Genomic DNA, 72,089 nt, shown 5'->3' with positions numbered 1-72,089 from the left:
AGATGTCAGACAATAGTTTCACACTGATCAAATGAGACAGTGTGTCAGTTCCATCACAGGCCACAGGGAACAGTAGGAGCAAGTGAAATTGTTTGTGTGTGTGAAAGAGAGTGAGAGCCTGCGCGTGCATGCGTAGTAATGTGTCCATGGCAGTGTGTGTGTGTATGTGTGTGCATCGGCATATAAAATCGCAAAGGTCCAGATGTGTGTGCATGTGTGTCTGTCTGTGATGTTGTGACGTCAAGATATTGCCTCAGAGAGCATGCAGGAGAAAGAGAGGATGGAAGGGAAGGGTGTGCTGGGAGAAGGATGAGAGGCACATCAAGCAGAATGGAAACTGTCTACGCCACAGAATACAGCATATATGATTGATAATATGATTCACACACTGTCTCTCTTTCTGTCGATGTGATACTGCATCTCTCTTCCAAAATAAAAGAAAAACATAGCTACGAATTTTATTCACACTTGTAGGCAATCCCACAGTAAATTCTGACCATTTCCTTACAGGTCATATTTTTTCTTAGGCAACATCCACTTATTCTAAAACACATTACTACTGCTACATTTACACAGGGCATCCAAAATAAAACACTTTTTGAAACCTCTAAAATGAAGACCCTTGAAAACACAGCTGACCTCTTTTAATGTGAAAACTCCAAGGTTTATTTCTTATTCCAGAAAACAATGACACAGACACCCACGTTCGCTTCATCAGTCACAACCTGTCAAGTCAACACATTATCACTAGGTCTACATGCCTTAAGTGATTTCATCCTTCTTGGATGGGTACTTCTTTTCCATTGCCATGGCTTCCTCTAGCCACTGATAATGCTCTGAGTCCCACTCTAATATGTTGCTGTATTTGTTTTGTAAGGACTCCCATTGCTGTCTGTCCAAGCAAAGAAATCTCTGGTCTTACTTTTCACCATCTCTGTAGTATTCTCTGTTCTCTTAAAACTCTGTTTTAAAATGAAAACATACAAGTGTGAAGCTGGCCTTAGAGAGCATGAAACTACTGCTGATGTAGTCCTGTAAAGTCCACTGAGACATTATATGTGATAGGCTTTACACGGAAAACCTGACTTGACTTAATTCTGCACGAGATTGCTACAGTTAAAGGCAAATATATGCAACCTCCCTGTCACAACACATTCATTTTTAACTACACCAGTTCAATGTTAGACTGCTGCCTATTTGTAGCCATGTCTCCTTCACTTAATCTTTTCAAGGTGTGAAAATGCACTATCGGTGCAGGGAGCGAAACATAATGCCCCTGTTAACAGAATCTTGGCAGATCAGGCAGCACGATTTCTTGGAGCTGTTAGCACTTAATACAATGTGTTTTTCAAAACCTTTTTTACATGTTTTCCCTCTCTGACCACTGCAGGCCAATGCCGGTCTTTAACTAAAAATATCTGTATTGATTCCAGAGTTTTGGGATTAAAAAGAGTCCTTGTTGCATTGTGTAAATTTTGCCATGCCAACATGTTGCGGAGGAAGGCCAATTCAAGAGATGGTTCACATTGCAGAGTGCACATTAACAGGTTTTAGGAGTCATAAAACATGGAAGATTACCTTGCAAAAAGATCTGCAAACTTCTGGAAAACTGAATAAACAATGAAAGAACACCCTTTGTTGGGTGTTAACTGGGGTGGTGTTGTTTTAAATCAAAATGGATTAGTTTAAGACTCCCTCTGCTCCATTCTGGTCACAACTGGAATGCTAAGACAAAGCCTTGACTTAATTTCACAACCTGTGCCAGATTAGCCTATTATTTAGCTCAGCTGTGCAACAGCAATGAAATGAACAGACAAATGACAGGGCCTTAACCAAACAGACATGGATGGAAATAGATGACAGTAAATATAGGACATCCTCATTGTTTTTACACTGACCTTAAATTTTAATTCAACCTGTGGCTCAGGATGTAGAGCAGGTCGTCCACTAATCGGATGATCAGCAGCTGATCCCTGACTCTTCCACTCCACATGTCAAATTATCTTTCCACTCCTACTGAGCCCTAAATTGCTCCTGATTGCTTGGTGTGTGAGTGCATGTCAGTGTTTAAAGAGATACTTTGCTGATTTTCAACCAGCTTTGTATCATAGCAATGTGAAAACTACATGTAAATAAACTGTGGTAAACTGCCCTCCAGATCTCCCTGCTCATCTCTCATCTTAAATTTCACTGGCTCTACTGCTGTTACTCGAACTATAGATTTCACTTATGCATTTTCGTGTGCCCACCACCACGGACACAAAGGGTATAGAAGCGGATTGAGAGAGAAACCCAACCCCCTTTCTCAAAATCGGACCAAATTCTGATCAAACTGTAAAACTAGGATGTGCTGATCAAATATAAACCAAGATTATGTTAGTGTATTCCCTAGTTCTCCTCTAAAATGTCATCAGAAACATATTTTAGTGCACTGTTTGGCTGTTACACTGGAATTTGTGAACAGAAAGTGGGCGCCATATTGTTTCCTTCATTGTAAAAACAGAGAACTAAGTCTATTTATCTCCGAAAATATTTTCAGAAGCATATTTTATCTTACTGTTTAACTGTTATTCGAGGTAATTTCGTACCAACCGGCCACCATATTGTTTCCTGTGACAAAATGGCAAAGCTCAAATCACGTCACCCACCAGCAGGAGCGTTCATTGAGCTGGTGCGGTGCATTGTGGTAGCTGTAGGTTTTCTACCTCTTGAGAAACAGAGAATGATCTAGTCTTTTCCCTCTGTTTTCTCTGGTCATTTAGTACCAATTTTAAAAGTACTCGTTTCATTCATAGACAGCTTAGTTTTATGAGAGGACCATCATTCCAGCAGTGAAGTTCTTCTTCAACTGATGAGCAGATGGCCCCTTGTATGGCAGCCTTGGCCCATAGTGTATGAATGTGTGTGTGAATGGGTGAATGTGGCATGTAGTGTTAAGCACTTTTATAAGTCAGAAGACTAGAAATATAAATATAAAGTCATGTCCACTTACCAAGAACTCTTAATACTCGCTGTAAGTTGTAACATATCCAAATATCAACAGTAGGCTAGATCTGAAAATAAATATCCCAAGATGGGTCGAGGAGCTGTTCATCTAATGCCTGCTTCAAATATAATGCACTTCATTCCAAAATCATTTGCGTGACGCACACTGTTGATACATTTGGCACAGACTCTCAGCTGCTTGTGCCATTCTTGCTGCATGTGATAAGTGTTTACATTCTTACTAAATATGGGCCTTAATGAATGGCTTTTCAATTATTCTGTGTCTTTCACACCTTTAATAGACTATAATTTTATGAGATACAAACAATTCTATGAGATTTTTCTTCCTTCGCACAGTCACAGTCATTATTGCTTTTATTGTTGTAGTCTCTCCACACAATGAATGTTATTTCAATGCGTTTCAAAGCTCTATAATGGGGCCTGCTTATGAAAGACGAAAACCCAGACTTGGGCATTTAACCTTCCCTTTTCTTTTCTTTAGCATATTCAGGGATTTTTCATATTGCAGAGCAGCGATAGCGGTCTCCATTTGCTTCAGCCACTTTAACTCCTTTAACAACACTCTTTTCATCTGAACTTGCCCCTATTTCCAAACACTTTCCAGCTGTCTGGTAGACTTTCGACTTGTGTTAAAATGTAATATTATGTAAAATCTCAGAGTGCATTAAGTCGAACAGCATGTCCATCCATTCAGTTTACTCAGCTTTTAGCTCCGTATTTGGATGTTCATACTGTCACTCCTTTTAAAATACGGTCCATCGGTTTTCAAACTTAGACACAACCATCAGTGAAACATGCACACCGACACACACATGCAGCTTCAGCCTTTTCCTCTGGGTATTGCTGATGTGACAGAGAAAACCTGGTCTGATGTAGCAGGGTAAGGATTACAATTGCAAGCTTTTACATATGCACACAAGCACACACACACACACACACACACACACACACACACACACTGTGCAGGCCTTGAGCAGATGGATAAAGTAGGAAGGATGTGACCAGAGGAATGATGCATGACAGGGACAGCTGTGCTAAGCTCACTTCATTCAAGATATACAAGCTCAGTCACCGTACACTGGCAGCGGGGCAAAGTGTTGAAGCGAGACACAAGTGCAAACACAACGGATGCCTGTTATGCAGACACTCAAAGGGGCCCCCCCCTTTGAGGGGGGGGGGACCATATTGCATATTTCAGAGGAACAAATGGAGATGCATTACAAGTGGTGAGGCCAAAAAAATGCATCCCCTCTGTATTTTTCATATGGCTTCAAAGAGTTTCATCGCATCCCACCGCCAAGAACATTATCACAATACAGAGCACATGTTTTGTGCTGTGGTCAAACTCTGGGACGGATTTGGAAATTTGGATGTATTTGTACTCAATAAAATGATCTCTGTCTCATTCTGATCTTTTCATCTATCTTTCATCTAGTGTCTCTAACACATGTGGCTGCAGTGGTTGACATCTTTTTACTGGGCAATCTGACTCTACATCTCATCTTGTTCTCATCTACACTGTCAGCTACACCTAACTTAACATGCCTGCAATAAATGCTGTGTTCTAATGATGAAGGAATAATCATGGGCTCAAAACAACCATGTGGAAATGACCCTGGATTCAAATTAATTTTGAAGCCTCAATCGAGCTCGGTTCCCACTTGTGCTGCTGCTAAGCTCTGTCTGTTTTGCTGAATGATGACGCACAACACATGTGCTGAACTAAACAATAGTACTTGTGCCCTGTGATTGCATTTTCAGTCGTGATCAATTATAATCTACTGCAATCTATTAATTCCTTGTACAAGGCAACAGACAGCTAACTTAAATAGACACTTTGTGTAACCCTACTAACACACTAGCATCATGAAATTGAGCATAGCGTTAGTTCAGGCAGGACACGATGTCAAGCTACATCAGCTGATCTCAAACAGCCCAATCAACTGATGGAGCAGCCAATTGATGAAAGGGAGTCAGCTGATATATCACATGATTTCTTTCTATGCAACCAATTGGCGAATCTCATTCAGGGCGCCCTATTTAAACTGCTCTGGCCTGCCTACTGTTGCTGCTTCCTCTGCAAGTCACTTCGCAACCCACCTCCACCCCAGCTCCTCCTTTTTATGTTGTGTCTGACTTATCAATGTCATTTCTGTTTGTCATTGATGCTGCTCTGTTCTGTTCCTGGGGGGTCTTTGCTGCTGCTCTCCCTGCCTTAGGCTTTCCATGTAGGCGCATGGAAGGGCAGAGAGGTTTTCCTCACTTGCACACGGAAGGGCAGACAGGTGTGCTCTCTCTGTCTTATGGCTTTCCACGCAGGCATGTGGAAGGGCGGAGAGGTGTGTCCAAGGTAAGGCAGAGGGGCCCCAGAACAGAGCCATATCTCCAAATATAACACTGCAATTGGAAATAAAGTTTTCTTTGACTAAAGTGTTCCTGACTGAAGTTCATTTATTCCATCCCAGAGAAATACTAAACTAAAGCACTTCATGTGAAACTGGTTGTAAGTCATGAGTATGTAAGTAAGTGGCAGAGAACCTGCCTGTAATCTACTGTATCTCTGGCTTCACTCTATCTATACACTCCAGCTTTGTATGAACTACCTACCTGACGTTAATTATCAGTTTGTCAATTTGTTCAATGCACATCCCACCCTGCCAGCAGAAAGAGAGAAGTGTCATAACATGTTAAAAAAAAGCTGTGCATTATGATTCATTGCTGGTCAGATTAAATGAAAAAAGACTTATTTCAACATTCAATATATTTTATGTTTCTAATCCCTGATTACATTTTGAGATTTATATCAAAACAGTCTGAGTAGAGATTCATAAATATACACAAACACTGACTTGAGGAAGGCCAGAGAAACATCCTTCTTATCTTAATATTTCATATCCACAGCGGAACAACAGAAGAGCTCTCCATTTTTAATGACCTAAGGGGGGTTTACTACCAAACCTTGAGTGGGTATAGTAAAAACAAAGTTTTGCATTTCATGACTATTTATGTTGTTGTCTTTGAGTCGATCTGAGTATGTGTATATTTTAAGAAATGGCGGCGGAGAAAAGAGAGACTGGAGAAACTTAAAAACAGAGTGATGGTGGAAGAGATGTTTTGAGTTATTTCTGCTTTTGTCACTTCAGAGTAACAAACCATGAAGGCCTGTCAAGCATCTCGTACCGGTCGCAAAAGGCTTTTAATACCAGTTTGTGGACAAAATGTGTTACGCAATACCAGACAGTTTTGAAAGAAAAGATGGTTTGATGATATATTGGCCAGTGGGATCTGTCACATTTTTTTTTCTTACAGTATGTCAGATTCTTGTTTTGCTTATGTGGTGTTTTTCTTTGTGTGTTTCTTGGTTTATTTAGGCTGCTGCAGTGTGTGTAGGTGTAAACAGGGTTTGCAAATCAATACCTTAAAAAAGCCTAATATGTTGTTATGTCAGGCACAAAGCCTCTTCCCTGGGGAACCTAAAGAGCAATAGAGGACCATTCAGTGTGCGTTGTCATCATCCAGAGCTATTGAGCTGAACCTGGGAGTCAATACAGGGCAAATGGCTTTCATTGTGTTTCAACGGTTCCCAAAAGAATAAGGAAGAGTGCGCAAACAATCCACTTTCAGATGATTGCTGTGCCTTCATGTTCCAGCATGAAGCAAATTCAGACACTTTAAAGAAACCAGCAATCCTCAATAAACTGTGTATAGCCTTACAGCATCGCGGCTGATAGGAAGGGGTGATACATTTTAAAAGGAGGAGAAAAAAAAGATGCCACAGGGAAAAATGAGATGGCAACGGGTAAGTACCTCTTCTTATCACAGCATAGGTTTTCTACTATAGTTAATGTTGTCAGCATCAGTGACAGAGAGACAAGAACAGGAATGTAGCTGTTAGGGATGTCAGCTTCAGTTAATTTTGCTTTCAATAGCCTGAAACCCATTAACCGGTGAGTAACCAGTTAATTCTTAAGAAAAGATAAAATCAAAATGACATGAAATACAAGACACCTGTCCTTTTAGTCCTGCGCTCCAGTGACTCAGTGAGCTTTAGCACCCTGTTTCAAAGTGCTGTCCATTTAGAGGCGGTGAAATGTTATTGCTTTGTGTTGAAAATGTCTTTCCTTTTGTTTTATTTTCTGTTGGCTGTGCTGACAGACAGCTGGCTAGCCGGGTGTGGAAACATAGTGCTCACTGCTCACCCTACACTGTCCACTGGTTGGCTGATGTTTGTCTGTCTGCACTTTGCACCACCCAGCTAAGTTAGCTACCAGCGCCGCTCATTCACAATTACAGCTGGGAACGCCGCCCTAGTGGCGGGACGACTTTGTTGCAGAAACATAGTGGCCACCCTCTCGTCTCCAGGTAGCCTCACTGAGTAAACATTTTGTGCCACAAAACCCCTTTAAGCACTACTAGCCTTGCAGATGCTGCTAACGGTGCTAACAGAGCCAACAGTGCTAACATAGTCAACAATGCTAAAGGGGGTTTGCTCAGAATTGAGCCGCTATCTCGCCGATACCACCTTGGAGGAAACTGGCGAGTGGGCACAATGTTTTGACAGCAACACTGTTGGGTTGGGAAGGTGTTACTAGCGGTAAGCGCCGAATGAGTGGTGCCGCTAGCTCCCACCCCAGAGCAGCCAAGGCTAGCTAACAAGTGGAGACTAGAGGGTGGGCAGTGGGCATTATGTTTTAGCCTGCTGTCGGTTCCCCCCGAGAAATCGGGGCGGCAAATTTGCGCTTCCAAGGATAGTAAAGGTATGGCCCACCCTACTTTCCCTCTGATTGGTTAAGACTGGTTGCTTTCATTGGTTGAATTGGTTGAGTTTGGGCAAGAGGAGTGAGATTGGTTAGGGTTTGGGTAAGAATAATAAGAATAAGGGTAAGCCTATCAGAGGCAGAGCAAGACAGAGTAGGGCGGGTCATGCCTTCACTATCCTGGGAAACACAACTAAAGAGTAGCAGAAATAACCTATAGACTTACATGTGTAAGCAGTCAAAAATATTCTCGCTGGTTAACAAAATTAACGGTAAACCACTGCCATACCTTGGAGTGGTAAGCAATAGTTTATTTGTGCAATATTAATTAAATGTTGACAGACTGAATTTATATAAAGCATCATACAGTAACACCTCTGATGCTGACTTTGTTAAACTTTATTAATATGAAGTACGGTTACACAGGGTTGATAGTTTGGGGTTCAACGTCAAGTCAATTACTGAATGAAAATTTATCACAAGTACTGAGGCAGACAAAAGCACAAATCACTGCTTATGTAGAAACCCGCTCATAAAACATCACATTAATATGGGATTGAAAGCTACATTACACAAGGGACTTTATCCTAGACATTTGGAGGAATTTACCTGGACACCCACAAGGTTTAGTTAGCAAACACTTTTGAGTCGAGCCAGACTGCATCTCTCGAATTCCAGTTTTCCTGAGAGATTTTAAGTCTGACAACATTTCCGTGAAAATTTAATCAGTTTGGTACAAAACCAATCAGCCGTGTTAATCTCTTAGTGAAAGACTAACTTCTAATTTGTTTGCACACAATGCGAAATGTCTTCTCTCTTTTAAAAGCCATTTTAACCATGCCCATGCCTGACCACAGTGAACATATTAAAGAAACTGGGGGAGGGCTTTGCCTTGATATCACAGGACGGGAATAAGGTGCACGCCCGGCCACACTTTGCACTGAATCCAGTTATACAAAATCTCTAGAATAAAAAGTAAAACAATCACTGGGAAGCAATTTGACTGGGAGATGTATGGTGGGGAGCCCCCCCCCCCCTCTCTTCAGGTCTCTATTCATGCCTCTGGCAATTTATTTTCATCTCCAGTGAGAATGAAAATTATCCCGCTAATAGATTTATGCTTAGGTTGAACCTTTGGCTGAAACTATAGCTGAGCTTTTAAAATAAGGATGAAACCACGATAATAGCCCAAGGAGCAAAAGGGCCTGCTCTGACTTTCCAATTGCTCTGTTATAAACAGAAACTAAATTTTTAACATCATTCTTGCATTGTCATGCCTGCCACACAATAAAGTCCCTGAACCGGTTCGACATTAAACTTGGGAAGCACATTCCACATAATTCCTTTTACAGATGAATGATAATTATTAAGAGCAACATGTTCAACAATGTGTTATTCTTCTGTGGTCACTAATGCCAGGATGCCAAGATTTTAAAGTCATAAATTAAAACCATGAGGGTTTCATACTGAAACTGTGGGTGGTATAGGCCTTTTTTTAGAGACGACATTTTAGCATGTCACAGTGGGGAAAGCACAGGTTTAAACAGTAAAATGAATGTTTTAGTCACACATTAGAATTCCTGCTATTTCACGTCAAAATGTCTGCTGTGAAAAAGACCTATTGCTTTTTAGAATATGCAACCTATCGTCACTTTCTGTGCATAATTGGAAGCCTACCAGACACACTTTTCACAGAGGTTGCAGGCTCTTATTATAATCCTAAGCCCCCGTCGCACATGCACTGCAAACCTGAAATTACTTAGATATTACCCAGAGGAGCTGTGTGTGAGAACGCAAATGTCTGAATCAGTTGGATCATTAAACGGACTTTACTCTGCCAGCTCACTAGTACAAAATCTGTGTAATGTCCAGAGAGAGAGAGAGAGAGAATTCACAGCCAGCGTGTGAGCACGCTGATGACGTTTCTATCATGCGTCTCACGCAAAACCGGAAAAAATCAAACATCCGCGGGCGAAGAACGGTCATTTACATGGAGCAAACGAAGAAGGTGAGAGGATAAGATTCGGGAACTTCTGTCTGGAAAGTCCAAAGCCAAAAATCATCAGACAAATTCAAGGAAAGGCAAGAGACTGTTGTTTATGACCAAATTATGAACCGGTATAGCTGACCGTGGTTTAATCCACGCCGTGTGCTACCTCCTGCATGCTCTACCCAGGCACCACTCCTCGCCTAAACCAAATGAATTAATTGCAGTTGGTGAGAATGCCTCCGACACAGACTATCTCCTGTTGTGTGCTACATGTGTGAAAGAGAAACTCTGGGCATTGTCCCAAGTTCATACGAGAAAACAGCCTTAGTTAGACTGTCAAGTGTTTTGGAAGGGGATGAAAGCCAAGTTTAGTCCTGCTAAGTCTACATGTGAGTTATATGATTCAAATATAAAACCTAAAGCAGTAAAAGCAGTGAGTAATAGCTTACCTCACCTCCATCTAGCCACTGCCAAACAGTGTTTTAACTGAGTGATACACTAAAACTAGAGGTAGGAGGAAGGCCCATTAGCAAACTGGCCTCATCTTATGTAGGTGTCAATCTGTTTAAGTGCAAATTTCCTGGTCATTGTGGAAATATGTCTTGACATATTCTCCATCATTCAATCACTAATAAAGTGTTAGACGACCTTGGACCTTGTGCTGAGTGGAGGCCTTCCTGCCTCTGTTAAACAATGTAGAAAAAAAATGAGTAAGCTGTTTGGTGGAAGGTTGTCGCCACTCTCCTTCTTCTACCTTCCTCTCATCTTGGGCCATTTACCCTCCCCCTCTCCGCTTCTTGTAGCCTTGGGCTAAAGTGTGAGTATTGTGGTGATTTAAAGGCACGCGTAAAACTCTGTCATGCACACACGCACCAAGACAGACACAGAAAGACAGAGACAGCGGCATGGGAGTGCTTCTGTAAGTATGAAATTCAAAGTGTGTGTTTTTGCACCTGTGGTGCCCATACATTATAACTGATTCCTTCACCACCAACAAAGTCTCATTTCTATTTAATATCAACATGTCAGTCTGCTAAACCAAAGAGCCCCCATTATTATCACCTTCTGAATTGGGAAAGAAAAATCAATTTCCTGAATGCTACCTTCATGACTTTATGAATCCACTGCAGAGGAGAGCTCTCTTTACAGCTCTGCCACATTTCAATGCAGGCACTCACTTCCCCGTGGGAGACATCACAGAGCAGGGGGGGGGGGGGAGGCAAGAAACATGGAGGGAAGCATATATGTAGCTGTGCCGTAAGTGGAAGCAGTTGATTACTTGTCATGGGCGGGAGGCAAGAGGACAGGGTCAAACGTGGAGCATAGAAATAGAGAAGGAGAGAGATACCGAAAGGGTGGTGAGGCGAGCTGAGAAAGTCGTGGAGGTAGAGATATGGGAGTGTGGGACGCAGAGAAACAGCGATAACAGTGGGAGAGGGACGGGACTGGAGAGGAAGAGGACGAGGAGGATTTTCAGTGTAAGCCAGAAGTCGGTCTAAAAATAGTCATGATGATATACGTTGCATTCAAATGAGTGTTTGTGCGTGTGTGTGTGTGTGTGTGTGTGTGTGTGTGTGTGTGTGGGCAGCGAGAAAGTGAGTGAGTGACTGTGCCCAACGGTAGACAGTGTGAATTTATTACTTTTTATTTACAAAAGTGCAGAATCTTAAGTCCTCCAGATACTTGTAAATGACTCAAGGCCCGACTGAGTGAGCAGGCAAGTGAGTGAATGAGCAATGAGTGAGTGACTGTGTGACTGAGTGAGTGTGGACACAGGAAACTGTCTGAGTTTCAAACCTACAGACGCCTATCTTCACGGTATTTCGCCCTATTTTGAGTTTCTGCGCCGCAGTCAGCACAAATGTCACTATGGTCATGTCAAAATCAGTTATTCAGCTCGCTTGCCTTCCGCCATACGTTTGTGTGTGCGTGTGTGTGCCTCCTCATTGCATGCGTGTGTTGCCTATCAGAGTAGCATCTCTCACCACACACTCACAGCAGTAAATGAGCAGGGTGACATGCAGAGCAGCTATCTTCGCTGACAGCCCCTGTGTGTGAGTGACATGTTAAGGGTTTTCTCAGGTGGCACTCTAAATACAGGTTACACATATTATATACTGAGAGGAGGAGGATCGCAGAGGAGAGAGTGAAAAAGGAATCAGGGGGCCGCAGGTTCAGAGAAAAAGAGCTGAGTGTGGGGGGCATTGGAGAAGGATGGAAGAAAAAAAGCAATAAGCCTCACATATAGCTCTCATGTTTCTTTCCACGGGTGCCTTACAGATAAGCTCTCGTTCCAAGATGGCACCAATAATAATGAAAATAAAGTGGTCAATTATAAACTGAGAAGGTAGTTATTGACTGTTTTTACTATTTTTAAAGTGAAGGCATTAAAATATCTAGTAACTAATGCTTTCTCCGTTCAGCAATACATTACTTCATATTTCCAAATGCAATTATCTCATTTTCCACCAAAACTATTTAAATATTCAACTCTTATATTCAAATGAGGGCAAATGACTTAATATCTGCCTTTTGTAGACTCTGTAATTATTGTGTCCATAATGCCTGAAAGGCGGCAAATAAGAAAAAAAAAGAGGAAATCAGTCTTGTAGAAAGAGATAAATAACTGCTGTCTCACTGAATGACAAAAGCACAGCGATGGAACAATTTTCACTCCCGGAACAAACTGAAAAACAGCGTTGAGTGGTCTTCAGCGGTGTGTTTGTGTCTGTGTGTGTTTGTTTGGGACTCAGCCTGCAGTGGAGGTCAGAGTTGTATGTTGGTGCTATAGTAAGCAGACAGGACACACATGTCCTATCCTCCGCCAACACTCATTAACACTGCGTGGCCCTTTGGACGGCAGTGTTTAGCATTCTATAATGAGTTTCCCTCCGGAGCAGCAGGCTTGAATGTCACTCACAGTCAACTGCAGTTTGAGTTGCGAGGTGGTGATGTGTGTGGGTGGAGCAGTGGACAACGTGTTTGTGTCTGTTTTCTGGTGACTGAAGACAAAGTAAACAGACACTAGGCGCCTCTTATGAAAATGAGTGAGGGCAAACAGACGGAGAGAAGGCAGAAACGGAGGATTTATGGAGTATTATGGCTATGTGTTCGGGGACATGTTCTCAGCATGCTCTCAGGACGGACAAAATGCCAGAATAAATGCCACAGACAGTGTGCGTTTGCTGTGGGCATGGCCTTTTAGGCTAGACAGAGTCTATTATTCAATTAAGAGCCATAGAACCCACTGGCCTTAAATAAAACCCCAAATTGGAACCACGTTTGCAAGTCATGTTTTGCACAATAAGAGGGAGTGACATTTTTATTGTATAACCTTAAGCTGATGAGTTTGTGCAACACAACAGCCCCATCTTGACATTTGTTAGTGATGCTGTTGTAAACAAACGGGTTGTAAAATCTCAAAAATCCTTGATAGCTACTTCATACACTTCCATAGACTAATTAAATGAGAGATGCTGGACAGTATGTTGGAAAGGACTTGGATTTTGATTCAGTGAAAATTTACAGCGTGTCCTCAACAGACAAACAAAAGGGTTTTTCCTAACAAGTGACCTTTTGTGGTCAAACAAATAATGACTATTCTTTCTCAGAAACAAAGGCATAAGTACCATAGCATAACACAGCATCAACACCACATAATGCTGTTAGGGAAAAGGTGTGAATGACCATTTGGGGGTACAAAAGACATGAAAAACTGTCTGACTTTGACACCAGAGCCCACAGCTCATATTCATCTCTGATAGTGCAGACAATCAAAATTTAGCAATTATCTTTCTGTGACCTTTCTCCTCAGAAAACACTTGAGAATTGTTTTTGTGACAGACATATGGATTATTTTGGAAGACTGATATCGGGTGCTAGATCAGAAAAAGCTCATCAATTTGGCAAACAATGGCAAGCAAGCTATTTCGCCACATTAGGAGGGTGGACATGTTTGACATGAGGTGGTGAAGAATCAGTCGAAAAATCAGTTAAGGAGAGATAATGCTGTTGATTCGAGGGGAGAGGAAAAGGGGCCGGATTGACGTGCACACCTACTTGGGCAGAATGAGGTCACCATTGAAGATTCACTATTTTCTGGTGACCATTTCATGGTGTCTTTACTGTACAGTTTGCTTGCAGATTGAATTCAAGTGTGGTATTCCTGCTGACCTTGACCTTTGACCATTTTGATATAAAATGCCATCACTTCATCATTTTATTCCACAAATATTAACATTTATGTGAACTTTGGTCAACATTAGCATATGACTTCTTTACTTACTCACCAAAAAAAATAAGTTTTACAAGGTCACAATGACCTTTGACCGACAAACTCTAATCTGTTCATTCTTGATTCCTAGTAGATGTGCCAAATTTGAAGTAATTCCCTCAAAGAATGAGACAAATGTGAGGTCACAATGATCTTGACCTTTGACCACCAAATCTAATTAGTTCATTGTTGAGTCAAGGTGGCCGTTTGTGCCAAATTTAAAGAAATTCCATCAAGGTGTTCTTGGGATATTCACAAAAATGAGATGTACAAGGTCAAAGTGACCTTGACCTTTGACCTTTACCACCAAAATTTAGTCAGTTCATTGTTGAGTCTAAATGAACGTTTGTGTCAAATTTGAAAATGCAAAACACAACAGAAAAAAAACAACAGGCAGAGATACAACCATAACCCTAAAGCCACACAAAGAAGAAGAAGAAGAAGAAGAAGAAGAAGAAAGGTTAGAGGCAGCACTGTTTTGGCCTCCTCCGCCAGTACCCAAAACGCTGCCTCATTTGTGATGCCTCACACAGAAGATAACAACACACACTGTGACATCACATGCCAAATGTCAACCCTGAACACTGAGTTTCTGAAAATATTTTACAAAAATGATACAAAAGGTCTGTTTTCAGTGACTTAGAGTACAGTTTGCACGTGGACAAAGGCCGAAACGCACAGAAAAAGCTATGTTTTCTTCAGGTGTAAACAAGGCCTAAAATGGTATGATCGAAGTAAAAGTAAGATAAAAGAACAGGTTTTTTTTTTATTGTGTGTATGTTTCTGTGTGCATTTGATCGGATACACAGTATTGATCACATGCCCTATACTACACTATACTATTTGTGTACTGTATGTGAGTTTGAGTAATGTAAATGTGCTTGTGTCTATGTTCTACCTACATAAAGCGTGGTCAAGAGTGTGTATCTGTATTCTCGTTAGTAAATGTGGTCAAGCGTGGATTAATTAGCAGTAATGTAATTCACACTGTCACCTCTCATTACTTTCACAGTGCAGGATCCCCACCCCACTCCCTGTATCCCTCTTACCCTCTCTCCCGTCTTTTCTCCCCCTCTCACCTTTCATTTTCCTCTTATGTCCCTTTTATATCACCCCTACCCCCCCCCCCCCCCATCTCTCTCCACACTCTTTCTGCACCACATCAAAAAAAACAAAACCTGCCTCTTGTTGTCTTCGCCCCACCCTGCCTCCCTCACTCCCTTTCCTTTCTCCTCATCTTGGTTTTCTTTTACACTGTTACTCCCTCTCACCCTCACATCACCTTTCATCACATCAGCTTTTCTGTCTCTCAGCACATTGAGCATTATTGTACTTTCCCCCATGGTGGACATTCTCAATTCTCTTGTTTTTACCCCAGGGGCCTGGTCACACCAGCAAAAAAGAATTTAAGATTCATATCAGCAAAAATTTCATTTAATTTCATTTAAATCGCCTCCATCAGTGAATTCACTTGTGAAGCCAAAGTAGATCTGCTTTGGCCAACTGCAAACTGTCCTAACAATGCTGACACACGAGAAAACGGAGAGCCCGGGAGTCCAATAAGAAAAACTATATCTTATTAACTGTGTTGCACCAACCGATTTTATATAACCCTGCTTTGCTGGAGTATAAACTGCTCCACAATGGTCTGGCATGGTTCGCAATCAGTCATGAGGCATGCATCAGTTCACAAATAGAGAACTGCAATAAAACAGCAATCTGTTCCCAAAATAAGAAAACAAAATTCAAGATCTAATTGACATTTGGAGGGGTGCAAATTACAACAAAAATTCAGCCTTGGAACATTTCTTTGCTCAGCAGTATGCCACTGCAGCTTACTCTGTTTCCTAGACACTGATGATCTCTTTTTTTTTTAATAACTCATTTCATTTATTCAGAAAGACAGATGAAAAACCCAAAATAAGAGATTCCATTGTGTAACAGAAACTAGTTAGAAGTTAGCTGGCGGTTAGCAAACCAGCTAGCTGGCTGGCTACTACAGCTGGCCAGGACGAGCATATTTCTGGCCAGCTGGCAAGTTATTGTTTAGCTTGCCAGCTACAATATCTCGCCAACTTTCCCCCACAAGTAATCAGCTTCCAGCACCACCTATTCCACCAAGACACACAAATGAATTTGGTTTTGGAACTTTCAGTTGCGACCCCGCTTTGAGGCCAGCTGAAATCCTGTTACTTCAGCTCTTGGCTCGGCTGTAACCCTTTCACAGCCCCGGTCTTTTTCCTCACTCGTTCTCTCCATCATTCTCACTATTTCTAGCATACACTTACTCATCCTATACACATCATCTGACAGAGCATCTGTGTGTGTGACTGAGGGAGAGAGAAGGAGAGGCAGAGGGTGAAAGGCATGTCAAGGTTGAGTGAGGGCAATCTGTTTCTATTAGCTGTTATTCATCAGAGGAGAATTACTGGCTCATAATGGATGCATAATACATGGATAACGTGATATTACATCATGAGTACAGTATACTGTGTACTGTATATAAAGTGCAGACAACAAACGGTGAGCAGAGAGTGGATGCCTGTTGGCTTTGCGGATTAAATACATATGCAGCCTTTGTTCTGGACCTTGACTACATCTCTGATCCGATCCAAATGCTGCGTAGTATTCAAGGCAGCAGTAATTGGCCGATGTGAAAACCTCCTGTCAGTTACAAGGACATAAGTAAAATGAGAGTGATACATGGAGAAAAATCTCCCTTTGTGCTTCTTGTCTCTTAATATTGTATAATGAGACACGGAGAGGATCCCCCTCTACCAGCCTCATGCATTATTTCACCTTCATTAGGACGTTAGTTGGAGAGCGGTATCTGGCCAGAGATAGGTATCAGAGGGAGCGGGGATAAATTAGTGGATGAGACAGAGATCTACAGGATTGCACAAACTAGGAACGACACACTGTGCATCTTCTTGTCAATGTCTCATAAGATTTTAGAACAAAGGGAAGTCATTCAAATGAGTGGTGCATTCATAAGACGAACAATAGCGTTCAAAATGTTCCGCTAGACTGATCGATGGTCTGCCAAACATCAGTCACTACTCTTTTTTGGCGCTGCGTTACTGTCCGTGTTCGTCCTTTCTGATGGCTGAGGTAGACTGAGGACGTGTACGTGAGAGACACTGTAAAGGCAAGTCCAACAATAAGTCATGATTGATTTTGTCCCCTGCCAGTTGGAGGAAGAGACAAACACATTCCCCACAGGGCCTAGTGAGACAGATTGTGTACCAAGAATGCCATTGTTACTGAAAAGCACATTTTCCCTGACAAGGCAGCGCTATTTCTCCACCTCCTCTCCTCCTTTCTCACAATGACAAATACTCTTAGCCTGATAGATGGTATTGTTTCCAATCACACATCTCTCTTTCTCTTTGTTTCTCTTCAACCCATACCAAACACACACAAACACATATACAGTAAGCGAGAGAGGGTGTTAACAGTGAGTCCACGTTTCTCCCATAGTGTTTATGAAAGGCAGCAGGGAGGAAATTTAAGCTCAGCTAGCTGGAGCCTGAAACGCCCACAGAGGCTTTATATTAAAGTTAGGAGCAATGTTAACAGGGAATGGAACCGTTCACATTTGAACTGATACTGGTGCCTGTACCTCAAATATGGCACCTGTACCCAATGCTACCATTTTTTCTGTACTTAACTTTTTCTGTAGGCTGATAACAAAAAAAATTTTTTTAACAAGCTACTGACAATAAGCAAATCTGCTCCCCTTGCTCTTTTCTAATCGCACATAGAGCATCTCTGTCTATCTGTCTGCTCGTGTGTGAGTGTGTGTGTCTGCTCTTCTCTCTCGCCCTCTCTGTTTAGACACAAATGGCAAATGTGTGGAATAAGTTGGTCATTCAAAATCACAAACAGCACTAATTCTAAGCTGTTTTTCTAAAATTAAATAGAAAAGAAAACACTCCAGACAGAACTAAATTATCAGCGCTGCAGCAACAAGTTTTGGCTCGCTGGGAAGCTGACAGAGCTCCATGGCTGGCTTCCCAGCTTTGTAGCACTTTGTGGTGGTTCCGCTTCCTTTCCATACCTGGCGGCTCTGCGGAGCTTCATTGTCAATGTCGCAATGTGCCCTTAGGCTGAAAAGTCTGCCATGGAGTTCCGCGGGCAGCTTCACGGCACTTTGTGGCACCCGTCTGAACTCAGCGTTCTCACCAAGGTGCGTTCTAAGGTACCGAAATTTGCCTATGATTGATTTAACGTAGAGTACAAAGGTACTGGGTAGTAGGGGTGTGCCATATCATCTTGTTCACGATAATACTGGTGTAACTGTTAATATCATGAAAATTTCATGTTGTGATACTCGCCGATATTTCAACTTGTTGACATGTGACGTCATACTGTTACTCATGACAACCACAAGCATGGCTGAAAGTGAAATTATTACCAACTCTGTGGCGGTTCCAAAAAGAAGAGCAGCTCCTGTAGTGTGGAAAAAAACTGTGGCATCATTAATGTTTTATGAACAGCCCCAGACTTCTCAGACTCTTATAGTTACCCTCCCCGCAGGGAGTCAGTGTAGTAAAGTAATTTTGTCGTAAACCTTTGGTAATGTAAATCTACATGACGCTCGCACTTGACAAAAAAATTACATATATGTGAATGTGCAATAGTAATGGTATCACAACAGCCTGTGAAGGAAGAAGGAAATCACCTGTTGATTTATACATACGTAGATTCCAGGGTACATTTTTTGTATTTGGGAGCTGTTTAAATGTGTAATTTGTGGTAGAGTTTATTTTGTTGAACTATTAATATTGTATGCAGAATCTGAATGTCACTCTGAGTTACTGTTGTTTACAAACTAAACAAGTGAGAGATCACTTTTCTTTAGTTTTTACTGAATATTTGAAATTTTACTAAATTGTCATATCGTGAAGAATATCATTATCGTAAAAATACCCTGAATTATCGTGATATAATTTTAGGGCCATATCGCCCACCCCTACTCGGGAGTACCAACGTAATTCGGTCGGTACCTAGTTCAGTATCCAACCCTTTATTTAGACAACAGCGATGGATGTAAAATACATGATGGCCTTACCACAAGGAACATAGAATAATAAACTAACACACTGTTAACAATGAGCTCTTTGTTACTGTACGAATTGCTCCTCTGGGAAATGTTATTGCGGTATTTCAAGGATGTTCTATCACATAGACAGAATGAATGTGTGTTGCACTGAACATCTCAACTACATAAAAAGCAGGAAAAGAATCCATTATGAGAGAATATTGTGTGTGAATAGAACAGCAATGAAACTTTCAAACAAACAAACAAACAAAAAAGTGAAACATGCAGTACAACTGTAAGGTATTCAGAACCCCAGTCATCGGGCTGGTGTGGTTAGAACAAAAGCTGTGTGGGCCGACGGAGCCACATTGTCACCATGCAGGACGCTTGCTGTGTTTTCTCATCTGCCAGTCAGCTCCTGTTGATTACAGCTGGCTGCCAGGAAGAGGAGAATTAATCAGTGCTGTCAGATCACTATGCAGATCATCTGATCAGGCGCAGGAACGCATTCACTGACACACAATTTATGCCGAAAACGCACAGAAAAGCCATCTATTACGTTGCTAGATATGCTTCTTTGGAAAGTTGCTTAACCTTCACAAAGTTGCCTTCTGTCGCCAAATGGTGTGTTGACTGAAGCTTAGACTGCAGCCGAGTGAGCACAGAGCTATCTTTGTCTTGAAAGCGCAGAGCAATGTTTGCAGCAAAGAGTCCTTCTGGGATACGGTGCATTGTGAGTCAATTTAAATAATTTAACTGATTTGTGTTTAACTGAGACATTTGTTTTGTGTGGACAATTTTGAGTGGGAATCCTAAACCACGTGAGGTTATTATCTCAAACTCAAAGCTGGGTTACTGACAAAACAGGAAACCGCTGCATATCCCCAATGGCCACTGGGGACCCCTGGAGGTCCAGAGCTGTGTGGAAGTGTTGTAGGGCTACTGATGGTTGACTGACACTGATTACTGGCTTATGAAACTGCTCTCTGGGATTTTAGCTGTTTGAGCTGGCCTTGACAGCACATAGAGAAATGTGTAACAGGCAAAAGGTCAGTCTGCACTGACTGATAACAGGCATGATCCACGTCAACAGCCCTGTCCACTGGAAATTACTTCATATAATACTAATTTTACCAAATACATGTTGAGAGAAACAAAGCCACTCAATGTTTTTTTAAATAAGAATAAAGCATTATGTTTCTGTTCTGCACAGACGTGGAGTGGAGTGGAGGTGGTTGGGGTTGACATACAAAGCCTTAGTCTGGTGGCGTGGTTAGGTTTACTCATTAATAGCACTTTGATTCAAGAATGCCCAACTAAAAGTCTAAAAGGGTGGAGCACCAGACTTCTGCGGAGGTGCTTCTGCAGATAGTGAGCACCAAATGAGCTGTCATATTTAGCAGCAACAAGAGTCGATATAAAATATAAAATACACAAAAAAGATGGATGCGGTGCTAAAAATCTGCGTTAATCAACCATCCAACCAGCAAACCACAAACATGATAGTAGCATGGAAGTGTTAGTGTGTTAGTGTAGTGTTAATTTTAGCCATAATGCTTTTCATAAAATAATCAGAATAATTATTAAAAATACTATAATTTATAAAATATCATTGTAATTTAAGTCCTATAATGTTATACAACTGAAGAAAATATCTAAACCAATTATTCTGCACAAACATGTCAGCACAAAATGTGAACAAGAGTGCTCTTTACTGTGCTTAGCTTCTGCTCTTAACCTACGAACAAAAACATTGGTGAATGTCAGAATCTTTGTGAAAATTGCACAAGTAGGTTTTGAGATGGTTGGTGAATGAGGCTCAAGGCTAGCATGTTGATGTTTAACAGGTGTTTACTATGTTCTATAGTCTACAGTTTTCAACACAAAGTACAGCTGAGGCCTACGGGAAGGACGTTAGCTTTATTAGATCATTAAATGTATACTATGCAAGTGAACGTAAAAGGCAAGATTCATTTTCGTTTGGTGCTTTGCCTTGCTATATTTGCATTTTTTCGGCTCTGTGTCGGAGTACACACCCATAAACATCCCCAGCCCAGAAAATAAGAATAAAAAATTAAAATACAAGGGGAGTCTCTGCAGAAAATACACCACCACACACCTCAAGCATAAGTGATGACTGAAAAAGATAACTTCTGTATGAGTCTAAACATTGTTGCTTAGGGAAATCCTGCATGGTGTATCTTAACCGGGGACTTTGACAAAATAAAATTTTAACCAGATGATGGCACTAAGTGAAGGATCGATGCATCCTTTAGGGACAATGAATGTGTACCAAATTTCACAGCAATCCATCCAATAGTTGACAAGATATTTTCATAAAAACCCCAAATGTTACGCTCATGGTGGCGCTAGAGAAAGGGTCAGAGGATCACCAAAGTCAACAGGATTCATCCTCTGGGGACCACAAATGTCTGTACAAAATTTCAACATATTCAGCTTGAACAAAACAGGTGGACCCACAGACAGACTGACCAACGAGCCATCCAACAGACCAACACTGCCTTTCCTAGAGCCATGCTGCTAATTTTGCTGTCAGCCTCTTCTCATTTTCAACTCCAAGATTTATCTCCTCTGAAATTTAAAAGAGCGACTCTACCACAGTCGAATCCTGATTTTATCTTTTGTTTTACACACATAATGTTGTGACAATTCTGCTCCCACCATTCAATTAATCTATTATATCCCTTACAAAACATTCCAATAGCTATTGTGTGTGAAAACTGACATAACCGTTGTTCTCAGGCGTCACAGATACAACCTCAAGTGCTGTTTAGAGCAGCTACGCAAATGTATGAACTGTTCAGACATGACACACTTTGTTGATGGATGTTTTGTGAGTCCCCTTAATGAAATTATTTTTAACGCGTGCTGGCAACATCACCAACAAGCTATACAATTTCACAGTGTTTAGTTAGATTAATATTGTTGCAGCGCTCCACTATGATCTGAGAGATGATTTTTCTTAATGGGTTATATTGGTCACATGAAATAAAGTGTATTATTTATCAGAGGATGCTAACACAAGGACCTCTGCTTCTCCAAACCACCATATCCATTATCCTGCCACACTTTCTCCAAACCAGAGCTAAATATGGAATATCATTTTTCTTGTGGAAGAAATGTCATGGGAGCATGCCTTTCCCATTCTCTGCCACTCCTGGCTTAATTAGAGTTCTGTAATTACTGGGACTGTAATTTCTGGGTTGAGGAGATGGGATGTGTAGTGTGGGTTGCAGAGGAAATCCTCTGAGTTTTCATGCAAAGCAATGCTAGATACTCTCTCCCCGATGCAATCATGTAGAAAGGCTCCCAGCAGTCTAATCTCTAAGTGAAGATAAATTGGGGTTGGTTTGTCCCATTATCTAGGCTTATTTTACCATTTTTAATCCATTTTAATCAATAAGGGTGCTGACATTTATAATAACTCAACAGTTTGACCCGCAGTACGCCTCCCGATCATAGAGTCAGGCCGTTATCTGCCAGAAACACAGGCACTTGGCCTGACTCCAGCCATGCAGCTGAGAACAGGTAGAACTATTTTTGATGCTTTATTTTAAGTGCCTAGAGAGGAGTAGGCCAACTCCGGGAAGATAAGCCGATTGTGTATTATGCTGTCGGGCTGACGATGATGCAATCTCAGGCAGTGAACTCTCCCTCTGTTTTTTTTAATTTCCCTCCAGCATCTGTTTCTAAATGGGGGTTTTATCCTTTAAAGCTAAGGCACGTTGTAACCTTCAGCTGTTTTATTCTTTTCTAAGCGCTAAGCAGGATAGCCAGAGGGAACAAACTGCTGCCAGGACACTGTACACTCTTCAATACGGGTAATTACCGCTACAATCAGTTCAGCCCATTACTAACTCTGCTCTTAATAGGAGGAGGGAGGAACTTCAGCGAGAACAACAGATTGACTCAAATGTCAGCGACTGAAACAAATACTGTACGTGTGATTTTACAAATCTGCGCCAACATATAGTGCACGCATATCATAATTACTGTTGGCACCGTATGTTGTAGATTCCATTTCAATTTAAATTATTCAAATCCAGCATTTTTTTTTTCTTAGTAGGCTTGTGAATGCCTTCCACTAAGCTCTTTTCCCACATCCCTTTTGCTGATTTAGATTTGAAAGCCGTCGCAGAAGTTGTCAATTTATAGTCAGATGCTTGAGTCCACTCTCTCTCTCCCTCTGTCTCTGTCTCCCGCGCTCTCGCTCACTTGCTCTAAGTGTATTATGTGTTGACAGCTCTTTGAACTATAGGGTTTCATATTTGTGAGCTATTCAAGCAAGCTAAAAGTCATGTGGATCTACTTCAGAGAGAGAGAGAGAGAGGGAGGGAGGGAGGGAAAATGTGCTCTGACTGACTGGCTGACTGCGGCTATGACTGTAAATTGACAGGAGTTTTCCAAACCCTGCCATTAAGTTGTATTTCTTTGCTTGTCTATTCATATGGGCAATTTGGAGTCCTTAAGTGTTTACAAAGAACTTGAGAAAATGAACTGAGTGAATGCTAAAATGCAATTCGGATTCGAAAGGTTATCCTCATCTTTCTTTTAATTCCTTTATGCATTTTCAATCTCTTCAAAAGGCCTTTGTAACATTTCTAACTGCTTATTATCCCCATCCTTTTTAACCCTATGTTAGAGATAAATTGTTGTTTCTTATATATTTTTTATGTTACGTATAGCCCAGCAACTTCTAGCGCTTCTTGCACATAATATGGGTTTTGTTTAGGGATATTTACGGTAAACCCTCAATTGGTATACTGCTGAGAATATTTTTGACCTCGTACACATTAGGGGTGATTTACATCCCTAATGCACAGAGGCATCAGAGGTATGGTAGCGATATAACACTGATTCTTTGGACAACTATACGATATTTGCAGATATCACGACATACTGTTTTGTCCGTTGACCTGTGTTTTCTCCATAATCTAAAATGTTTCCACACTGCTGAGTTATTCCAGATTTAATAACGTTATCCACATCGTCATCCTCTTGGCTGCCTGCAGACTGCCCGCTACTGTTTGGCGGTGACACAGAATTTCAAAATAAAAGCGTATCCTAGCGATGATGATATGGATTAATGTTTTCACTTTGCATCGATGATATTAGATCGTTGATCACTGAATTGATACATCGATCCAGACTGATGGATCGTTACCCCCCTACTACGCATGTCGGCCCATGGGTTAATTTGCTGCTATTCAGATTACTGCACTGCGTACCAAATGGCTCTGGTGGGAGCTAACTCATTTGGGATTACCGCTAGTAATGCCATCCCACCCTGACAGTATTGCTGTGGAAACATTTTACCTAACCTCCAGTCACCCCCAGGTCACCTTGGTGAGTAAGCGGCTCAATCTTGAGTTGCAAACCCCATTTAGTGTTGTTAACTACGACTACTGTATCTCTGTTAGCACTGTTATTAGCATCAGCACAGCTCGGGTGCTAACATACGTTAGTTAACAATGCAGAGGGGTTTTGCGGCTCAAAAATGAAACCGCTTACTCATCGGGGCTACCTGGGGGAGACCGGAGGTTGGCCACCATGCTTCCGCAGCAATGTTTTCCCGCCACAGCAGTAACTGCAAATGAGCGGTGCCACTAGTCAGCTCCCACCTGAACCAGGTGGTCACCGTACAGAGCAGCCAAGGCTTACATTATCTAACCAGTGGAGACCGAAGGTGGACAGTATGTTTCCGAAAGTTAATGCGGCTAGCTGGCTGTCTTTCAGCAAAGCCAGCGGATAATAAAATAAAAAACATTTACATCATAAAACATTCAAATGTCACCATTTTTATATGGATAGCATCTTGAATTTCACATTATTTTGTGTTCTCTTCTCAAAAATTAACCAATTAGTTAACAGTTAATGGGTGTCTGGGTATCAAAATTTACCCAAAACTGACACTGATTGTTTTGTTCACATTACAAAAGAGTAAGTGAGTTGCGGTAAAATACGATTCACTGTTCAGCTTGGGTCTAGATCCTGTTAAAACAAATTACAGTTGAGAGATACTGCAATCACTTTTAACAAGAAAGCACATTTGTACTGAGCCCTACATTTAGAAAGTGGATTGCTGTGGCTATTTGTCCATTTGGCAACTTCCCTCTGGCACAGGCCTGAGAGCTTGTCTGAAGTGTCAGGTAATCTGACTGTGTTCACTCCACTTCACTTCAAGAATTTGGGGGGGGGGGGGTTTTGCCACATAAGACAGAATGTGACCAGAGCTGTTGTATTATGAGATGCAGGATACTGTATACTACAAAGTAAAGCACAATCATATCACCAACTGTAACAGAAAAATGAAATATGGGCAGATTATATCAAACTGATCCCAAATGATAGCCTTTAGTTATGTGTGAACAGGCCTGTCGAAATAAAGGGCGACCCTGACATAAATACTAATGGTCAATTCTTGATCCTGTGAATCCTGTTAAAGTTTGACGTTTAAAGAATATGAATCTTTGTCCATCCAGAGTTTCCTCAAAGTTTTCCACCCACTGTCTGACCATCAACCTCCACAGTCCATGTCAGCAGTTTTCCCTCCATGCTGAGCACCTGGTCAAAACATTCTTTGAGGCAAACCGAGAGTTAATCTCCTTCCAACTCTTGAATTTAGCTTCCGTAGCCACAGAAATCACACTCCTTGTGTCCAGATGTACCAACATATTTATGTGTAAAGAATATGTGTGTTCCTTGTGCTCTGAATTAGTGGTTCCTTCTGTTGAAAAAATAAAAAACAAAACAAAGGGTATTGAAATTGTGCTGACGTTAATGAATTTCTCGACACTGTTAATAGCGAGCGACGACTATAAAGCTGACTAAATTTACTGTAGACTCCACTCCACTCGACCCACAGCTACTATATGAGTCAGAGGATCGCTAACATTAATAAATGAGCGTAGGGTCGACGAGCCATTAAAAACCGCTTTGAAGCTCCATTTAAGAAAAGATGGTCCCATAACCTGCTCCATGTAATTTAAAAGAGAAATAGGCTGTGTCAGAGAACATTTATAGAAATTAATATGAATGTGGGTTTGGAAAATATTTGTCAGAATGAGGCAGTGGTTTTTGTAATCACTGTTACAAGCTATAACTTCACATGAACACAATTATCTATCTATGTATCTATCTATCTAATAGTAAGACAGTTGAGAAGTTGAGAAGTGGCGATGAAGGCAGAAAGGCAGGCGTGAAACTGGTACGAAGTTTGTAAGAATCAGAGAACCATAAGCTGTGGGAGCTGACGGAATTGTTTTTCTTGACGGTATTTGTTTCTTTATTTCTTTATTTATTTTCCCTCTCACACACAGTTCTGACAGATCTGAGGCACTGAGACGGCACTCTGGAGAGGGACAGATGCTGACAAGGATATAGTTAATATATGCTGCATGGCGAAGCCAGAAGAAAGGAACAGTTAGGCCTCTAATCACACAGAAGTCAACACAAAGGCCCTTCATGGTGCGGCTCAAAGAGAAAATAAGGGAAACCCAGGTGGACGCAAAGAGGGGGGGGGGGGAAGAGAAGGAAAGAAAGGGAAAGAAAAGCAGGGGGGATGGGGAGAGGGGATGAAGGGAGAAGGTAGATGAAGTGATGTTTCATCTTCTACGTCTTTGTCTTTAGCTCTAGTGTCATCTAGTTCCACAGCATGGCTCCGGGCTTTGCATATTTACATATTTATTTTATTTACATATCTATTTACATAATTACCATAATGAAAACCATACCCTGCCAACGCTTTGCGGTATGCAAACCTGCAATCAACCCATGGTTTCTGAGCGGGCATCGACTGCCTACACGTGCAATATTCTGTCTCTCCTTCTCTTCTTATCCCTGTTGCCCATCATCTGTCTTCTTTTTTCTCTTGATTTGTTGTCTTCTTTTTGTCCTCTCTCTGCCCCCATGCACACCTCACCTCCCACAGCACCAGTATGAAAGGTGCAGGATGTATTACCACTGTGCATGTGTATGTGTGTGTATATGACCTATTGTGCCCCTGCTGAAAGCCCCATACACCATAAGGACCACTCTATCTGATCTGCCCCATCTGCTATCAAGACAGGTAGTGTCTACACCTGGGGGAGAACTCTCTTTCTCCCTTTGTCTTTCTGTCTCCCTCAATCTGTCTCTCCCTCGTCTGTTTCTCACACACACACACACACACACACACACAGACAACTCGCACACTAGTGCTCACACATCACTGTGCCAGGATGCAGAGCGCTTGTTATTGAGACATCTGCCAGAGTGCAGACTGACTGACATCAGTCATCCGGCTGTAACAGATGATGATGAGGAGCAAGGTCAACCTTCTCTGTCCTGTCCTCTCGGACCCTGGAGGGCCTTTGGCTCTACTTTGCTCTGATCCCTGAATTTACTTCAAAACAATAAAGTACATGCTCGCTAGGTACAGTAAGCTCTATTTCTCTGCCTCTTGTCCTGGGAGGTTAAAGGGAGTGCATGTTTTCAAAATCGGTTACAGGGTGACTTCATTTTCCTTGGTGACATTTCAGCAACTAACAGTAGTAGCAGAGCACATGCTGACAGAGAGAGAGCTGGGACCGTACCAAAGAAATAGCAAACAATAGTGCAGGGTTTCAGATAAACTGTTCGCTCTACATTAAAGAGAAGTTTAGGCTTTGGGGAAGGGTCTAAGAAGAGTTATAGCCCTTAAAGTGCAAGAGAATTGTATTTGAAATTGTTCTTAAAACACAGAAACAAACTGTTTTACCGCAGAATCAAAAAGAACAAAGTCAAAGCAGCTTTTGTCACTTGTTGATGGAGCCATCATGACTCCATTGAAGCATTTCCAGAGCTGTGGTGTCTCGTATTTGTGAGTACATGAGTGACATTACTCTCTGGGAAATGTGCCTCAAAGGGCACTTCTTCGAATCAAGTTAATACAGAGTTGAAATGTCACGTATTCAGCAAATTTCTCTTTGAGATCAGAAAATGCACTTAAAAAGCAGTCTCGCAGCTTACATTTAAAAGAATGACTCTGCCTCTGGGAATGGGAAGTGGAGCTTTTTGATTATTAACGACGTTCTGCTGTTAGTTAGCGTGAGAACTGAGTTTCATCTGGATTTCCTACCTACGGGGCACGGCGACATTTCTCCACAATCTTATCTGTCAAAGCAAAGCAAATCGTAACAATAAAAGCTCTTTAACAAGTGCGGGAGTTAGCACAGGCTGGAACATAACGTGATTTCCATTTTGTGCATATACACTCCGGGGCGAACTCGGCGGACGCTGAAAGGTAAAGAATGGTATGCACTGTTTGTTCTGGGGAATGTAAACAAAGCTTTCCGGTGTACACCGAGGTGGCTACAAATGTAAAGACATTGTCCTTGCTGCTGAAATGACTTGTTAAAGGAAAATTATTGAATGAAAGTGAAAATGTCAAGGTATCCCTTAGGAGGAGAATAATGTGTTGCATCACTGGTTCACATCTCAAATGCATTGAGAGGGAAACAACAGAGCCTGAGGGGCAATGAGCACAGGAAGAGGGAAACATAACATACAACAGATTATAATTCAGAATGTGAAGGCATCCTTTTAACCGTTCAACAAGTGTCTGCACCTCCATCCTCTCTCAGCCTCTCGCGCTCTGCCCCTTTCTCTCTCTTTCCATCTCTCCATCCCTCCATCTCTGCCAAGGACACCATCCCTGCTGTTGTTACCATGGAGACAAGCCCAGAAGGGCTGTGGGCGAGACATGTGAGGGACTGTGGGTGACTGTGTGTGTGTGTGTGTGTGTGTGTGTGTGTGTGCGTGAGCATGTTTGTGCAAATCTTTGTCCTTGTTTGTTTTCTCCTGATTTTTCAAGTTTCCCTCATATTTGCGTCCTTATTTGTTTTCTTCATTAGCGCGGCACACAGCACACGCCTGAGTGGTGCTCGCACTACTTCAACAACTGCAAGTAAGGTACTGCAAGACGCTGGGGCGCCAGGGCTAATACCTCTCTCTGCATCATGTCATCAGCACTAATATGAATGGTCTCTTTTTCTATAAAATAGCTGATAAAATAAACTAAATGCATTTATAGTGTGAAATCTTTTTGTGTGCAGTTTGGTTAAGGCTCATGTTTGCTGCTGTCCTTGGCATACTGGGGCGCACCGTTGTGGATCAGCATCATATTGTGCCGTAAGACTTCACACAATTTTGATTTATTCCCCAACAAACGATGCAAGCCTCCGAGGGTATGTGCGCACGCCCTTGTGTGTGTGCAAGTGCGATGTGGGGTGGGAGGTAATGCATGTGTTGACAGCAATAATTCACCCCATTTAGTGAATGAGAGATGAGAAGAAAGTGTCATTTTCTTGCTCCAGCCACTCACCGCACTAATGGTAATGTCTCACTTTCACCATTCTTGTCTAAAAAGTCTAATGGCCCAACATCAAAGTCCTCTTTTTCCTGCCAGAAAACAGAGGTCTGCGGCAGTGACACATGTATTATGTGAGAGTTTGTGCGTAGCGTATTATCAGTTTGAACAGAATGTTGGATGAGGCCTAATTTAATGACAGATTTATGGAGCTGGCTGCAATGCATCATTTATTAATTTGCATTACATCTCCAAAATTTTATTTAAGGTGCTGCGAATGCAATCTGAAACTATGTCAGTTAAATGGAAATGATTCTACTGATATGAACTACACCGACGCAACATAACATCTCCTCTCTTTGCCTCATTAATATTATAGAGAAATTTACAGAAACACGAGCCCCCTCCTCGCAGATGATATGAGTGATGGTTGAAAGCTTAGAGCTCCGACTCTATGTGAAATTAATTTAGCGAGGTGTCACTCAAACATCAAGACACATATGCCCCACATAAATGCATATAAAAACAAAAGTCAGCAAGTAAAACACAACATGATGAAATTCTCACAGTGGATGTAAGTTGGACTTCATGCTACGAAAACAGTGAAACACATTACATAGGGGGGGGGGGGGGGGGGCAGATTGTTGTGTTTACTTATAAATCTTACTATCAAGAACCTGCCTTCTGCCGTTCATATTGAGCCAAAAACCTGTTTATTATTGCACATCTAACACCTCCAGTCGGGGTCTTGTGAATGATGATTCACTGGAGCAGCATGTATAAACATCTCATCACCTGTGATACAAACTACTGGTGTACCAGGCGATCAGCCATGCTGACTGATGTCTCTCCATTCCACTCCACTTTATAAGCTTCCAATGACCTTGTTATTTCCCTCTCATTTACTCCCATCCTCCACCCTGCGATGAATGAAGTTTTCAAGGCCCCCATGTTTACACTCTCGGCATTGTAATAGCTATTTTCCATTTAAGTTTTGGGTTTCGGAATGTGCCAAAGACAGCAGGAACAGTCAGAAGGAGAGAGAGCAAAAGGCTAATAAGTGAGAAATAAAGACTAATATACTGTAGGTAATTACCCTCATTAAACAGCCATATATTCAGAAAGACGGGAGATCATTTTTATCATGTGTGTGTGTGTGTGCGTCTGTCCCTGTATGTGTATGCTTTATATTGCCTCAGCTCCAGCCCTCTGGCATTGATGGAGCATCATCATTATCACCTGGGCTGATGGTAAAGTGGCTCCTCAGCTAGACCCCATCGACAGGCACTGTTTGGTGTCACACTTTGTGCGAATGTGAGTGTGTGCGCATGCCAGCGAATGTATTTTTGCTATTGCAGTTTCAGTAATTCCGCGGCCACACTAACATGGCTTTACTGGCAGGTCCCTTATGCAAACAAATGGCCTCGGCTGGCAGGTTCAGTGAAGGGTGACGGTTGTATCTGGTTGCATCAGGTCGGGGAGTGATGGGCACAGCAGATTGAGTGGAGAAACGGTTTCATTTCGCTTGCACTCAGACCCACCACATGGCCCAATAAAAACACACAGCGCCCAGGTTTGGCCTCAGATATTGTGACAATGGCTGGCTTGTTCTGTTTCCTTATACTCGCAGTTATTTAGTATCAACTGTGTCCATGTGACATTGGCTCAGGAACATAGTCGTCAACTTTTCTGAAGGTCAGTTAAATAACAGGCTATTCTCTGCCTGTATCCAGGCAACAGTTCTGCGTTGATAAAACAATCATAGTCAGGTTATCATGAGGACAGACAGCATAGAGGAAATTAATAGAATTACTCACACCGATAAAGAATTATGTCTATGATCCATAGCATTAATATAGTGATAATTAAACCTTTATGAGTTTCTCATAAAACAAGGGAAATATTGAGTGATGACAGTCCTGACAGACAGGAATTACCTGATATCACACAGAGCTGTCAACGCTTTACACTACAATTGTCTTCAGTCTGTCATTGTGCCACTGCCCACTCAACCAATTTCTGTGGGGGAGGAGGAGTGGATTTTTCCTAAACAATCACTAGTGACCCACCTTTCTGCCTGAATCTAACATCAATTTAAGTCCACAATGATGCATAGCCAAGCCAACACACCTGTGCTGCTGGGGTTTTAAAGGAATAGTACATCCACAGAATGAACATTTGTAAATCACTTAGTCATGCCATGTTACCTTAAATTTGTTATAAACAGTTTCCTCACATGCCTCTACGGAAGACAGCGAACATATTGATTTGTTAATTGATTGGGGACCGCATTTAAAAAAAGCAAAACTATATTAAAACATCTGTTTACAAAGTCTCACACAAATCATGCAGTAAATTCCAAGTCTCATTTATCCAGTCATATGGTTGGTACTTCACATGCTCAGTACTATGGCTCTTAGGGCTGCCCTAATAGTCGACCAAACATTAGTCAACAGAAAGGCCATTAGTCGGCAAGACTTACTGGTTGTTTAGTTGCAGAAATAAACAAACAAACAAACATGCAACTCGATTATTACCTATATGACTGGACCATGTGGGACTTTAATTTAAGACACAGGAAGAGGCCACACTCAGCAGTCGGACAGGAGTCACATTACAAACCAGTCACAGCCGACAGATATCTTTACCTTCCATAGATATTCAGTCTGATAAATACAGAAAAGCTGATCATTTTAATGCAGGTCTACTCAGGGCTTACTGATTACAAGCAGAGCCTGGTAGAACATCAGCTCTGCACGTCAGGTAAATAGGCTTTGATACAATGCTTGTTAAGGTTGCTTAGTAACCTAAGACACAACCTGCCGTCGTGCTCTTGAAAGCTGGCACAAAAAAGGCACAAGAGTAGTGTCCAGTGTCCAACCTCACATTTTCCAGGCAGTTAAAGACGCAGCATGTGTACAGCCTCTAATTTCCAGAGCTGGTACCTGCAGTTATTCCACAGGCTAGTTAATAACATGTCGGACAGGAAATCCAAAGTGTGGGATCATCTTGAGAAGGTGAAAGACGAACCCAAGGTGATATGTAAACTCATCTTCATTGGTCGACTACAAACATGACGTATCATCTGAAACACATAAGTAGCTACATGCCCATTAGCCACTTAGCACAATCATTACTGCTTTGCCGACAGCGTCATTAACAGGCGGCTTGCTCAGTGTGTGACGTGCACTTGTAGATAAAATACAGGCCTATATTAATGAAGGTTCATTAGTACGGTTTTGTATTTCTCTGTAATGTAGCACAGTGTTAACAATGTTACTGATACTATTCTTTCTCACACCTTAAACTCAAACCATTGTGTTGCCACGTTAGATTAATATCGTAAACATACAGGTGACTAGTCGACTGATAGCCCTATATGACGACTATTGGTTGACTAGGAAAATTCTTAGTCGGGGGCAGCCCTAATAGTTCTCACCATTTTTGCAATTACTCTTCATCTTGGCAGTGGTGTTAGTCTCGCCCCTGGTGCTAATTGGCTTATTCAGACCCCCTAAGGTGCTCACTGGTCATTTTTTATCTTAACTGAGAGGTCACTGTTTAATGTCATGATGCCAGACAATCAGTCAAGTTGAACTCGATGTAGTGGGCAGATTCAAAAGTCTGGACCCAGGCAAAGAGAGGAAGGAGGGGAGAGTAATCTCAACATTCATTTCTTAGTCCCACTTCAACTTTTTGCCTTCACTCTCAAATAATTTCCCCACATGTCACAAAGTGAGTGTATCCTGTGCGCTTGGATTTATTGATATTGATTTTGTTTCCAAATACCAGCTCTAAAAACTCAGAAGACAGTTCAAGATTGTAGAAAGTGAGTATTGTTTTTCACTTAATGACAAGACATTCTGACATTATCAAACAGGATTTGTGAGGGTTTCATAAGCCCAAGAGGTTGGAGAATTTTCTCAACTCACTGAAGAGTAAAAAAAATCCTTCATGCGAAGTGAAAACAAAAAACTCTGCAGTGATATACAACTTCTTTTCAACAGCGCAATGAACACATACATTTGTAATGTGGAGTCGACCTTCTTTCTCTGGGTTACATCAGACTACAGTTCATCAGACTAGGTAATAGCTTAGTAATCCTCGCCTTGTTTTGTTACAAAATTCATAACCCAATACCATACACCCACACATGAACACAAACATACAAAACCTATCACACACTCATACACACACACATACACACACACACACTCAAACATGGTTTGTTCCATATTCACCGCGAGCAACAGGTGTGACAACAGCCTGCGTGAACTCTGTGATTCTCCGCGTGGAGAGCGAGTAGGTGTTTGTGTTTTGATGATTAGTTGAGGACGAATACATGCCAACACATTAGGCCTCATGCAGCCAAAACACACACGCAGTTTTGCCAATGTCCCAAGAGGGGTTTAGCAACTTCTCACCTACACCCACCGCCGGTAAAGTAATTGCCTGAATAACATCTATCCACTGCCTCCTATTACACGGTGAGGCAAAGCTGAGCCCTTTGACGAAAATCTGTGTGAATAAAAAGAAACAACCTTGTGTATTGAAAAATGTATTCTTGTGTTTGGAAAGTTCAGTCACTGTGCTCGGCTTGAGCAGATTGAGGTCCATGAAAGCAAGCTGTAGAACTCAATCTTTAGTAGTCAGTAACAAAGATATTTTTAAACCAATGGCAGAAAAGGCCTACCTGAAAGAAGTACAGAACCTGGCAACAACTTCCTCTTGAATATCAGCAAAACTAAGATGATAGTGGACTTAAGGAAGAAGCAGGAAAGAAACTATGCCTCCCTTAATATCAACGAGACCGCAGTGGAGAGGGCTGACAGCTTCAAGTACCTTAGTGTCCATATCACTGAGGGCCTGACCTGCATACAGGCTCAGCTGTGAGAAAGGCAGAGAATGTTTCAGCTTAGACGCCTGAGGAAATTTCAGGTATCCCCTCAAATACTGAGAAACAGTTCTACTCCTGCACCATAGAGAGCATGGACACTGAAAAAAATCACCACCTGGTACAGAAAAAGCACCAAACAGAACCTACAAAGAGTGGTTCGTTCAGCTGACAGAAAAGTTCATGGTTGCGCAAGCCATGGAGATATTGGTGTACTCAGACTCCCGACAATTCTTGTTTTGATCAACATCCTGATTCCGATTGTGACGAAGAAGCAAACGAGTTTGGTGGGACAAAATGGGACAAGACGACCACAGAAAGCAGGAGACAACAAAGCAGCGAACAATCACTGTACGTGACAACCTGTTCCACCGTACTTCAAAGAGAATATTATTTTCATTATTACTATTATTTTCATTTATATAATTCAAACAAACATAAGGATATGAGAAAAAAAATGTACATGTAAAATTGATTTTGTGCTTGAAAATTTTTCTCAGCTTTTTGTCCAAAATGTTTTTTTAATGAAAACGCCCAAATTCAAGAGTTGATAAAAAATAAAAAATTAAAAAAACATTGGAATAAGATATAATAAAATGGGGGGTTTTTGTGTGTAAACAGAGGGTCTCTTCTTTAGTTTCATGTATACACTAGGGATGTTCCTGGCGAGTAAACAAAAATTTTAATTGAAACTTGTCAACTAGTCTAAAAAAAGGGAAAGGTTTGTCATTTTGCGTCCCAGCACGGTGTATTCAGGCTCAACACATTGTATTAACTTCCTGAAGCCTTGACCTTCAACAAAGTTAAGTGGAGGCATATGACAGCATCTCTGGGTGAACAATGTGTGGCTAGCACTGCTATGAAGCAGCAGTCATAGTTCCTTGCTTGCTTGGTTAACATCCAAATGTTTGAGTTGAATGTGGTTGCACATTGCTCCAGCCGAGTGATTATATCCCAGTTTTATCTGGCACAGCCTACATGCTACCTTGTTTTCATTTTCTAGATCCAAGTGCTGCCAAACTGCGCTGGTTTTGCGAGAGGACATCTCTCTTGTTTCCCACCGTGCTGTTTTAAAACTCCAGTCTACTCTAGCATTACCGCGGGGAGAGGGTATGCTGTCTGCTGGCTCTGTAGCACCCACTAGTGGCGGGCGGCTGCATGACAGTTAAGCAGCCATGTACATCAATAAAACACTAATTGGTTTAAGAACTGATATTTCAGGGGGCGGACGTTTAATCATTTAGACGACTAATCACGCGCATCCCTAGTATATACCGTTTACATATTCATAGAACAAATTATTCTTTGGGTCTTGAAAGATTACTAAATATGATCAAAAATGCTGGTGGTGGCTGGCAACTTGAAAATAATACTCTGGCGTGGAAAGTGTTAAAGATCCCAACCACCTGGATAACAGCTTTTTCTCCTTGTTGAGGTTGGGAAGAAGATACCGGTTACATCAGGCCAGCAGTGAGAGGCTCAGGAACAGCTTCCACCCTCCCCTCCCAAAGACATATGTTATTTATTATTGCACTGTTATCTTCACACACAATACGAGGGAAACTGAGGGACCATGTGGAATTCATTCATGGACTTTCTGGAAGACCCAATGGAGGACTCGTACAGGAATTGTATGTTTTGAGATATAAACACTGATTTAAGTGATGTATGGTGAGCTGTGCATCAACAGTGCTTTGCTTAGGTATTGACTATTTTTAATGCCTCTGGTTTTGTTGATTTAGATTTATTCTTACACATTTCCGTTATTTTTTTTCTGATTGGGTTTTGTTTATCTTACAACATATGTGCAAAAAAACTGAGTAAATACAAAAAAATATATATATTTTTTTTTCTTTTTCTTTTCTGCATCATAAAAATGATAAGGTTTAGTGTTTAAACCGCCTCTGTTGTCAATAAATCCACTCACAACATTATTTTACGTTCAGGTCAAATAAGGAACCCTGCTGTTGAGATAACCACACAGACCCCTCTGATCCATCTCCGAGGTGTCCCATGTGTGGGTGCTGTGGGTCAGTGGAGCTGTCACTTCAGCACCCACAGCCTGCCACTGTTCAGCACCATGGACAGCGATCCTCGCTGCCAAGCACTGCACGCGGCTGCAGAGTGCTGGGGAGCTGTTGAGTTCATTTCAAACTGACTCAGCGTCACCATTTCACAAAAATAAGCTCTGTAACACAGCATGTATAATGCATGTTGCCTGCTGAGGAAAAGGAACCGCCACAGACAGACCTGACAGCCCCAGGGAGTCAAATGAGTGAAGGAGAAAAGTTGATTATAAGGCTCTTAACGACTCCGCTAATTACCATTGATGCTAATTAGCTGGAGCTCCAAGTTAACTGCACGGAGGGTAATCAGTGTCTGGAACGAGACAGAAGTTGGAGTCAAACTATCATCTCTCAACCCTTCATGGGGCACAGTAAGACGTTATGCACTGTGCTGTTATGTCCCAGAAATGTTAGCGTGCTTTCCATGCTGACATCTGACAGGCCCTCGAGATGACAGTGAAAGTTTTAATTGTAAGACAGTCTTAGTAAAGCAGTGCTGTGACTTTGATACTTACAAGGAAAATGATGGCATCTGTGTAATCAAACATGTATATATAAAATCAATCTTCAACACTTGACCTTCACAGCAAAGGTTAACGTGCTGGATTCTTTTCTTATGTGTAATCATAGTGGTCGAAGCACTCTTTATCCTTACACACAACAACACACACAGACACACACACACGCGTCCATTTAGCTTGACTGATTAGGTCTGTGACTGTTATTTTGTGCAGTAAATCCAGGTTTCTCCCGATGCCGAGATACCAGCTTAATCTTCTCCCAGGCTGTCGGCACAACAACCGCTGGGTCTGATTTACTGTGGTCAGCTTCAATTACCAACCCTGGGAGCCAAAGGTATTCCTCAGGGCCTGGATGGCCATACGTTTCAAGGACAATTATTTTTAATGAGACTTCCTCCAATCCATCTGCATGTGGGTCCAGGGACGCTTGACAAATCTGTCCTTCAGAGGGCCTCCTCCTCACTCTGATCTCTAGTTCCGCTTCATTTCCCCTGCCTGTCATGCTGTGTGTAGCGCCGCTATCAGTATGTTTCACCTGGCGCGACGTCTCACCAGTGGGGAAGATAGGCCGTGTGACTGATATGGCAGTATGGTATTTGTAGTTCTAAAAAATGAAGTCACTCTTACATACTGTATGATGAAGAATGAGGGGTAGAAGGCATAAGGGGGGAGATGAAGAATTAACTGTTATCCAATACATCGCACAGCACGTACAGGGTGAGTGCGGACAGGAATAACATGGGTGGCCCCTGTGCGTATTTCTGATCCCAGAAGTGTTACCAGGCTGTAAATTTAACAGATCAAAGACATTCTAAGCTCTCAGCGTGGTGATGTTAGAAAGTGACAGATCACAGGCCAGGAGAGATTTTATCTTAAAATGGCCATAATTGATATTTTTACTATTAACAGTGGATCAAAGGACCACTGGCGTGTGAAAGGGGTCATTGATGAGCCCACAGAGGACATCACCCAGGTCCCTGACAGACAGACAGTTAGTGTTGGCAACTACCTGCTGAACACAGTGGGGCATTTAGCAGCTAAAGAGACAGATATTTCCCCAGTTGGTAGCGACAAAAATCAGAGCTGAAAAGAGAGCAAATATTGGACTTGGATTCTCCAGGTTGCCAGAGACATGATTACAAATTAATGCTAATGTTGCTCCGTAACTGCTTCAAGTGTAAATGAGCAACCATTGCCAACACGTTTGCCAAAACAACTTAAAGGGTCATAATATGTCCAGGTTGTGCTGCAGTGGAATGATACTCAGGTATCACATGTTCTCATGGGAAATCCTGTGTAGTACAACTAAAAGTGATGGTGATGGTTAATGGACTTGCACTTCTAAAGCACCTTTCTAGTCTTCCGACCACTCAAAGCACTTTCACCCATTCACACACACATTTACACACTGGTGGCAAATGCTACCATACAACGTGCCACCTGCTACTCAGTATAAATGCACTCAGGCACCAAAGGCACCGCCATCAGGAGCAATCTGGGGCTCAGTATCTTCCCCATGGACACTTTAACATGCAGACTGAAGGAGCTAGGGATCAAATCACCAATCTTCCGATTAGTTGACACCCTGCTCTACGTCCTGAGCCCGGGCAGAATGGTAATGTAGTGGTTAGCACTGTCGCCTCACAGCAAGAGGGTTCTTGGCACGATCCCAGGAGAGAGCCCCTCTGTGCAGAGTCAGAATGTTCTCCCTGTGTCAGCGTGGGTTGTCTCCAGGTACTCCGGCTTCCTCCCACAGTCCAAAGACATGCAGGTTTGGGATAGGTTGATCGGTGACTCTAAATTGTCTGTAGGTGTGAATGTGAGTGTTTGTCTGCGATAGTTTGGCAACCTGTCCAGGGTGTACTCCACCTCTCACCCAATGTCAGCTGGGATAGGCTCCAGCCCCCCCTGCGACCCTCAAGAAGATAAGCGGTTAGGGAAATGAATGAATAAAAACTTTCCAGGCCAACCTCCTGGTTTGATTTTGATCTACTGGAACTTCCGTATTTCTCCTGTGCACAAATTTGTGTTTCCTAGGATGCCATAACCTGCCTTCCTTTCCATCTCATTGCCTTACGTTTAGGCAAGAGGAGTGGGACAAGTTAGGTTAGGGTAAGAATGTCAGGGTAAGCCAATCAGAGGCAGAGTGAGGCAAAGTGGGGAAGGTCATGCCTTCACCATCCTCGGAAAGTAAAATTTGCCTCCTGAGCTATGAGAGATAACTACTGACTCCATGTGTGCACACTTATGACTGTGTGACTGCTCGTGTTTCTTGCCTGGCGAGCTTTGTTCAGCAATTACTTTGGTGAGTCACATGTTTTTGAGACGTGCACAAACGATGGCCAAAACTAGGAAAGTAAGACTCAAGATGTAGGAAACCTATTCAACAAACAAAATCAATACAATGGTGGGTTATGTTTGAAAAAGTGAACTCAAGAAGTTGGTCTTTAATGATTTATTACTAACACATAAAACAGGTTTGGCACTTCAAAGCTCATTCCAGTTTCATCTGTGAATTTTGGTTTGTTTACAGCATACAGTAACAAAGAATGACTGTAACATCTCAAAATCTGTAGCGGAGCAGATTTAGCCATGCTGGTCATCATCCTTGTCTCTGAGCTGAAGAAACAGCTTGGCTTCATTAATCTGATCTATTTTCTCCACCAGGCTTTGATCCTCTCGCTGTTACTGAGTGTAAATCTCCAAAGGGGCTCCAGCCTAAGGGGAGCGTCTCCTGCTGTGCTTCCAAGCAGAGGTCCTGGTTGTGGGGTTGTGGAAGCATTACGGGCCCGGCAGCGTGCTGGCTGTCCAGGCCTTTCATGTCCCATAGGGAACTGGTATCTACTGGGATGGTTATTTGATTCACCAGCTTGACCTCCCGACTGCAGGCGGTAATCATAGTATGGGGTTCTTATGGTGTTTGTGTGCTCACATGCATGAGTGTGACATGAAAAGTACAAGCAAGACGAGTGAAAGGCAAAGCAACAGATATAATTTGTGGCATGCGCGTCATATATGTGTCTCTGCTGACAACTGTCTGTCCTGGAGTCTTATCCATGTTTTATATCTTTTGTTCTAGCGTACTGTTGTGTCTGATAGACACTGAATACCACATTCTTATTACTTGTCCTATGACTCTAGCCTCAGGCTGCTGTGTGGCGTTTGTTTCCTGCCTCCACCTGTGTATCTTGTGGTAATTAGATGCATTGCATGTGTCACACCGAGTTTTGTCTCCTGTTAAACTCTGTGACCAGATAGTGATTGAGTCGTAGCACTCTTTTATCTTCTCCTTGGTCCTCTGATGAAGAGTTCTCCCCGTGGGCCTAACACTCTGCCTTAATTCGTTGTGGTAAGAGAGCCTGTAATGTTGCTCTACACGGTAATCACTCAGAGCTGCTCCACAAACACACCATCAGCACGCAGACACACAGCATTAATGGGTGAATAGCAGCAGTGGGAAAAAAATTCAACTTTGCCAACATCCAAAGAGCGCGGCGCACAACAGATGAAAACCTCAATCTAAATAACAAATCAGCACTCGTGTTGCCCATGGCGATGATGGCGTCTGCCTTCTGCTGCCCTTTAAATTGCATAGATAGATCGAATATTGGAGCGAGTGAACTTGGTTACATAGAGTTTCTTTTTTTACCTCCAGCCATGCAGTGTGACTAACACTGGCAAACAGGCAGACAGGCACAAGCAGAGTGTTTGATGCCAGTAAGAAGCAACGATGACTGTGAGGGCTGTCGGCAGCTGCGCCTCACAAACTGTTCATCTGGCCTACCAGCTCCATGTTGGGGGTTCTTTAGCTGGAGCTGTGACCTTCCTAAACGTTAGGGGAGCCCACAGTGACCAAGAGAGTCACACAAATGAACCTAAATCAAAACAACATTGACTTGTGGATATAACCTTTAGAAGAAGTAAATGCATTATACAAGCTATACAGTACACTGTGTGGGATTGCCCCACATACATTTTTAATGCCAAGTCGAAAGATTGTTTTTCTTTTCTTTTCCCTGTTTACTTAAATAACTCTGCTCTCGCTTCACTCCTCGTATACATATACAAAGAAACACAACAAATCACATTAGCGAGAACAAACGCACTTACACACATCCTTCCCTTATACACGTTGGATGTCCCCTTAATCCAAATACCATATTTGGCACACGCACAATAGTGTTTTTCAGTAAATATTTGTGCAGTAATACATAGAGCTTTATTTGAAAGGAATGAAAGAATTGCTTGCTAATTGTTTTAATTACTCATTTATCATTAGTGAGGCCAATTTTGTGCTTTTTCTTGTCCCGGCGGGTCTGCTGCTCCGCTCTGCTAATACACAGCAGCTTGTTTGCCTGGTAGTGGATGAAAAATCCCTGTCCTCTGAGCATCTGTTCAGTACAGCAGGAATGTTGTAGCTCCCCAATGCCCCAGACTACTTGTCTTCACAAAATACAACTTGGAGAGACGCGAGCGAAGCTACCGGCTAAAGCCTCACCAGCATACCAACCCAAGTGTAATGAATACAAACATTTAAATTGTATACTCTATACAGAGTATAAAAGACACTTTCCAATTAATGAAAGAACACTTCTGCAGAGGGGAAATAATTTCTCCTTATCCTTTAAACTTAATAAATGACAAATTCATTCATATTAGCTGAGATTTTAATAAATCCAATTATGTGTTCTTATCTTTTTATTCTCCCTCATGACTTGAGTCGTTATGAGTCTTTAAAGCCGCTTTCCCACTGGACCAAAAAACCCACTAACATCTGGCTTTTGTGTCTAATGGGAAAGGTTATAATCAGCATTCATTCCCGGGACAAATGACTCTGCAGTAGTCATGGGTATTTATCGTCTCCAGCTCTGATCGGCTTCGATCGGCAGCGTTGGAAATACGACACCTAGGTGGACACTAGGGCATTAACAGAAAAGTCGATTTGTCAACGTGTCGACGTCAGTGGCAAAAGTCGACACCCCCCGGGAGGAGTCGACAAGTCGTGTGTTTTTTCCCTCTCTCTCTCTGTGTGCTTGTGTACGGAATGCAATCGCTGCCTCTGGTTACGCTGATACTTATCCTTGACGCCGTACTATAAGCGGAGCAAACTCCGCGAGGAATGTCCACAGTCATTCGGGCTTTCACAGTCGAGCGCACTTCCGCATTGTAGTTTCCTGTAAAAATGTCCGTGAAAAATCCCCGCAATGTGAAAAATACATGCCGAGCAGTCACTGGTGCGTGGAGCGGAGTCCGTGCGGTCGTAAAATCTGAGCTTTGCCACACAGGGCTTGCGGACGTCCGCTTTGAGTCCACGCGGACCTCCGCAGAGTCCATTCCCCCTACGTTCCGCCCGAGTATGTTCGGACCTTGACAGACAGACACCGATCACATGTGTGGAGATACTTCACTTTCCTCCGCCGTAATAATAATGACTTGTCGACTCGACTCGACTTTATTGACAGATAAGTCGACCTGAAAAAAATCAAAGTCGTTAATGCCCTGGTGGACGCACTCATTTTTTCTCCTTTTCCAGCATGATGCAATGGCTCGCTGACACAAAATATTGCCCATCTCTATCCAAGCTGCACTCCTGTAATCCCACTGTTTACTAGTTCTGTTTTCCAGCACATTTGTGACACCAAACGAGACACACTAATAGAACAAACAGAAATACTCCTCAACTGCAGAGTTGTGTAAACAGCTCTGGTTTACTGACAATGGGAAAGGAATGTAACGCCTATCTTAAGCAGGTTTTCCCATGTTTAAAAAACCTAAATATACAATTTTGGTGGGAAAAGGGTAAGACTCATGAGCATAAAATTCAAAACTAATGGAAATGTTTCTGATTAAGTCATCCTCAGATATAGTATGCTCTCATAGTTGCTGAAGATAAAATGCACGAGGAGTAAAAAACCCACTGTGCTTTTATCAAGCAAGGACAGTTTAATGTGACTTACAGTGCACACACCTGCAAACTCTCAGCACAGTTAAGGTGAGTGGGTTCAGCCTACAGAGCTCCATCAGAGGGCAAAAGCTGTGTCAATCTGTGCTCTGAGTGCTAAAGTGCCTTTTGTTCCTGAAACCTTTTATTCAGCCAGATTTGTCCTGTTTGATGGTTCACGGCCCAACACAAGGACCGACTGGTAAAGTCTGGCCTCTCTGGTGGCCCAGATACACCTGTGGTTAGATCAAGTGCTGGTGGAATGTCACCAGGTACATGTATACTCTTATCATGATGGCCCACCAGCTGATGAGGACATGAAATAAAATGTTCTTCAATGTATGTAATATTTGTTCAATGTGCACAATAATAAAAAGCATGACGTCAGATTCTGAGTTCATTTTAAAGCCAATATCGGCCAATACCGATGACATGTGATTTTTTTGTGCATCCCTAACATTTACTCAAGTACTGTCCTCAAGCACAAATCAGAAGTAGATGTATTTTACTTGAGTAGTTTCCATTTACACTTCTAATCCACTACATCTTTGAGGCAAATATTGTACTTTGTACTCCACTGCAAGTCTGACAGGGCTGCTCAACACAAAAAAAACGTACATTTTCTTTTGCTATGATCTTACTATCTTACTATATAATGACAAAAACTCTTGTCTGTGTGTCTGTTCCACGTTCTTCTCCTCACTGACTTGGTCAATCCATGTGAAATTTGGCACAGTGGTAGAGGGTCATGGGAGGATGCGAATGAAGCAATATTACATCAATTAGCCAAAGGGGGGCGCTATAGCAACCGATTGAAATTGCAAACTTTGAATGGGAATATCGCATGCCCCGTATGTCGTAGAGTAGGGCTGCCACGATTAGTTGACTAATCGATGACTAATCGACTATTAAAATAATCGGTGACTATTTTCGTAGTCGACTAATCGGTTTGAGTCATTTTTCATAGAAAAGTACTATAAAAGTACCCCAAAATACTCTTACTGCAGCTTCTTACGTTCAGATATTGGCAGCTTTACACACTCTCCCGTGACAGTGAACTAAAACCCTTTGGCGTGAGTATGAAACAAGACATTAGATGACGTAATTTTGGGGTTTGGGCGAAACAGACCGACATTTTTCAACATTTTAACACATTTTCCGATGAAATGATTAGTCGACTAATTGAAGAAATAATCGACAGATTAGTCAACAATGAAAATAATCATTAGTGGCAGCCCTATCGTAGAGACATGAAACTTTGCACAGAGATGCCTCTCCTCGTGAGGAACAAATTTGCATCAAGAACCCATAACTTCCGGTTATATAGATTTTCCGCCATTTTGAATTTTTTGAAAAACACTTCAAATCAATCTCTTCCTAGGAAGTTTGACCGATATGCATGAAACTCTGTGAACATAATCTAGGGACCAATATCTAAAGTTCCCTCTTGGCAAAAGTTGGAAAACTTACTAAAACTGAGCTTCTATAAGGCAATGAATATTGCGGAGGGCGTGGCTCATCACATAAAGGTGTATAACATCTCAAGGGTTTCACTGATCACCATGCAACGCTGTAGGCATATAACCACACATAATCTGAGGGGACCCCTCCATTATTGACCCCATCAAACAAAATGGGGGCGCTAGAGAGCTAATTTCTTATCTAGGCCTAAGGTCATTCTGTCTGCCCCACGTTTTTCTACTCACTGACGTGGTCAATCTATGTGAAACTGCACATAGGCATTGAGGATTGGCATAGGTAGAAGGTGACAAAGCTACCAATGGGTATGGACTAGTTCCTTTTTATTTTAAAACTTGTAGCCTCCAGCCTCAGCCGACGTTGACATAAGTGACATGACTTCAGGCAGTTTATCAGACTTGGTGACATTGCCTCTGGAGCCACAAAAGGATTCATACTTTTTTTCCACATATGCAACAGTAGGCTACTCCCCCAACCAATTTTACTGTGTTAAATTGTTGGAGTTCCCTTTTAAAAGAACTTGCCAGATTGATTTTAATCTATTACTGTAAATACTGTCTGTCAGATTTGTGGTCTTGGAGCAAACTGTTAAACAGTCTGAATTGTCCAGACAAAACCAGGGATTCTTTCTGGTGAGCCTTCTTGCTCACTCCTGATTTTTTTTTCTTCTTCCATTTGTTCAACCAAATAAATTTGTTTGGTTGAACAAACAGAGATATAAACACAACTGACATCTTCACACATACCCAGTGCAAACACACATACACACACACTGTCTGTGCCACAGCTACAGCTCAGATGTGGCCCACAGTTATGTGTCAATTATATAATGATGTTATTACATAATTCTGTGCCAGTTTAATGGCAGGAAATCTTCCCAGTATGCATCCCTAACGACTGCGAGGAAATCCCTCTCAGCTGCAACCTCTCCAACCCCTCTCTGCTGCTCTCCACTTGTCTGCATACTGGCAGTCTTGCACGCTGACCTCACATTACACAGTACAGCACACAGAAGCATCACTCCATTGAACTTGCCTGTTCAGGTTAGCAGCGGCTACTGTATCTAATTGTGTGTTCTCCTGTTGGTACAAAGCGGAGCCACTTTTGCTCCTGCTGCTCGTAGTGTGTGAAACATTAGTGCTGCACTAACACAGGCACAAAGTGTAGACCATGAACCTCCATACTGACAAGTTCAAAGGCTGCAAAGTCCTGTGGTGCCAAGATACGTAGGCGTGCAACATCTGCTGTAAATGAGACCATCTGAAAACCTACAATACTCAGCAATGTGATGTCGAGAATAATACAGCCATTCACAAAAGTTAACCAACTTTTAGTGCTGTAACTTAATACTACTACAACTTATATATTGACGCAGCTGTAACCGACATATTTACCAATCAGTCGGTTCACGGCTTTGGTCAGGCTGTCATGATAGTACATTCATGGTGCCCAGAGGATGAATTCTACTGACTTTGATGATCCCCTGACTTCCATTAGCGCCACCATGAGGTGGACACTAGGTATTTTTGTAAATGTTGACAAATACTGAATGGATTGTTATGAAATTTGGAGCACATTCCAGGTCCAAAAGCCAGGCCACCCGCCCTCAAGTGGGTATCTCGTCTGCCATGGGCAACCCCCAACAACCCTGCTTCTCACCCTCAAACAAGCCTGTGGGTTGTGACACTGAACTTACATTTGTCTGCAGGAGACCAGAGAGAAAGGCATTTTTCAAAGTCTCTGTGTGTTCATCTCTCAGTACGTCTGTAGCTTCTAACTGAATCTCTGTGGTTTGGAGTTTCTCTCCTGCCTCCTGTTTTTACTTTACATATCTGCTTTATTTTACTTTCATCTTCACTATCCATCGTATCAGAAGGTGTGTGAAGTTTCTGCTAGAAAACTCAATATTTCCTTATTTTGACAACAGTTTTTTTCTGCACCTCTGCAAACAGCTCACCTCCAACAGGTAAACTTCTTTTATCTGCCCTGCTGTGTGATGGAAGAACACATGCAGCAAAAATAACAGACAACATCAGCCGTTGGACCAGCTTGCAGCTGACCATGTAGCCCATTTTGTAGAAAATACAGAGATACATATTGTGTATCACCATTCAGCCTGAAAATACCGAGATTTGAATTTCTATCCGTATCGCCCAGCCCTAGACTACAGCACCCCTCAACAAGCTCTTGACCTACAGGCAGAGGTGGACACTTATATGGGAGCAGTCAGTTCAACATCTGCCTGGTTAGCACAAGTTAACACAGCAGCAGCGGCTAACACAACACAGAGGCGTTAAGTAGCCCAAACAAACTCACACTGACACCAAAACAGCTCAACTGTGTTGTTAAATCTGTGATAACATTAGAGATGTGATGCTAACAGTTAGCCCAGTCACTGTGCAGGGCAGACAGACTCTCAATGTCCCCGGCACGGAGCTCACACTCCTGCAGCAGTAGTGCCATCGAGACAAGGAAGTCCTGAGTCCATACTTACATGTAGTATGTGTAATCAGTATTATAGGGCAATCAACACAGTACTAATTACTTTATGGAGATTTAACATTGTGACATGTATGTAACAGTAGGCTTGTATTGTGGAGTAAATGAAATAATATAATTTGCAATATTCTGCGTAATATTTAGTCATTAGATGCATTTTTAAATATTTGCTTTGACCTTCTGTAATGTCAATTTTTTTATATCTGACACTGTAGTTTCTCTGTGTGTCAGTGTTTCATCATTTCCACCAATCAAATAATTAAAAGTTAGGATTATGGAGGATATTAAAAATCTTGTATAAATTCTATGTAAAGTTGTGAAGCTATTTTGTTTCTCTTGTTTTTCTTTCTTTTTTTTAGAGTAACTTAATTGCTATTATACATCTGATGACTGATGACTTTGGTTCTTGATGCCCGCACCTTAGCAAAGAAGAAATAATAAATCTTTGCATACAGCACTTTCCTGAGGAGGATTAATTATTGTCTTTCACACAGCCAGCACAATTCTTCAAGTTGAAGTGAAGAACGTTCCCATTTTTTACAGATAAAAAAAAAAAAAGATAAATACATCCAGTGTGTCATTTCCAAGACAAAATTGTTGACACGCGTCCCCTGTGAAATGGCCTCTGAGAGTCCCCTCTCTGTCAGTGTGTGCTATTGATAAGAGACTGCTTGTCCTGGCTGCCAATCATTCAATCAGTTATGAGCAGGCTGGTTGCGTCAGGTCATAATTTAGCTGCGAGTTCATCAACTGAAAAGATATCACATCATTTCATCACATCCTTTCATCAGGCAGGCAGCCTTTCAGATATACTGCTGCTGGGGATTCACCCCAGAAACCACAGTCACACCGAGGGCCACCTGCTGAACCAACGTGTGTGGATCAAAGTCCAGAACAGCAGAGCAGATTGAGGATTTTTTTTTTTTTCAATCACATGGAAACTAATCACGTATCAAAGGTACGGCAAAACAACCTTTTATACCATATGCTCAAGGTAACATAAAAAGTTATTTCTTCTTTCATCTCATTAAAAAGTAATAGTGACGGCAAAACTACAACAGGCAGGAAAGTAATCTGTGATTTACGAGTAAAGACGGAACATTAATGCAGCTTAAACGCCATATTTTTGCTTCCTTGAGAGACACAAGCCTGTAAATAAAGCCTCTTTAGAGTGAATAAGCAAATTAACAAGATGTGTGTGTGTGTGTGTGTGTGTGTGTGTGCGTGTGTCCCAGCAGAGAGTGAGCTGGAGTCACTGAGCTGGATTAGCAGGTAAATATGTAAGTCATTGTTCGTCTGGAGGTTAGAGAGCACTGGAGTCGTATCAAGAACTGTCACCAGCTGCCATAACATCACATTGAAATTCACGGAGACCGACTCAGTCACAAATGTGACAATGTAGGGATGGGATGCTCATGCATGCGCGGGCAAATGCATCGACACTTAAAACAAAGACACACAACACGCGCTCATAGACACGCACGTCAGAGCAAACACCTACTTGCCTCCCAGCGGTCAGGATGTAAATGCATTAAGAACTCAGTGTGTGACGTGAGACAGAGGGAGAAGAGTGCCAGCTGACACAGGTGGCACAGAGCAGAGATACAAGTTATTACAGCCAATACAAAACCCCCGCTGAGGAGGGCTGCTAAGACAACAAATATGAGCAGCACGCCGGCACAGGGAACCAAAGCCAGGAGGCGGAGATTGGTTTAAAGAAAGGGAAAGAGGGGAGCTAAACAATAAGAAAGAAGGTTAGAAGAAAGGGGAGAGAAAGACACAAAGAGAGTGAGAGAAAGTGTGTGTGTGAAAGGGAGAGAAATAGAGGAGGGTGATAAGAGAAACAGTTTGGCTGGACCATAAGGGCCGTGCTGGATTAGGACTGTCTATGGAGTCAGTTTTAAAGGTTGCCCAGCATCAGTTTTTTATATCACCTGCATCCAAATGATGGCACAGGCTCAAACATACACTCACACATACACCCACACACGCACACTATGGATAGCACCCTCTGCAGCAGGCGAAAGTGCGTGCATTCGTAAGAGAAAGACTTATTGTGCTCCACTGCACCTGTGGCAGGTTTCCAGTATTCAGAGGTAGATAAATGGTCTGCTCTTTTAGGCTGGCCTGCAATCTGACCACTCGGCTGTTTATGAGAGGAGGGAAGTGAGAAAGAGATGAGAAGGGTAGGGAGGTAAGCGAGGGGTGGAGGATGAATAGGGAAATGCACAGCGGATGATTTGTAACATGACTACCTTCTATTAATCTCCCCTAATGCACTTCTCGACTGCGGGGAGGGAGGAGCAGAGAGCAGAGGGAAAAGATGACAGAAGAGGAGAAAATTAGAGACAAGTCAGACACCTGATTTTGCAGACAAACACATGTACAAAAACACTGAGACAAATTGTGCATTAAATGCAGACAGGATGTGAAGTCACAACCACCCAGTTAACAAACAAATGTGTCTACAAAGAAAGTGTTCAGAGGTGTTTTTCAGTCATCCATCTCACAAGTCTGACCTTAAAGATACTCTCCTATTTTAATCAATCCAGCTGTCGACACAGGCTGTGCAACAGCTCGCATTTTACTCACACTGTGTGCACATAAATGCAATACAAAACATATTCTTACACTGTGAGTCCAATTTCTTCAGTTTGACATGCAGAACTACAGTCATAATGTGTTGGATTGCAATATTTATTCATTATTATTAATTATTGCTATGAATTTTACTGCAGATTACTTCTTCAATGCAATCTTATTTTGCTCTCACATCTACTATGTGCTCATCGTCATTAACCCTTTGGGGTTAGGGTATAATTGGCCGTTTTTGACTACTTTTGATTTTACCTTTAATTTCACCCTAAAGACTGTTAACCTTGTTTCTTCCTGCACCAAATGTGACGACAATATGCAGTAAAAAGCATGGTGTAAATTATTTATCATAAGTCTGTTTTTACTAGGCCTATCAACACAATTTAAAACTGGTATATAGTTTGAAGTTTGCACTTTTGACACAAGTTGAAACGGAGACTCAGTGAGGCCGCATCTTGCTGCTACGTCATCTTAAATCAGCCATGTGATTTGGATGCACCGGCGCATCTGTTGACTCCAGAGGGTTTAAGTCTCAGAGGTACACCGTGCAAAAGTATGAAAACATGGGATTTAACTCACTGGGACAAATGAAGTCTAAAGCCCAGTATACACTCCGCGATTTGATGACCACCCTGAAAGAAATGTGGAGACATCTTTAGTCGTGGCTCTAAAACAGAGGTGCTACGTCACACGGTGAGAGAGGTTCAAGGGTGGCCGTTGTTTCTTTCGATCAAAGACAGCCTGGGATAAAATTCTAACCGCGTCGGAAATTTGGGATGACCATCTCACAGTGTGACCGCCATTACAACCTACGTCTGAAATGACACACTGGCACTAAATCCAAACAAACAGACTGATAGCAGCTCGCCATGGAGGCAAAACACGCTAGAAGAAATTGGGTTGTGGCACTAGATGCCACTAGCTTCGGGGAAACAACTGATGCCACATAGTATCATAATATTTTGCATGGCAGTATTGTATCAATACACAGATGCCAAGTATAGCTTATACGAAGCTCTAGTGAAACTTCAGGCAGGAAAACTGTCCTCTTTTATCATACTTAGGTCTGCAATTTATCTCTCATACTTTCTGCCATTCACTCCTTGCATGCATGCTCACTCACTACTTCTGGCTGTCATGAAGTCTTTAGCTTACCTTCTCTGTTAGCCTGTCATCTTACTGCTTCTCGTTTTAAAAAAGGGTTCTTTACCTGCCTGTGGTCCTCTCATGCTGCTGTCATGCATATCCTGCATCTAATCTTCACGGATTCTTCAGCCTCATCCGTCTCATCAGCCATAAGCCTCAGAGTCATCAGCCACCACCACCACCAGTGTCTGGGAATCTATCTTGCTGCCTAGATGTCCCTCAATCACAAAAAAAATCTCCCTCTGGTGTCCCAGTACCAAAGTCTTCTCTTAAATCTAATTCAGCTCAAATCATCAGTCAGTCTTTTCATCCATATTCTGTATTAGATTTTATCTCCACTTCACTCATCTGTCTCTCCTGATTGAAATACATTTTGCTGCAATATAATGGCTGAAGTGAGACGAACAGACTGAAAATCTTCTAAGAGAAAGCAGATGTTGACAAACTTTTGTTTTAGGGAAATAATTTGCAGTTGAATTAAAGATGGAAAAGATCTCTAACTAATTTATGTTGCAGGTCTGTATGTAGCAGGAGTGTGGTGGCTCATTATTACCATCCTCTTCACTCAGACAGTGTAAAGACAAATAAAAAACAACTTACAGTTGTGCTTCAGTCCTGGAGAGACGGCTCAGTGGTCAAAGAAAGGAGAATAGCCGGTGACAGCAACAGAGGCGAAAGCTTTTCCGGTCACAATGGGGTCTGTAAGGCCTTGAATCCAACTCGAGTCCAACCTCACTGTCCTCCGTGAGTCAGTTTATCCACTGGTCGCATGAGTTAACTAAAAAAAATACTGCTACCAGTACATTTACTTTCAGCAACTTCGGTTCTGCACACACACACACACACACTAACGTTCAGTCTTAATGATTTAAGTTGGGTAGAAAACGTGCATGCTGGCATTAACCCGCTGAAGTTATGGGACTCCTACAAACTTCTATGCCACCGAGATGGGCGTGGTCTTGCAGGACGCTGCAGTGCAAGCTCAGGTGACGTACATATGCGTTGTTTTCGCGGCAGTTGCGCTCAAACGCCAGAGCGCATGCGTTCCCAAACGCCTATTTCTCAGGGCGCAACTGAGATAAACTGTGGGACAATGAAAATTAATTAATATTTCCCAGTATAATGTTATATTGGTCGATTTTAAAATTTATCAGGAGTCATTCAGAAATCTGCAGAGGAAAGTTTAGTCATGGTTTGGACCATGCCAGCAGTACAAGGAGGAAAAATCTAGATGCATCTTTGTAAATCAATGATCCAAAAAAAGTTATCTGTTGCAAGTTACAAGCAGGCTTAAGGTCTCCTCTGGGTTTAATCTTGGAGTTAAGGCGAAAATTAGGTTAATAAACAATGTTTAAGTTATGGTTTTTCCATCTTATCCCAAAAGTGACGAGACGACCTATTGTAAGCTGAGGAGAACTCACATGTTGTCATACACAACAATCTGTATGACATAGGATGTAAGCCACTAGCCCCAGACATACCATGTTTTCAAGGAGTGCCATGAAGTTACTATTTTTTCCTCCATTTACTTACACACTCTCCAACCTGAGGAACTCACCCTTACGTCTTCTTCACTCACTTGGTCCGACTGCACTGCACCGGTCTCCCTGTTTCTCTTTATCACCTGCTGCCACTAACAAGATGTATCACAGACTGACCCCTGATAATCACCGGTATAAAACTAAAAAGACTGGAGAAACTAAAGGTGCATTCTGTATTTCTTGTTTTAGTGGAATTCATAGAGGGGGCTGAAGTGAAACCAGGACTACTAGATGTTTGTAGAAATCAAGCCAAGATGACATAAGTGAAATACCTGTGCTGCTGCACTTGAATTTTTTTCATTAAGCTGTAGTTTTGTCTGTTCTCACGAAGTACCCATTGTTTAACTTTAAACTTAAAAATACCACGATTTTGATTACTAATAGCAATGCTGAAGTAGATGGCAGTTTATCTTAGAATACTGAAAGTGAACTTTGTTTAGGACAAAGTTACTTGGATCCCTCATTTGTACCTCAGTGCTACACTTCTGTTGAAATATTAAAAAAGACATGAATAAAACAATCCAAGTCACCGTACATAACCTCTGTTGCGTTCATAAATTAACCAAAACCAACAACAAACTGATTCTTCTAACAAGTATTGCCTAAATATAGATTATACCTCTGTGTCACACACCTGTGTTGTTGTCCAAGAACAATTATTAACACAACAGAGATCGCTTAGTGCAACGGTGTGGCTCGATGTTTCATTATAATGAACATGGACAGTGTAATTTAGTTTGAGTCAGTCCCACATACACCATCCTGTCGTTGTGACACTCTCTCACACACCAGATCCATGGCTGAACATAGTCCCAGTAAATGCACTTCGGTTTGAGTAACAAAGTTAGTTCTGGCAGGGCACGATGTCAAGCTCAGCTCACATCCCAGCTACATCAGCTGATCTCAAACAGCCCAATCAGCTGATGGAGCAGCTGACTGATGGAAGGGAGTCAGCTGATAGATCACATGATTCCTTTCTATGCAACCAATTGGTAAATCTCATTCAGGGCGCCCTATTTAAACTACTCTGGTCTGCTTACTGTTGCTGCTTCCTCTGCAAGCTGCTTTGCATCTGGCCTCCACCCCAGCTCCTCCTTTTTAGGTGGTGTCTGACTTATCAATGTCATTTCTGTTTGTCACTGATGCTGCCCCGCTCTGTTCCCGGGGGGACTTTGCTGCTGCTCTCCCTGCCTTAGGCTTTCCATGTAGGCGCATGGAAGGGCAGAGAGATGTGCTCGCTCTGCCTTAAAGCTTTCTACATAAATGCATGGAAGGGCGGAGAGGTGTGATCTCTCTGCCTCAGGCTTTCCTCATTTGCACATGGAAGGGCAGAGAGGTGTGCTCTTTCTGCCTGAAGGCTTTCCACGTAAGTGCGTGGAGGGGTGGAGAGGTGTGCTTTCCATGTAGACGAGTGGAAGAGGCTTTATGCATAGGCCCTAGAGAAGGCAGAGAGGCCCCAGAACAGAGCCATACCTCCAAATATAATAGTGCAAATGGAAATACAGTTTTCTGTGACTAATGTGTCCCTGACTGAACTACAGTAACTTACTGTTTTGAGAATTCACTGAGCATTTTAAGAAAAAAGAATCATTGATTTGAGAGCCAAAGAAAGGTTAAGGAAGTCAGAAAAGTATGATAAAGTACAATACTGATGCATTGCTAGTTTTATAGTTTTCATGGATTTGTTGACAGTAACAAAAACAGAAAATATTACCAGCATTATTTTTAAGTTCGGGGAGACAAATGAAGATAAGACAATTCTGGGTTCTTCCCCTCTACGATTGTAGCAAACCACAGCCCTCATTTTGCTCCTTTTTTGCCAGCTTTTGATCTTCTCTATGCAAGGCAGCCCTTAATATGCTCATGAAACTCTGACGAGCTAACTAACTGACAAGCCTGCCAACAAGCCTGTAGCAGCAAAACACTGCACTGAAGATGAAATTATTAATTTATTATAAATAGATCCAATATCTGTGAAGTTACATCATGTAGACAGTGTGTCTGAGGAGCAAATAATAAACCATCTTCAGTTGGAATAAAGCTGCATCCTGTAGTTGCTTCACTGTACATAAATGTAACATTGATGATGGGAGGTAGGGGGACTGTGGGGCTGCTGACGTCAAAGCTGTGATGGCGTTCCAAACAGCATTTCCCCAAAGACTCTGTTTCCAGGCCAGATACACATTGCTGATTAAGACACTGATCCTAGTATTGATGCAGCTATAAAATACGAGATACTTCAACACATATCGATCCGGCCCTTAACCTAACACAAGACACACACACAATGATGTGTACGCTATTCAGCATCTATATGTGCACACACACATATACAGAGATGCCTACATAAATACATACACTTAAATAACTAAAAAAAGAACCTGGAAGATTACCTGGCAACACACAACCACATTGACCTGAACTGTACCCAGCAAGGGTCTCCATCTGTAGATCGATGAGAGACAAGGCTGGGAGTGACAGTTGTGAGTGAGAGGCCTGAAGGCAAGCTGCATTATGGGGGAATCTCCTGTCACAGTGTATAGCTTTTACTGTCCATGCACTTATCATGCAGCCTGACATGCATGTGCACATATGAGGGGAATATTTCTGCTCCTGAAGCTCCCCTGTAAGCCAGCTCATGTGTATTTTATAATTCAATTGAAGTGCAGGTCGAGCGGTGGTCAGTACACATGTGTGCTTAAAGAGACGATGGTGATGTTCGGGTTTTAATCATGGCTGTGAGGTCTCTGACTGACTGGTGCTCTGCTCTTTCTTCCTTTCATCCTGTGATTCTGTAATTAGTTGATTGACCTCTGCTGTCAGGGCCTAATTAGACATGGTAATTAAGGATTAGATGGGTCAGGAGGGAGGTACGTGTGTGTGTATGTGTGTTCGGGTTGGAGGGGAGGGCGGGGGTTAGTATGTGTGCGTGAAGTGGGCTGATAAGGGACGTGAAGGTCGATATGTTGCTTTTAGTTTTAGGGGACAGGGAGTTGTCCACTCTCCTTGGCAAGTCGCTGCCTTGTTTGCAGGATCAATGCAAGATGGACGCAAGATGAATGTAAACAATGTTAATTAAAAACTATCACTGTACTAAACCTCCTCTATTGACATCAATGAGCTGACTAATGCAATACAGTAAAGAACTGCACTGTGTTCCTGGAGTGGTAACACCCACTGTTTGGGAAGTGCTCAGCTGGCAAAATAAGCGAGGAAGGAATGATGTCCCTCTTAGGAAATGTTAGTAAACCCTTTATGCTTGTCACCAGCACATTTAGGACAAGTAAATAGAAAAAGGACTGTGTATGTGAATGCTAAACGCTGTTAAATTATAACTTGAAAGCAGCACTTGGCTATACTCTTGTACTATTCAAATCAAATTAATTAAACTACATTTTATACTAAAGAAGCAGGTCATACAGACATTGTGGGAAAACAGCGAGCACAATGGAGCAGCAAAGTGATTCTAGTAACAGCAATTACAAAACCACAATAGGATCCACAGAAAGAGCTACCCCATGCATAATACAAAAACGGGAAAATGAGGAGGTAATAAGAATAGCATTGTCCAAACAAAACACCTGACAATAGCCCCGCATATGACAGTTTAAAATTAATCTACGGGCACGCATTGTGCTAAATGATGCATTCTCACCAAATTAAATAAGGTGCCGCTATCCTATTTAGTGCGAAGGAATCAAAGGATGGGACTGAGAGACAAACAAGACTCTGGAGGAAATTCTGCTAGTGACACTAAGGCTGTCACACTGGGCACAGACAGTTTTGCAGCTTATGGAGTGCAAAGAGAGAGTGTGTTGGCACCAGATAGGGTGCAGTGACAGGCAACCCCAGAACCTCGCTCAGAGGGGGGCGCCCATCGCTCACTGCAGGGGGTTGATACACTTTCTTCTCTTCTATTTTTTCCTCTCCGTCTCATAATGCTTTGCTATGTCTTTTTTCTTAGGAGTGTGTACTGTTGTCATTCGACACATGGCGGGAGACTTGGGGGAGAAAAAAGTGATACATGATGAACACAGATGTGCCAGTGAAGAGAGGGAAGAGAGGTGGAATGCGCTGAGAGTATCAAGCACACTATTGATCGATACGATTTAGATGTATGAAGGGGGTGAAGGGCAGAAGTTGCGGGGGAGAGGCAAGATAGAAGGGAGGCATGTCAAAAGGAGAACAAAGAAAAGGACTTGGATATTTTTAGACTGAACCAGTACAAGGGCACCGTGGCACAGATGCTGAAATAATTTTTATGCTGAAAATATTTGGAAAAATTAAGTATGAATGTGGACTGGGTTGTGCAGATAAAAAAGGGAGAGGATGATGATGGGTGATTAGTATGCTGGTAAACCGCTACATCTCTCAGTGCACCTCACAGAGCTGATTTACTCTCACATAAGCCACAATGTGGTCCGAAGCTGCCAGAAACACATAAAGTAAGAAAATACAAGCACTGACTGTGAACCATGAAATACCAAGAAGCAGCTCTTCCAGTGAAACAGAGCAGAGATGGAGATATGAAGATAGCTGGTGATATGACTTCAGTGTTTTGGAGTGAGGTGGGAATGGGATGACCTAGTTAGGAAAGAGTGACAGATAAAAACAGAGTGAAGGAGAACAGAGGAACAAAAAGGAATGTCAGACAGGGAGACAATGTCGTATGGTTGTTACATCTGTCGAGTGGTTGCATGACATGTGCATGTTTCAGACACACATGAAACAAAATCAAGTACAACATATTCATCTAAACATGAGCCAGTGTTTTTTTTGTGTCTGGGAACAGAACAAGACAAAGATAGCTTTCACATCAGAGACCTGAGCCTAGCTCCGAGTACATTTGACCCCAAACTCCTGTTAATTGATGTGAACACATTCTACTGTACCAGGGCATGGAACGCTGATTCATGCCCAAGTCTACTTAGGGTGCTTTCAGACCTAGAGTTTGCTTCCTTTGTGGGAAAAATCCAGGAAGTAAACAAAACGAAGAAGAGTACACTTAAGAGAATAGAGTACACGCAAGATAAATGCAACACTTTCTAATGTCACAATGGAGGGACAACTAGGTTGATTTTAGCGCTGCTCACCGTGTGCTATATTGCTGTCATTGTTCATTTTAGACAAAACATACAGTTTGAAAACGAGGCACGGCTCCAACTAGAAAATGCACTGGATGCACCAAATGCGCATATTGAGGAAGTACAGGAGGAGGCGCACATTAATAATCTTCCGGGACTGTAACATGCTCGTGCTTGTTTAACACAAACGATGCGTGATGCGAATGCAGTTGGTCCGGATCGAGGTCGGAATGCATTCTCAAACAAATGAACCACACCAAAGTTCGTTTGTAACCGGACGGAGACCACCTCTGGGTTGTTTTGGTGCGTACACAAGTGCGACTGTGGTGTTCACACCTGCCCAAACGAACCACACTTACGGAGCAAACGAACTTGAGTTTGACTGAACCGAACCAAACATGGCAGATGTGAAAGCACCCTGAAAAAGGCGGAGTACGGTCCACGTGTACTCCTGTGCCAACACACGAAAGTGGATCGGTATTTAATGCGACCACATGGGGTCTTACTTGGTTAAGAAATGGTCTCGATTTAGATGCCTCTATATCAGACGGCAGCACAGCCCACCGTAAAAGGACCAAGATCCAGCTTTGCTGCCGCAAGAGGCGGAGAGCTCCACGCCTGACAGCAGCTGCTTCTCCCTCCAGCCACAACCAGAGCTTCGCCTTGTTGCTCTGCAGGTCCCCGCTGATGCCCGTCCTCAGGGCAGCAATGCACATCTGTGGCGCCCTTTTCCACACTGTAACATAAGAAAAATGTCACGTATATGATGCACAAGTCTTCTTGGGTAGGGAACAGCATTGCTAATGTATAAGCTTAGCAGTGGGGAGTGGAGGGAAGCAGTCATATCTAATATGAAATTGAAGAGTCTACAGCCATGCCAGCAGCTCTGTGAGGCAATATTTAGGCATAGTTTGCTCTTAAGATAAATGCTAATTTTAGACAACTCTAACAACAATTTTTAACCTAGTTTACTATAAAGCAAGGGGCGATAGCGTCAATGTATGTCTACTAAAGGTCCAGTAAAAGCTTGTTTTTGCCACTGATAGGCTCAGATTGTTTTTTTAAGTTCTGAAAAAGAAATAAAATGTTTTTCTTTACCTTCCACTTGATCCGATTTGTTTGTTTTCGAGTCTAACCGAGTCTCACTCAAGAAGAAGCAACGTTCCGAAGTCTCACAAATGAAGCTCAGCGCAAGTTCAATCAGGAAGACTTTCTTTGTGCTCATTCATTCACAATTCTCTCCATCCCACTCCCACTGCTTCCTCTAATCAGCTGACTCTGGGTGTTCACTCTTCTAGATATCCCATCAAACTTCGCCAGGATCTCTATCAGCCAATCAGGATGCTACTGCGGAATTTCAAATCTGCTCCCTCCACTGCTGCTGTCAGCTGTCATTTTAGGCAGAATTGTTGCACGCTCCTCCACCCTGTTCACCTCCAGCCATCCTATCCAGAGTCCAGGACAAGCTCAACATAGGCTCATTCCTCAGCTTATCCAGATCATCAACACTTCTCCATCTTCTTCTCATCTCATCTTCACCACCTCTACCACCACCAGCGTCTAAACCTTGGGTGGTTCCCTCTTTGATTATGGTTTCATCACCCTCCTTATATGATACCATCTCGATGGGGTCTAATCGCCAAAGACTTCTCACATTTTTCATTTTTATATGCACATGTCAATAAATATACTTTTTACTGTAAAAACAAGTCTCTCCTGATTGAAGTTGAGTTGTTGCAGAAAGACCTTAGCCAGCAGTGTAAGGAGGGTACATCCTTGTATACAGGGTATACCTACCTCTTTTTCCAGCTGTTTACAATATATACCCACGTATACCCACCTATCAGCCGAAAAGCCAAAATAGACACTTTTCCCTTAATGTGGATAGGTTAGCAAGTTTCTACATGGATGTATCAAGAGAACTATACATAGGATGCAGGTAAGGCTGTTTTTAACTGGATCTAGAATTATGGCTCAGATTATGATTATACAAAGATTAATTTTGTAGTGTTTCTGATACTCTGAACAACTCAAATATTCATCGTCACACAAGTATTTTTTTTTGCAGGTAATGAGGACGATCTCACATGACCTGCGATTCCAACTGTGGCTACTTTCGCCAAAGTTATAGCATATTTGCTGACATGAAAAATTCCTGCTGGCTTTAGCTTACAGGAAATTCCCAGGGAGTGGAAACTTTCCAATCCTGAAAACACAATCTTACAAGCTTTCTCGCATAAATGTGTCTCTCAGGAGAAATTTCATGTCAATGGAAGAAAGCACCGTGGTGGGGCGGTGCTGCAACATAGCTCTGTGTTTTTTGTCATGAAGTGCGGGGTCAAATAAAGTTGAAATTAGCTTTTTTAAGGAGACACACCGCAGACCTGTCAGACTACAACAGGCAGCCAATGAGTCACCAGGGAGCTAGGAAAACCATCTTTATTCTTGTCTACTCTTTTATTGTGGCAAGTCACAATTCCTCTTCTTCTGTGTCCCTCTCCCTCTTCCTCCTGTTGTGACACTCCTCAGTGCACGTTACACTTTTCTGTGTGAACAGGGCCTCAAAAATGCTAACAGTCAAACAAAATCATCCCATGTTCCCATAATGATTTCTTGGAGGAGCATCAGAGTGAGCATGTGAGTGAAAAACAAATGTGTGTTTTTAGTGTTGTCTTTTCTGTGAATCAAAGCTGGAAGTAGGAGGCGGGATGCATCACTGTTATTGTCACAATGTAAATTTTGTTCTTTCAGCATATTTATGTATCTTTCAGTGTAGTATCACCCACAAAAAATATATAAGTCAACAGAAATTGTCTGTCACCACTGCAGGTGCAGTGTACAAGTGTGGCTACTCAGTGTTCCTCCTGCGTGTGCAAAGGAATACATCAAGTTTTCACTTCACTGTAAGACTTCAACATGAAGTTGAAGTAAGGTGAAGGAGAAACAGACATGCCAACAAAAGCAAGGAGGAAAATAAAATAAACTTTTGTTAAAACGAGACAGATGAAGACAGAGTGTGTCCTTGTGTTTGTGACAGTGTGCGACTGAATTTCTCTTTGTGACAACTCTGTCATCCTTGGCCTTCCTGACACTGACTCTAAAAGACAACCTAACTCAAGAGACTAAGTTTGATAGCATGCTGTATTGCACAGAGCAGTCAGGCCTGTCTCTAAAGTGAGCATATTTGATTCCACTGTGAATTTTTTGGAGACTAGCTGCCATGAAAAGTCCCTTGACCCTATTTCTTTTTTCTTTTCTTTTTTTAACGTATTTGTCAATTCATCTATTTCAGCTTGGGCAAACTGTTTGAAACAGCAATTGTTCCATGAGTTGGACTGAACTCATACATGTAAAATATAGACAATCAAATTCAGTTTTAGAGTGCTACTTGCCTCACACTGTACAGACTGTTCTATCTTAGGAGATAAGCACTGAAGCCGCTTTGTTTATGGGTGCACAGAGGATCCTAATGCATGCAAATAAAAGAGCTGTGTGAGCATGGGTTCACCGGGGGAGAAGAAAAACAATATTTTAGCACACACACACAAGCACACATGCGCAAAAATGCACTCACATCCATACAGCACGAGGGAGGCTTATAGTGGAGAGGAGAATAGTAATGAGGCGAAGCTTTGTAATATTCTAAACTTGGCTGCGGGTCTCCCGATGCAGGTAAGTGTTCACATCGCATCCTCTTTCCCCCTGCGTTCCCCGCTGTGCATAGATTAGTGGAGCTGTCTTATGCTAGATATTTCCCCCTTAAGGCTGTTTCCATTTGGGGTGCCGGGAATAATGTTACACACTCCATTATTTTTATAGGCCTTGGGCATCTCACTCAGATCCATTCATGAATATATTGACTTTCACTTTGCTGCATGATTGAGGCTTGTTTGCCTAGCTGTCGGTAGACGGCTCGGACAACCAGACTGTAAAGGATGAGTAAAGGGAAAACTCCGCCACATACACATTTTCCAAGCAGTGCAGTTGCAACAGTGATGCTGTTGAAACTGCTGTGATTATCTCAATCCCCTGCAGGATATTTTAAGCATCAGAGTCTCACTCTCTCCTTCTGTAAAGAAATGGAAGCAAATGATGCTCCATATGATTCGATTAAGATGGAGAAAATCACAAATGTTGCCTGGCTCTCCTTTGTATATCAGAGCACAGTGGTGGAGCTTCCTATAGGCAACTAAGGCAGCTGCCTAAGGTACCACCCACCCCCCCACTCTACCCTAAAAATGCTCTTTTCATGCTCTGTGCGGGTAACAGCTGTGGCCAGAGACATTATGTTTTCAGGTTGTCTGTACGTACCATTCTCATAAATATCTCAAAAGGCCTTAAGGGAATTCCTTCAAATTTGGCACAAACTTCCACTCGGACTTAAGAATGAACTGATTAGATTTTGGTAGTCAAAGGTCAGGGTCAATGTGACTTCATCTGTCTGATTCTTGTGAACGTGATATCTCTAGGACACCTTAAGGGAATTTCTTCAAATTTGGCATAAACGTCCACTTTGAGTCAAAGGTGAACTGCTTATGCTTCTGCAACAGTTACAGCTGTGGCCAGAGGTATTATATTTTCAGGGTCCCATTCTTGTCCATCCATTCATCCATTTTCAACTGTTTATCCAGGGCCGGGTGGTGGGGGCAGCAGGCCGAACTTTCCAGGCCCTCCTGGGGGACCCTGAGGCATTCCAAGGCCAGAAGAGATAAGTGATCCCTCCAGCATGTTCTGAGTCTACCCTGGGGCCTCCTATGACTGGGATGTGCCCGGAACATCTCCAACAGGAGTTGCCCAGGAGGCATCCTGATCAGATGCCCGAACCACCTCAACTAACCCCTTTCAAGGCAAAGGAGCAGTGGCTCTACTCCGAGCTCCGTATGTCCAAGCTCCTTACCCTATCTCTAAGGCTGAGTCCAGCCACTCCACCAAGGAAACTCATTTCAGCTACTTGGATCCACGGCCTCATTCTTTCGGTCACTACCCAGAGCTCATGAGCATAGGTGAGGGTTGGGATGTAGATGGACCAGTAAATCGAAAGCTTTGCCTTCTGGCTCAGCTCTCTTTTCAGCATGACGGTTTGGCACCACACCCGCATCACTGCAGACACTGCGCCAAACTGCCAATCCATCTCACGCTCCATTCTACCCTCACTCATGAACAAGACCCGAGATACTTAAATACTTGAACTCCTTCGCTTGGGACAGTAATTCACTCCTAACCCAGAGGGGGCAATCCACCGTTTTCAAGCAGGGAACCTTGGCCTCAGACTTGGAGGTGCTGACTCTCATCTCAACCGCTTCACACTCGGCTGCAAACCACCTCAGTGCATGCTGGAGGTCACGGTGTGATGATTGCCATTTCGTGAACATGATATCTCAAGAACGCCTTGAAGAAATTTCTTCAAATTTGGCACAAATGTCCACTTGGACTCAACAATGAACTCATTAGAATTTGGTGGTCAAAGGGTAGAGTACTGAATGTGCTAAGTCCATCACTTGCAGAGAGGCACCAGAAAGAGTAGAGCGGGACACTGTATGTTTCAAATTGAACTTGTTTAAGTTAATGGGTCTTTGTTGGTGTGCGATGACAGGTGAAATGGTTCACAGTGCTTCTTTTCACACGATTATTATACCTTGACTATTGACTGTGGGGCCAATGATAATTGACATGCATAACCATTTGTCTATAAATGTGATTCTTTTTGCTCCTCTAGCTTCTGTCTCCTGCAATATTGCATCATTTCTGCATCTCTGCTCGGTTTGTGTGTGTATAAATGAATACGTGTGGAGGCAGGAGGAAGAGTTGCCTTAATGTGAATTGCCACTTAGCTTGCATTTTGTGTGAATTCCTCCCACCATCCACCCAAAAAAATGCCAGCGAGAAAGAGACAGATCACCCACACACACCCATAGCATTCTTCCACGTGTTGCTGCTTATCTGGGTCCTGGTTGCAGTGGCAGCAAACTAAGCAGAGTATATCCTCCTGCCGAGCCACATCTACCAGCTCCTCCTGGGGAATCCCGAGGTACTCACATGCCAGATGGGATATGTAATCCCACCAGCATGTTCTGGGTCTGTCTAGGGTTTCCTCCCAGTTGTACGTGCACAGAATACCTCCACACAGTGGTATTCTGGAGGCATCCTGATCAGATGCATGCACTGTCTCCTCTGGATGCAAAGAAGCAGCATTTTAACATCCAGCTCCTTTCAGGTTTACTGCACAAGCTCCACTGTCTGTCTCTGAGGGAGAAGCACACTGCACAGGAAGCTTATCTCAGCTGCTTGTATCATCAATATAATGCTTGTGGTCACCACTAGTTTGTAACCAAGGCTGTTCTCATGCAGTTGTTCATGTACCTGCAAAAAGTAATGCACCATAATTCAACACATGTAATCATGGGCCAGTAATTTGTTTGTAACCTATGTAATTGGGAAGTCGGCAATCACGTGACCAATGTGCTGACAGGAGTAAAGAAGCATTATAAAGCACAAAAGTCTGTGTAAAGAGACATGTTGGGGTGAAGGATGGGTTACACATAAACAGGACTTTTCCCCAGGAGACCATTGGTAGAGACCACTTCAAATCAAAACAACTGTGAGTTATCTTAAGGTACGTCGTCACCATGTTTCCTGTCCTAAACCTAAAGACCAGAGGTGTAAGCCCAAGTCTCATGACTTGGACTCGGGGCACAAATTTGGTGACTTTAGACTCGACTAAAATCAAAAAGACTTGCAACATGGCCTGGACTTCAAAACCAAATGACTCGTGACTTTACTTCATAATTGGACAATTCATTTCTCTTCATTTCCTGAATCAACTAACATTAACACTTTTCATTCCCAGCAACTCGACACTTAATTCCCCAGATCCACTTAGTTGGAACCAATCCGACACCATCCAGTGAAGTTGCATGAGAGAACCATGAAGTACTAACATGGCGTTGTTGCGTGCCAGTTGGAAAAAATGAACCAAAGATAATTTTGGTCTTATGCAATAACTTTGCTGTGGTCAAAAAAATGCAGTATGCAAAACATGCAGGTCGAAAATTACAACTTCCTACTTCATTCAACATTTGAAGTTGCATTAAGAACAGTTGAGGCAAAATTAATATAGTAAGCAAGCCAATGTTTAGCTAACATTAGCTTAACAGCTAAGATTTTTTTTTTTTTTAAAAACCTGTTTTAAAAGCATTTATGAATAATTTGTAAATTTAATATTGGCATTACATTTGTGGAAAAGCACAAAATGGCTTGTTTAGGACTTGAAACTTAAAGACTTGCTTGTCATGACCTGGAACTTGACCTAGGGCTTGAGACTTACTTGTGACTTGCTAAAGATTCCCAACCATGTTTCCTAAAACTAACCTAAGTTACTTTACTTGCCTAAACCTAAACTACATAACTTTACGTGACGACACCATTCATGGGTCTCTAATTCATTAGATATCTTTTAAATTGTTGTATGTACATTTTCATAGGATATCATGCAAACTCTTGTATGAGGATACATTGTTGTACCTTTATGTATAGAGAACCCTTTTCTCCATTTCTTTCATTGACCATCATTCTCAACAGCCTCCCAGCACAGATTTCCCAGTTGGAGCCCTCTAACCACAATAACCCATCCAGGGACTCCAATTAAGCCAGGTACTCCAAACTGTTTCTAACTATTGGAGGCATGCTGCAAATGAAAGTCAGAGCACACTTGTTCTTAATTAGTATAAGCTCCATAGCACACTCTAGTTGGCTCTCATGTCCCTGGATGCAGATGTGTGTGTGTGTGTGTGTGTGTGTTTACGCGCACACACAACATTCTTTTGCATATGTTTGTATGTGCGTCAGTGTCTGTTATTCATTTAAGCACATGCTCTTAATTATGGGGATGTTAACAAGCACGATGCCCCTGCTGGTGAGCGAATTGTCCCTGGACACTCATTTCCTTATGGGGAGCCAAACACAAATATGTGTCTGCTTGTGTACTGTGACACTGTCATCATTAGTCACATTTATTCAATGTGACACCGAAACCTCTGTTACATCAACGGCTGCGGCCCTGATACCCCAGGGTAATGAGTAATTCTGCTAATGATGAGCGAAAGACACAGACACTGTTAAGTTAATGTGTCTGAAAGTGACACCTTGAATGTAAACTAAGCAACTGAGAGGTAGAAGAAGCTCTGATGTTGTTAGATATTGATAGAATAATGTGTATACATGTGCAGATGGATTACTGAACAAGCCTGGTGGGCACAGGCCCAGGGGTCCAAAGTATCGGGCCCTCCCCTTTCCTTCACTAGCAAAATGTCCCTCAAATTAACATGCGCCAACCAGGAAGAGACCCAGATACCCCTTTTCAACAGTCATGGTCTGGCTTGGTTTGTTTTGGTTTGTCTCCTGGCACAGCAGGGATTTGCATCTTCATTACAACTGGGCTACCAGCTTCAAGTTGTGTCTTTCACTGATGAGGGCTTGTCTTGAGTGTGATGATGTTTAAAAGCAGCTGGCTAATCCACGGCCAAAGTCCACCATTATTTTTGTTGCGTTTTGTATCACACAGCTTGGCAGGCAGGTTCCTGCTTTCACTGTCCACCCTCCTAATTGAATTATAGCCACTAATAAAGTTCCACTAATTCGGTGATAAACACATTTCATGTCTTACAGATTCTTCACAATAAAAGTCGCCTGCTATTTTGTCTTGTAAAAGCTTTTATTGTGAAGCAGCAAAATAAGGAAATGTCTGGTTTTTATCAGCAGTAACTTAACACAACTTATGCGACTGAAAGCAAACATGAAACTGTAAAATAAGGCAAATATCTAAAGTCAAAACAGGACACAGGAGAGAAATTAAAAACTAAACCATGGAAATTCCATTAGAGGCTTCAAAAGCACTGAGAATTGAACTTTGAAAGTCGTCTTTCGCTGTGGTCTCCTGCACAGACAGGTGTGAGTGGAGTCTCACAACGCACATGCTTGTTTCAGGGGAAGAAGCGGGGTCATCAGGGGTTGGCTGCTGTCTGCAAGATGTCACCGCTACGCACTTGAAGGCAGGCAAATGCCCTTTTGGCCCTTCCTCAGAGAAGGTCCATCTCTGCATGTTAAAACTGACAAAGGAAATGCATATCAGCACAGCACGGACTCAGTGAAGCCAAAAGTTACAGTGAAAAAGGACCCAAAAATGACCACAAGGGGACACAAAAAGACCACAGAAAGATAAACAAGGACTGCAAACAGACAAAAATAACTACAAAAGGGGCAAAACAACAACAAAGAGAAACAAAATTGCTACAAAGGGACACAAAAAGTCCAAAAAAGACATAGAATTGCCTCAAACACAAAATTACAGCACACATATTACCACAAAGAGACACAAAACCACAAAATGATGCATAACAACTACAAAAAGAGGCAAAACCAGTATGAATCTGTGTGTTTCACTCCTATGTAGGAGAGGTGGTGGGGCCTTTTGCACATCTGTGCCCAGGGGCCCATAATCCGCCCATGTATACATGTGGTAACTGCTTCTCACCTACAACATGGACTACCCTTTTTCAATAGGGGTCTTTTCTGCCGAGGGTGATAAAAACCCAGTGAAGTTTTCCTTGTTTAATAGTTCTCCCGCACACCAGCACATAAGCTTGTGATATGTGATATCCATTTTCCAGCTGGTTATCCAGGTCAGAGGGATAACAGAATGAGCCGCAGGAGCTCTCAGGCCACCTGACAGATGCATTCCCACCATGGACCTGGGTCAGCTCCATGGCCTCCTCTGGGTACGTACAGAACACCTTCCAGGGAAGACAGCCGGTAAATATTCTTACAAACGCTCTTAACAGCTTCTCTTAATTTGAAGGAGCAGCAGCTCAACACAAAGCTCCTCTTGAATCAGGATCAAAGCACCAGTAACTGGGAGATTACGACCCAAATATTGCCTACCTGGCTAATTGCGCCTAATGACTTTAATTAATGGGATTTTGAGACATCTTTTTAGCTCACATCCCACATTGTTATAGAACACATGATTAAAGAAAATATCAATGGAAACTCATTAGAAAGAGGAAATTGCTACTTAGCATTTGTAACTTATCTTGATTCACTCAAAGTGTGTATTTTCACTTTTCTCTCTCTCCCAGTCCCTTTTCTTCTTCAGGATCCTTCTTGTTGGTACTTTAATAGCAGCTAATTTATACCAGTGACTGAAAGATGATGGGAAAGTGTGTGGTTTGAATTTTGATTTGATTTGATTTTGATTCATATGATCTCATTCAAACTTTTCTGTTGGCTTCAGCTTGTTGTGAAATTTGAGTCATGTTCTTGAGCAAGACAGTAGGTGCGTTTCCATCCAGCTCTTATTATGCACATTTTAAATCAGCACATAAACAGAGTAGAAACAGCAAAAGTGTAATACTTGCGAGATGTGGGAAACTTTTTGTATTGATAAAGGGTAAATGTGACTAAGTGCAATGGAAACGCATTTAGCGAATAAATGAAGCCACTGTCATGACGTACCATCACTGGATAGGCAACTTCAAACTCTCTTTGTCGTCTCTGGAGGCATTTAATGCGCTTGTGTATGCACACAGGACTGTTACCAGAACCAGTGGCATAAGGAAGTTGCCATGGGCCCTTGTGCACGCTATTGTGTGTATGTATTGTTTTGACACAAATGGAGACTTAGACAACATCAACATACATACAGTATTACCTAGCAATTGTCATTGAATATCAGGGGAAAAAATTCAAAAAAAGTAAGTAATTGAATAGTTTTTGTAGTATATTTATAGATTATATAGCTATAGAAGATCTGAATCACATGCAAGGGCTCACTTTCTCTACGGGCCCCTCGACCCCAGAGGCCCCAGTGCAATTGCACTGCCTAGATTGTATATATTTAAGAGCTTAGATTGTCTGCCCGAGCCTGAACCTGACCCACACCCGACCCGACCGTAATTTCCCGCCACTATCCTCGGGCTCGGATGGGTCGGGCTCCTCATAATAGACCTAGGCTATGGAACCAACTACTTATCACACCTGGGTGCCCCCCCTTGACGGCGCCACTGGCCGCGCACATGTGAGTGATCGACGGTGACAACGTGTGTCGGCTTCGTCGGGTGTACCAAGTGCAGCACGATGCTGGTATATGACAACAAAAAGACGGGGACCTCGACACTTAAGAGGCACATGATGAAGGCTTTCCATGGAAAGAAAGACGTCAGCCTTCAATGTCCACGTTCGTATCCTTAAAAGAAATGTCAGATGGGCCAGGCCAGGCTCGGACAGAACATGCATGGGCTCAGGTAGGGTCGGGCTAGATATTTTGGGCCCGATCTAAGCTCTAATATATTCATGCCTCTGACCAGAACATTTGCAGAACACATAGCTGTAATATTAGTCCACCAATCGGAAGATCAGCAGTTTGATCCCCAGCTCCTCCAGCCTACTTGTCGAAGTATCCTTGAGCAAGATACAGCCCCACATTGCTCCTGATGGCTGTTCCATCGCTGTGTGAGTGTGAGTCGCAGGTGGCAGCTTGTATGGTAGCCCCGGTCACCAGTGTATGAATGTGTGTTATGAATGTGACTTGTAGTGTAAAAAGCGCTTTGAGTGGTCGGATGACTAGAGAGGTGCTATACAAGTGCAGGTCCATTTAGTGTTCTCTCCACTATTATACACCCAGTGTTTTCCTTTGTTTGAGTTTGACCTGGTGCTCTTTTAACTACGTCATCTGGCTCTTCTTCTGCAGTGGTATACTGACTGGAGAATTAGCGCAGTATTCGCCCAACATTAGTGGATGGAAAAGAACATAAATTGACATTTTCTTGACGATTCCCAATTTGCGTAAAATTTGCGTTACATTTGATGGAAACCCGACTAATGACTCCCCAGCAGCTTGCTGTTCTTAGGGTGCCTGCAGAAGCAGAGCAAGCTGTGACTGTGAGGACTCCTCATTGTGATTTACCTCTCAAGGGGATGGCTGAGTGAAAAGAGAATTCTCTTAATGGGAATCAGTAAAGGATGACAAAATTGCACATTGCCTCATTTTTACCAGAATAATGAGGATCCAACTCATAACAGAATCATCGGTGCTCAAGAACATTTCAAATGGTTAGGATACTCAGTAGCAGAAAAAGAAAGAGCAAAGAGAAATCAGTTTTATCAAAACCAATTCCCATCACTGCTTGAAATTGTTGCGAGACAGCCAATACATGCGAGGCCACTGGCTACATGCCAGACACACAGAATGCACTGCATACTCTAAGTGCTCTCTGTTAGAACTTTTTAAAAGGCTACGGTTATTGTCTGAAAGGTAACATCAACTGAAATGTAACAAACTGATGCGACATGCAAACATACAATAAGACACCTCCGCAGGTCTCATGTAACACGTTTGTGGTGGGCGGTGGGAGTGTTGGCAGGTGATAGCCTTTGAGGTATTGTACACCAGCACTCCTGTTTTACACTCACAGGTAGTCAAAGGAGGGCAAAGGTGTTCAGAGGGATTGACGTAAGGAGATTGTGATGGCGCTAACATTTTATCTGGGTAGATATGGAAACAGCAGTTTCTTGTGCTACATCGGGGGAGCATTTTCCTAATGCCCTTCATCCTGCTAGGGTACATTACGGCGATGATTGAGTGAACCTGGGCTTCTCTAATGTTAAAATGTGCTCTGGTATCACAGCATATAAATACAGGTAATTAACAAAGCAATCAAACTGGTCATTGAACCCCAGAACTATATTGTTCACCTGCAGCCATGAAAAGTTCAGTAACTGTGTGGCCTCACAGTGCTCAAACACCTTGTTGAAAGTCTGTTACATCACATTATAAATTGATTACTTCTTTTAATATCCTACATTATACAAAAACAAATCATCTCCCTATTAACACGGTTCACCTTGAGACCAGACCGGGATGAGTTGATGTGTGTAACCGTAATGTAATACAGCTTCCTTCCTTACTGCAGGGCCTCTTATTCAGAGTAGCCGCCTCCTGAGAATAACAGGCAAACGGAGCATGAAGGGAAGGCGAGGTCTGGACCAGGGGAAGATAGCATGACTGTCTGACAGGATGTGCTTAGTTACACACTCTCTGTTCCTACTAGAGCCCAGACAGCCCACCAAGGCCACACATGGGAGAAGAGAGGGGGGAGGAGGCTACAGAGCGTGCGTGAATGTGTGCATGAATGTGTGTGTGCCTGTGTCTGATGCAAGAAGAGATATATTGTCCCCTTCTTTTGCCTGGAGAGACTCTGGGACGCATCCAAGATGCCAACAGCAGTGACAGCATCATCAACAAAATGTAGCTGTGGCAAACACACACACACACATACACACATGAACACAGATTGCTGCTGAGCCACTTGAGAAAAACACTCCAAATGTGTTTAGGAAACTGCTCTGCCCCGGGAGGGAAAATCACTTTTTTTTCTCCTTTTGGTCCCAATCAAACAAACAGCTACACACTTTCCATCCCCACCCCGCCAAGTGAAGATTCCCTCTCGGTAGAGCAGCAGGCCCAACATGAACAAGTCTGTTTTTTTAGGAGGAAACTTTTCGCCTTTGTCATGTCTACTGGCCATTAAGCCAATTACAGCCAAATGAAACGAAGTGGGGCAGGCTTAACAGAGTGTCAGGTTGCTCCTGAAGGTCAAACAACACTGGGAGTGGATGGCTTCTGTCTATAAATCCCTCAGGTCGGATGTGTTGGTTGTTGGCATTCTACATCAGCACACCTGTTTATCTGATGAAGCTATTTCCCTATAAAGGAAGACTTTAAATGTCTGGCTGTTTGCCCAGTTTACCTTTATGGGCCATCTCTTGCTCTCATCTCTCTTTCTCTCTCTCTCTCTCATTTTTTTTTTCATTTCCCAAGTGGGTGATTCAGTACCCTGAAGCAGCAGACATTTTTCACTCTTGGAACCACCTGAAAATAATAAGCCAGCATGGATACAGACCTAATAAGAAGAGCGAAGTTGTGAGGACAGAAGGAGACATGCTGACGAGAGGAAACGGTGATGAAAGATCTAATGAAGTCACACAAACCTGTTTGAAAAAAAGTGGTTCAGCGTGTAGCAATTAGTACTCTAATTACTATATCTGCTTTTTGGATATTTCATATTTATAACTATCAAGTGCATAAAAAAATGTCTATTCTTGCATGAAACAAAGTCATAAGCAGGACATATTAAAATACATGCAGGTACGTTTATGCTTGTCAGTGGGTGGTATTGCTGAGTAGGCCAAATGCTTAATGGTGCCAAATAGATCTCGGGTGAATAAGGCCACTCATGTAAACAAAATACTCTGTTAAAGACATAGAGGGCTGTTTTTAATGAGTGACCTATTTTTAGATTGCAATGAATGAGTGACGACATGAATGAATGAAGCCTGAATGAGCATGGAAAGAACTCTGACACCACAAGTGGGAGGAATAGTAACAGAGGAAGCAGTTGAAGTGAAAAAAAAAGAAGAAAANAAAAATGACTGAGGAGCCAGGGACAGAGAGATGGAGGGAAGGAGAGAAAGAACGAGTGAGCGGTTATAAAAATGGGAACACGGACACACAGTTGGTGTGAGTTGGACTATGTACCCTCAGAGGATCAAAGTAATACTACACCAGGTCATTTGTTTTGTAACACCTATGGGAACGTATGTGGCACTGAGCACTGAGTTCAAACACGCATACTGTGTGGCAATAGAGTCGAGAAGGTGAGTGTTTACTGTGATGCTTGCAGTTTACATTAAGGTGGCCTTGTGGGGGTTTTTTTTACCAGAGGGAAAAGGGATTGTTTACTTACAAGTGTATACATTGTGTGGTTTTCCTGCATCTATATGACACACAGAGACGACTCCCTCCTATCTGAGTACTATTTAGCAAAAACGTTTAACATCTTAGGAAACACTC

The sequence above is a fragment of the Epinephelus moara genome, chromosome 20 (genome assembly GCF_006386435.1).
Source record: "Epinephelus moara isolate mb chromosome 20, YSFRI_EMoa_1.0, whole genome shotgun sequence".
NCBI lineage: Eukaryota > Metazoa > Chordata > Actinopteri > Perciformes > Serranidae > Epinephelus > Epinephelus moara.
The sequence above is the reverse complement of the archived record's forward strand: the minus strand, read 5'-3'. Positions refer to the sequence as shown.